Source organism: Nicotiana sylvestris, chromosome 2, assembly GCF_000393655.2.
Source record: "Nicotiana sylvestris chromosome 2, ASM39365v2, whole genome shotgun sequence".
NCBI classification, from domain to species: domain Eukaryota; kingdom Viridiplantae; phylum Streptophyta; class Magnoliopsida; order Solanales; family Solanaceae; genus Nicotiana; species Nicotiana sylvestris.
In genome coordinates this window covers 199,235,135-199,307,223 of record NC_091058.1, presented here as the reverse complement: position 1 = coordinate 199,307,223, position 72,089 = coordinate 199,235,135, and the positions used below count along the sequence as shown (strand labels likewise).

The following is a 72,089-nucleotide window of genomic DNA, read 5'->3' as shown; positions in this document are numbered from 1 at the left end:
ATGACTCAAACTAGGAAGTGTGTCTCCCACGAATGAACTTAAATGAACCAGACTAGGAAGTGCGTCTCCTAGTAGAAATTCTCAATTTAGGAAGTGCGTCTCCTAAAACAACAATACAACCTGAACTACCCAGACTAGGAAGTGCGTCTCCTAAGGGTGAAATCTCAATTTAGGAAGTGTCTCCTAAAACAAAAATATAACCTGAACTACCCAGACTAGGAAGTGCGTCTCCTAGGGGTGAAATCTCAATTTAGGAAGTGCGTCTCCTAAAACAAAAATATAACCTGAACTACCCAGACTAGGAAGTGCATCTCCTATGGGTGAAACATCAATGACTCAAACTAGAAAGTGCGTCTCCTACGGATGAACTATCAATTTAGGAAGTGCATCTCCTAAAACAAAATGTAATTTGGAAGACTTAAACTAGGAAGTGCATCTCCTAGGGGTAAAACCATCAGTGACTCAAACTCATATGATCCAAACTAGGAAGTGCGTCTCATAAAAGGTAAAATCTCAGTTTAGGAAGTGCGTCTCCTACAATAAAATATAACTTGAAAACTCAGACTAGGAAGTGCATCTCCTACGGGTTATGTGTGATCTTCTCAATAGCCTTTGCGTAAGCAGAATTGGGGCATTACACCTGAAAATTTCAAGCTTCCCAGCTTTGATATGAACACAGCTTTTGTCCCTGTTTCAGTCAAAGAAAACTTGTGAGTTTAAATATGGTGGTTGGTATGTGGCTTTGACTTTGCGACGATTGATCCTTCACTTGCCATTATAACTTTGATTTCACCTTGAAAGACGTTGCTTGCTTATTGACTAACCAATTTCTCTGTCACCCATATCACAGAAAATACCTCTTCTCCGTTCAGACCCAATACCCTCTATCTGTTGCATTGCTCATAAACCGACATTTACCAAACCCTTGTGTTTTCACATGAATCTCAAAGTACGACAATTGCCACCCACTCAGTGCATATGTTGTTCTTTCTTGAATTAAACCACTGGCCTTGGCCTTGAGGTCTATTGCTCCTTCACTTGCCATGCTAGTTTTGATTTCTACTTGGAAAACCTCGTTTGTCACTGGTTAACCATTTTTGTCAATCTTACCACAGAAGATACCTTTGATCTTTTCACCTAATACCATCCACCCGTTGCATTGTCCATGACTTGATATGTACCAAACCTTTGTGTTTCACAAGGATCCCAAAGTATGTTGATTGTTACCAGCTCAGTGCTCTTGTTGTTTTTCCTGACTTGTGACACTTTGATGTGCTAGCCAGACCCCATTTTGTGCAATTGGAAAGTTGGTGGCAAATTTTGAAGTCATTTCTCACTTGTTTTGACCAAACATACTCAAAGAGAGGGAGTAACCTAGACAAAAGGCATAGAGTATAGGACAAAAGGAAGAGATTATTCCTAACAAGAAAACTACAAAGTAGAAACCTATCAGACGTGGATACCAACTCTAATGGCCATGACATGCACTTGTGGCCTATTCTGTGAAGCAAATCTGATGTTCAACTCTTGTTGTACTCTTAAACCATGAAACTGGGCTTCAATGCTCCGATTATCCAATCTGATTCACAATCCTTATTCGGCTTGTAGTGCCCGGAGGGTTTTCACCATCAAGCCTCTCTCGTTTTGTTCTTTTCTCTCATCTTACAGTCGCCTCAAGGTGCTCATGAAGGTTTTCACCAATAAGACTCTCTCACCTTTTATTTCTCTTGGCTTTCATTGCCTTTGCGGTACCCGTGGGGGTTTTCATCAATAAGATTCTCTCCTTTTTTTGCTTGAACCAGAGTGTTGCCCTTTATATGAATCACCTCTGCTTGCTCGACTTGGTATGTCTCGAAGACTGGTCGGAAGGTCTTTCTTTGGACCATAATGTGGGCTTTTTGGATGGAGTTAGGAAGAAAGGGTAAAAAGGCTCAAAACAACTCAATTGGGTTCAAAATTACAACTTTCAGAATCAGATTTCTTACAACTACCACAACTTCTACCTCAGTTTCTTGCTTGGGGACTTTTGGATTTTCTTTTGATGAGACCGAACCGTGAGGCTGCCTACGTATCCTTAAAAGGAATCAGGTCGAACGTAGTTCATGACATAGGAATTGCTCTGTTATTGTGATTTTTCTTTTCTTTTTCTTCTTTTCTTTTCTTTTCTTTCTTCCTTTTTCTCTTTTGGTTGTTTTGTTGTTTTTTTTCTTTCTCTTTTTTTCTTTTTCTTCTTTTCTCTTTTGCTTTTCTCTTTTCTTTTTATTGTTCTTCTTCTTCTTTTCTCTTTCCTTCTTTTTTTTTCTTTTTCTTTCTTTATTTCTCTTTCCTTTTCTTTCTCTCTTTCTTTCTTCCTTTTCTTATCTTTCATGCTTGTGTTTCTGATATTCGCTACTGATTCCGAAAGAGGAGTATGAAAGAAAATAAATAAGACTCAAAAGGGGTGACGAGGGATAAAGTGTTTAGATAGCAGAACAAAATGCCTTCGTCATTCCAACCTTCAAAACCTGCCAAGTACAAACAACACAATTAAACAAATCAAAGAAAACATTCGTAACATCTTTTGGTTGTGCCAGACTTGATGACCGTACCCACAGATTCGCCTTCTACATTTGTTATATACAAAACACCATTGGACAACACTCTCACTCTCATTACCGCGAACGACCGCCGCAGGATGCATTTCAATAGGGGTTCTTTATGTTCTATCTGCCCTAGTTTCACACAATTCGGGCTTGAAATGATCTCAAAATGCCTTTACTTATTTCCCTCAAATGTCCTTACATCTTCAACATTGTTTTATTGCTTCATGATTAAACTGACTTTTAAAACTAGACTGAGAATTATGCGTGCATGTCACGTCACTAGAGTCAACATGAAAAGGACTATAAAAGGAAAAGAGAACTAAACAAAAATGACTAGAAATAACAGAAAACAGAAACTTGCATTAGACAGATGGTGAAAGGGTTTGGACAACAAAACAGACAAACTAGACTAGGGTTACAAACCTAGAACAAACTTAGAAAACACTAAGCAGGCTACTAGACCAAACAAACTAGGCAAAATAAGAGGATAGAAGGGTTTGAGTCACAAGACAATATCTGGATTACAACCCTGAAATAACCCGGACAACAGAAATGACAACAAAATAAACCACCAAAACTCCCCTGGATAACCAAGATAGGAGCATTTTTCCAATTTCCAAGCTCGGCATCTTAGCCACTGAATTCTGCATCAACATTACTAGGACCTTCACAAACTTCCATCACATTGTTCTTAACAAATTGCTTTTGGGTTCCCTTTGCTGGCTTGTTCTTAAGATCAGCCTTTGATAGCACTGAAAACTTTGCAGTGCGTGGACCTTCGAGGATCTCAGAAGAATTTTCATATTCCTTTTCAAAACAAATCATACTCACCATATGCATCTCATTGCGAGCATGCGATGGACTTTGGCTAGTGTCTGCTGCATCTGGATTTTGCACGACAATCTCACCTGCATTAATAAGCTTCTGAATTGCTTTTTTCAGATTCCAACACTTCTCTATGTCATGCCCAGGGGCATCTGAGCAATATGCGCACCTTTGAGAAAAATCAAACTTCTTTGACAGAGGGTTTGGCATTTTTATATAAATCGGCTTCAACATGTCCAATTGCTTCAACTTTTGGAACAAACTAGCATATGACACTCCCAATGGGGTGAAAGCCTTTTCGTTTTTCAGCAACCTCTTATTCTTAAATGCTTGATTGGGCCGGAAACCTGGTCTGGGAGTATTTTGGTAGGCTCGTGGATGTGGATAAGTATTTGGTAGGACAGGAGCACGTCATTGAGTGTGGGCAGGAGGTTGGTTGTATGTTTGTGCATGGTGGACGGAAAAATGAGGTTCTGGTGGGGGATAGTAGTGTTGGGGTAGATTGTGGTGATAAGTTTGTTGGTGGGGTCGAGGTTGATTGTAGTGGTAAGGTGAACCTCTAGATCCGGACCAAGTTCCTGAATCAACCATTGTCGCTTCCTCTCTTTTCTTCTTCCCAATCCCTCATATGCCGCCTTGAATAGCCTGAGTAGTTGGTTTGATAGCCGAATAGCTCATGATTTTATTCAACTTGAGGCCTTCTTCTACCATGCCCCCCATCTTTACTACTTCGTTGAATGACTTTCCCACAGCGGAGACCCAAAGCCTGTAGGAAGTAATCTACCATCTCACTTTCCTTCATTGGGGGATCTACTCTTGCTGCTTGCTCCCTCCATCTGAAACCATATTTTCTGAAGCTTTCACTATGCTTCTTCTCAAGTTTAGTCAAGGACAGTCGATCTGGAATGATTTCAAGATTGTATTGGAAGTGACAAGCAAATGCTTGCGCCAGATCATCCCATGTGTACCATCTCCCATGGTCTTGGCGGGTATACCATTCCAATGCTGATCCACTCAAACTCTGACTGAAGTAAGCCATTAACAATTCATCTTTTCCTCCAGCTCCCCTCATCTTGCTGCAAAAACCCCTCAAGTGGGCTACTGGATCGCCGTGCCCGTTGTATAGATCGAACTTGGGCATCTTGAAACCTGCCGGTAATTGCACATTTGGGAACAGACATAGGTCCTTGTAGGCCACGCTGACTTGCCCTCCTAACCCCCGCATGTCTCGGAATGATTGTTCTAAGCTTTTAACTTTCCTGAACATCTCCTCATGTTCGGTATTTTTGACTGGTTTATCAGCTTCTATTGGGAGGTCAAAGCGAGGAGTATATGAATGGGTTTCTGAAGCTTTGAAAGTGGGCTTCGAAGGGTAGTATTGGTTGTCCTGGACCTGGAACATAGGCTCGCTAGGAGATTTGTGGAGTGTAGCTGGTGGAGGTGCTACGAAGACATGAGTTACTGGTGGAGGAGGGTATGGAATTGGTTTTGGGGGTGGCGATTGTGGTGTATGAGACGTGGTGCCCCAGTAGTGCTGGTAAATGGGAAAGCTTAGGGATAGATCGGTGGCAGGATGATCTTGAGTCTGAGCCGGTGGTGGGGTGGAAGCAGGGTTAGCAAGGTAAGCTGGGGGTGATTGTCCTTTAGACCAGGCCTGATACATCTCGGCCATTTATTGCTTAAGTTTGAGCATCTACTCTTTCATTTTACTAACGTCCAACTCCTCTACCTCAACACTTGTGTCGACATCCGGGATAGACATGATTTCTGGTATTGGTCCTTTTGATCTGGTTTGGTAATGATAATATGCCAGTATACTCTAGATAAACTAACTGCTTGAATTCTCTGGAAAACAACAAACTTGTTAGTTTTTAGAGTTTAACACATATGCAATTACACTATGCAATGCACCTAGACAATTAACCATTTTCTATCATGTATTTGCTCGGTTGCTTGTGTCATCCCAGCTTTTCCTGATCTTTCCTTTTATTGTCACTCACGCCTATCTTTATTTTCCTCCCCTTTCTTTCATTTTATTCTTTTCTTTTGGTTGTGGTCGAATCTTATGAAGATTGCATACGTGTCATGACCTTGCATGAATCAGACCTTTGCGTAGTTCTTGGAAAATAAGTGCGAAAAGCAAAGAGAAAATTTTTGGAAATTTTCGATTTTTCATTAATAAACATTCTATTACAAACTAGATGCTTTCGGAAAGGAAAATAACATACTCGAAACCAAACCAAGTACAAACTCAAGAACTTCTGACAGACTCTGATGCGAAAGGAAAAACAAACTCTAACAGACAACAGACTCTAAGGAAAAAGAAAGAAAATGCAGACTCAAACTACGAATACATTAAAGTTTTAAATTTGGGTGCCCGCGGGGCGTCATTCGGCCTCGCCGCGGGCTTAGGTGTAAGGACCCTTTCCAGCTGTTCCAATTCATACATGATTTGCTTCACAAATATCATCACTACCGAGAAGAAAGTAGTGCGGGTCATGTTTTCACACACCCGACATTTCCTGGTAATAGCATAAGCAATAGTCAAAATCTTGTCCCTGGTTCGGTCTTTCTCTAGGAGTAGGCATTCTATCTGATCCCCTCTAGACTTCAAAACCCGAGAATCATACAGATGTTGTTTCTGTAACTGCTGTATTTCATCTTCCATTAAGTCCATTAGATCATAGCAGTGTTCACTTTCGGTTTCAAAAGCCTTGGCTTGTTTAGCTGCCTCGCTCTCTAGGGTGGTCACCTTCCTTTTTAGACTGGCAATGGTCTTTTCATGATCCTTCTTCACCTGCTGTAAGTACTGTGTTCTCTCTTTTGTTCTTTTTGCCTATTGTGCCTGGAGTTGTGCTATGGTACCCTCAGATTTCTTCAAATCATCCCGACACTCACTAATTTCCTTTTTCAACCCTTTTATTAACTGCTCATCCGATCGACTCCTTTGTTGGTTGTCAACATCTATCCTCATTTGTCGGATTTGGGCTTTCAGCGCCTCATTTTCTTGGGCCAATTTGTTCTTTTCTCCCTGATCGGCATCAACTTGCAGACTATTTTCAAATTCCAGGTCTCTAATCTGTTGCTTCAGCTTGCCTGTTTCTGCCCTGTAACTCTCTTCTTTTGCTAACCAACCCCATTGCTCTTGTGAATCATTAGTAAACTGTTGGACATGGGCTCTTTTGGCGGGCCTTTGGAGAATCTGGAACTTTTTCCCAAACCACGCATTATACTTCGGGTCCACCTCACCTTTAGCCAAATCTCGGATCATAGTCTTAGGCTTGAGGAACCGGCATTCGTTCCACAATTTGCAAATTTTATCTTCCGGGAATGCGACTCTCGGACTTAACTCAATGACGTGCTTGCTCAAGTCTTCATCTTTGGGGATGACTTGAAACCTTCCCAGTTGGCGTAGTACCTGATGGGAAGCATACGGTTGGATACTCCGAACACCCATTAAAAGAATATGACACTCTCCCGCTGACATATAGAGCACCTCGGTAACGGGCAACAACCCAAATGCCCATTCAATTTGATTGGCTGTCAATGACCTCAGTCATATGAGCCAAGCTTCGGTACCCTCAGGAAATGCAATACCCCTTACCCGTTTTTCAAATTCTTCGATACAGCTTAACCCAGTCAGCCCATAGTTCATGTATCCCACCCGGTGGCACAGATGTTTTTGCATCCACAACTGAAGTAATAAATTGCAACCTTGGAAAAAATGTCCTCTCTCCCTGCAAACAGTCAATGCTCGGTAAATTTCTGACCAAATCAGGGGAACTATAGTACTATCTGCCCTTTTAATTGCAACATCAACCATCCCCACGAGACCTGTCTCTATTTTCTTATCTTCTCGTGGACAAATCACGATTCCCAAGAATGTCGTTATGAATGCCAAGGTTTGTCTTGCTTCCTATTTACTTCTGTTCCCAGCATGGGTTAGTCCCAGATTTGGTTCTTCGAAACCCCAAGGATTACCATAACGCTGATACAGGAACTGAAGAGTGCAACATCCTCCCGACAAATCATCATTCTGAACACTCCGGCTGATGTTTAGCAAATCCAAAAATTTGTGCGGAGATACCGGTCTTGGTGACAGCAAATATTGACCCCTCATATTTTTATTCAGACCCGCATAACCCGCGACTTCCTCTAGCGTGGGCGTAAGCTCAAAACCCCCAAAGCGAAACACATTGCGGGCCGGGTCCCAAAATGGTATTAAGGCCTCGATGACATCCGACTTTGGCTTGACATTTAGTAGACCGACAAGACTTCCCAGAATTCTAGCCACTATTTCTTTGTTGCCTTCTCCCAGATCATTCCACCACATGTGGAGCTGGAGGGGGACCTCATTAAGTATGGTGAAAGATTCATTTGTATTTGTGCTCATCCTGCACATTTATTAAGGTGATTAAGAAAAAGGTAAATTTATTTGATTCAAAACAAAACTACAATTTTTGTTTTTTTTTCCAAACCAAAATGAAAGTCTCGGTTTTTCAAACATGGCCTTTCAGCACTTCGGAGGCGAAGATTTTAAGGTTGTGTGGATTAACCGATCGAAATCTTAAAAATGACCAAAGGTGGCTATTTATGCAAAATCAGCCTTCCGGCGTCCCTTTTGGGGACATTCGGCTATTTTTGACAAAAACAGCATCACCCAACTTATTTATGACGAAAATTAAAATTTGACATTTTTGGCTATTCTTGCAAAAGGGGAGGTTGGACCCGATGAAGGTTGCCTACGTATCTCACATCCGGTGAGAATCAAACCTGCGTAGTTCCGGCAGATTGGATACAGGCAAGAATAATATTATTTTTTTTTGATTTTCTGATTTTCGACAAATGATGAAAAAGTACAATTTTTTTTTTGAATTTTCAAGCTCGCTTTATCTTCACACTTCGCCCTCTTTTTTCTTTTCTTTTTTTCATTTGCCCTCAACTATCATTGGTTCGCCAAATGACTCTTTTACCCTTGAAGATTGCAACATGTAGCACATTAGGATGCATCAGGATGTTCTTTTATTTTTTTGGGTACACCTGTCCTAGACAGACTCAACCCCTGTGTTGAGTCCCCAAAGTCAGATGCACGTGATGCAAACAAGCGTTCCTACTATGGATCCGGCATGAGGCTATGTTATTCTAGGTTTAAAAACCTGGGTACATTTGTTCTAGACCTGGCTTACCCGAGCGGACAGCTCGAGCCGAGGCGGGGGCAACGTACCGGGAGCACGAAAGTCTACCCGGCCTAGTTACTTGACCCAACCTCGTTCTACTTGGTATGACTTCTAACATAAAAGTGGGTCACGCGCACGTGTGCACCATAAATTCAGATGACTCAGAAAGAAGAAGGGTTTCATAGCAGTTTATATATACAATTCAGATAATATCAAAGTGGTAAAAAGCAACATTTAGCACATTAGACACAAACATGTAAAAATCAGATAATAAATAAAGCCAAATATAACAATTATTCTAAGCTCGAATTCTTGAACCCTGAACGAGAGATTCTGGGTTAGATCCCCAGCAGAGTCGCCAGAGCTGTCACACCTCCTTTTTCCTACACCCGAAGGTATATAAGAGAGTTTTTCCAATTAAAGTGACATTATTCGAAATGGGATTATTTAATTATTTCAGAGTCGCCATCTGGGATAATTTATGGTGTCCTAAGTCACCGGTTAAAATCCCGAATCGAGGAAGTTGACTCTTATTTAATGGTCTACGAACATAGAAATCCGGGTAAGAAATTTTGTTAACCCGAGAGAAGGTGTTAGTCATTCCCGAGTTTCGTAGTTCTAGAACGGTCGCTTAGTGATTTATACTTGGCTAAAATTGCCTAATTACTTATTTTAAAACCTATGTGCATTTACCTTTTACCGCTTTTAATCATTTGATTTGTTTGTAATTAAAGAATTGAGTTACGCGTACGTATACTCTTTTCTTTTGGCGCGTCAAAAAATCATGTCACGCAAACGTGTCCACAATTAATAACGCTTGGTTTATTTATATTAAGAAAGGTTTAGTTGAAGTTGCGCGAACGCATACCTCGAGTTACTTTTTGGAATTAAAATCGCAATTATGTTACGGGAATGTATACATAATCACAATACTAGTCTAAATCGAGCCTAAAGCAAACTACGATGTTCTTGAATTATTATTATTCCTAAATTAGATAACCACATGGACAAATCAACCAACGATATTCATGACTAATCAACCATCTATTGCGTTAATCTTCTTTTTCTTATTTTGAATTACAAGCAGCAGTAGTAGTGGTATCAATTAGGTAAGTAATTAAGTATGACTATTTTCCATTTCTTTTTCTTGAGATCATACAAATATACATCCCCACATATGAATTACTACAATATAATGAACAAGTACGGATCAACATAGTGCAGATGTTTTTGTACCAAAGTCTCAATGTAAAATTAATTAACAAAGAGGCTACTAAAACAAAATATATGAGATGAATTGTTGGGATTAAATTAAAATCTTATTCTAACACTTTTTTTCATTTAGTGATCTTTCAAAATGGTCTTAACGTGAAAATGGATCATACAAACCCATAATTGGTACTAAAAGCAAAAAGCAAAAAGCAAAAAGCAAAAAACAAAAAAGCAAAAAGCAAAAAAGCAAAAAAGCGAAAAATACTACTAATATTTTAGCCGCTTTTAATATTTCCGGAAAAAATTCAAAGTTATCTAAAACACATCATAAACCACGCTACATAAAATGCACCTGTGGTTCACGACACATTTTATATAACATTGTTGGAAATTAGAACCGGACCACATGAAATGTACTCCCGAATTTTAGTAGCCATGATAATTATATAATTAACGTGCCTAAAGCAAACTAAAAACATTATTTACTCTATATTACTTATATACACACATCAAGAACAACAGTAAATTAAAGAGTGATTAAATCACAAAACAAGGCTGCAAAATATACTTTTTATTCTCGAGCCAACTTTGTACTACAGCTCTGTGAAAATTGCCCCTTGTAAAATGAATTATACACTTCCTTCAAAGATGATTTATTTACCACAATGGACAAAGGATTAAAACTAGAAAAAAGATAATTCACTAACAGTAGTACTTACTATTACTCAACCAAAAAGAAGAACTCATTTCCTAACTTAACACAAATAGTTAAATCCATTCAACGAGGAAGTCTTATAGTGTAAAAATTATTGACTAGTGCTAAAACTGTACGAAAATGAATGGCAGTCATGAGATAGTCCCTTGTATGTTTGTTCAACCTAGCTAGGAGTATTTCGTCCACTCCTAAAAGCTACCATACACACAAAATAAAAGATGAAACACCCATACCATGCGAATTACATGAACAAAACCAATACAGAGAAGCAAAATATAATCAAGATCTTTCACCAAACAAGTAAAATGAATATGAGATAAAATAAACACAAGGAAGAGAACCTGTAGTATTGCAAAGCAAAGTACTTATTTGATATGATGATAACAATCCTCCTCCAACCCATACAACAAATCATTAGAACTATAACCAAACATCGTCGATCTCATCGACGGAACCTCAGACGACGACCACCTCAACGACGGCTTGGATTTTTCAAAGACCTTGGGGCTGTTTCGTGGTGTTAAAGGGTGGTTTAGGAGCTAGCTTCAGGTTGAAGCAGCAATGGACGAGAGATGGGAGATGACGACAGTGCGGACGAAGCTGGTGAGAGATCTGGCGGGTATGCGGCTGAAGCAGTGACGTTTCACATGGGTTTTTCGACTGTGATTACACGCTGGAATTTCATTGTATTTTAGTTGGGTTTTAGCTAGGACTTTGGGGTGTTTTTCAGGTGGAAAATATGAGCTTTCATGGCTCTTTCATGGTGGATGTTAAGCTCTAGATGTAGAATTTTTAGGAGGAAGAAGACCCTCTTTTCATTGGCTGCCTCTGTATATCCAGTGTATATCGAGAGTATCTCTAGTGTATATAGAATGTATACTGACCGTATATCGAGTGTATACCCTCTGTCTCCGTTAAGAAGAAGCCATCCCTTTTTTTTCATCTCTATATTTTGAACTTCTCCTCTCATTTCTTCTTACTTGAATTATTGTTTTTCTTTTTTCCTTCCCTTTCACTAAGTCTTTGTTGTCTCTTTATAGAGAAGACAATTGATAATTTTTTGTTCCTCCCCTTTGGAGTGGAGAACGTGGGTTTTGAGTGGAGGAAAATGGGAATTGGCTTAGCGGAATTATGAGTGGAATGGAGTGAGGATGTGGGAATATGAGTGGAGAACAAAGTGGGGGACAAGAAGTGGGGAACAAAGGGGATGGATGTGAAAAAATAAAAGAGAGTGGGGGGACCAACGTAGGGGACAAGGGAAAGTGGGAAAGATGGGTGAGAAGTGAGGTATTGGAGAGATAAGTGGGAAAAAATTCAAATACGATCAAAATTAGGTGTTCACAATGATCACACACAAAAATCCGTTAACTTGAACACACTAACAATTATTTTGAAATACTATTCTAACTACACAATATTTATTTCTTTTTGGGTGCATTCTTGCAAGATCTTTTGTTATGCCCTTCACCACCATAGTTGCCACATGACACCTTGTACTTCTTTGACTTTAGTTCATCATATGTTTTGTATCTTTCCTTTTAAGGTCTTCTTGGCTGCTTTTTCTCTCCCGTAGGTGGATTTACTACTTTATCAGATATATGTTGTGGCACATTCCATTTGCTTTCATCAGGAAGGGGATTTACTGGTATTTCATATGTACGCAACAGGCTCTCCCTTGTGTAATACGGAGAGCAATAGTTTTCATATGTTTCATTCTTGTGCCTTAGAGCTGCCAAAGCATGCGGACATGGAAGTTCATCAAGTTGGAACTGGCCACAACTATATTTCTTGCTTTCAAGACACACAATGTATCGCGTCACACCATCTATCACAGCATAGATATGATCTGTTGAAGCCCTCACCTACAATTACATAACAAACAGAAAGAAAAATATTTACAATAATAAAAATAGATTATCTACAATGTATCTACAATTATATCTACAAATTATCTACAATCTACAAATTAACTACAATTTATCTATAATTTGGAAACAATGTATATTAATTAATTAATTTTCTGCACCAAATAAATAGATCTTACCCTAAGTTTCTGAGATAATGTACTATTTTTGAGACAATATACTGTTTTCTCCAATTCTTTATTGAATTTGTACCCAAGGTATGTGAAAGTATCCTTCGCCTTCAATAACTTCTCTTTCGTCCAACATTTAAGAAGTGTCCTCATATACTCTAATAGGTCAAATATTGACAACTCTCTTGCCTCTTTTGTTACAGCATTCAACGACTCGGCAATGTTTGATGTCATAGTCCAAGTTCTATTCACCGTTGCATGTACTCTTGACCATCTATGACAGTCAATATCATAGAGGTATGATTTAACACGCGGGTCTATTTCTTCAATCTTCGACATCCTTTCATTAAATTCATCCAGAGTGTATGACCCTGCTGTAGCAAAGTACAATTCATTTAATTGTAGATGACCCTTCTTGAACTTTGCCCTTATATTTGTCCAAATATGCCATACGCAAGAGTAGTGTGGCACGCCCGGATAGACAATTGATGTTGCCTTCAGGATACTCTCATTCCTATCTGAAACAACACACATTGAAGTTTTTTCACCATATGCTTGCTTAAATTGCTCAAAAAATCACTTTCACGATGCGTTGTTTTCCGAATCAACCACAACATATGCCAAAGGCAATATTGTACCTACATTATTAGTAAAAAAAATTAACTGGCAGATTTGAAAATACATATGAAAACACAAATACATATAAACTACAATATATATATACAAAAAATCTACAATGTATCTACAATTTATAAACTGCCTACAAAATAACTACAATTTTACCTAATGCATCCATTGTGCTTGCTGTCAGCATAACCCCCCTGTAGGTTGTCTTTAAGAATGCCCATCAACCACTACTACTGGTCTACAATATTCCCAACCACTTATTGATGTACAAAGAGCAACAAATGCATATAAGAAGCATTCATCTATTGTCTTCTTCAATTTAATAACTGAACCAGGATACGTCTTCTCGAGAATATAAAAATATTTTGGTAATTTGTTGTAGGAGTCAGCCGGATGACCTCTCAATAACTATAAAGCCTTTTCCTTTGCCCTCCATGCTTGCATGTAGCTTAAGTTCACTCCGTGTTGGGACAACATGTCAGTTTGTATGTCCTTTGGTGTGTAAATTGTCTTAGGATCACAATACTTTGGCATAACCATGCTACCAACTACAATTGCAGTACGTTTGCGCTGTATGAATGTATCGTCCATTAAGGAGCATGTGTGTTGTCGGTTGAAACTCCTGATCTTGAACATCGCAGAATCATTAATTGATGTTGCCTTGAAGTGCCAATTACAGTTTTCTACATCGCATATGAGCTAGTAGCTACAAAATAATACATTTATAATACATGTTATCAATGTAGATTTAACAAAATGACTGTTTTAACATAAAGTAACACACTATACAATATAACTACTTTTCATCTACATAACACAAGGAAAATACTGTTTATAAAGGTCTTTTCACAATTAATATCTTCATACCTTCTATGGCTAGATCTTTTAACCCTGAATTGGAACTTGTGCATGACAGAATAATACCTCATTGCAGTTGCAATTGTTTGCTTGTCTTGATACACTTGTCTTTCTTCGATAACACTTTGTGTACCTTCAGTTATTATTTCACTTTGATATTCCTCTATGACGGGAGAGACTGACATATCAAGTAATTGTATTGTCCCAGATGAATCTGCCTGAAAATAAAGATAAACAGTGTCATATACAATATCTTTGTAGATAAATTGTAGATGAATAGAAAATTTTATAGTCAATTTTTTTTTCAACATGGATTGTAGCTTAATTGTAGTATAAATGTAGTAATTTTGTTGATAAGCATGAAAATAATATTGCTTTATACATCCTAAAACTGATTTGTAGTTTATTTGTAGATAAATGTAGGAATTTTGTAGATATTATCGTAAAATCAGACTTCCATAGAATTTGAAACATAACAAACCTGCACTACCTGCACTTGTGTTCTCATTTGTAATAGCCAATTCCATATTGAAATCTCGTACACTTATGAGTAACAGATACGATCCTAAGTTTTTATTCTCCTTTTTTGTCTCCATATACACACTAACCCCCATATTGTTCCTCATCTCCATTGGATGACAATTCTCATTCACAATGTATACAATTTTTTCCGAAGTATAAATCATTAATTGCTCTGCAATTGTAGAAATCAACATACTGTAACTTGCATCCTCATCAAGCACAATGCCATCAATTTTAAAATCTCTAAATCTGCCATAGCTATCCCAATTGCCATTAAAATGTAGCATGATTGGGATTTTGGACATGATTGTGTGTCGTTGCTGAGGTATTGTTCAATATTTTGTCATTTTTTTGATTTTTTGGATTAAGAAAAAAAGACGAAGAACAGAGAATCGGCAGAATTGATTTCTACAATTTGACTTGAATTTGTTAAATATTTTATCGCTTTTTTGATTAGTGGATTGAGGAAAAAAGTCGACAAACTGAGATTTGCAAAACTGATTTCTACAATTTGAAATTGAGCTTCTGATTTCGACGAACTGAGATTTTGATTTGTAGCGATTGTGAGAATATCGAAGAACAGAATTTGATTATAAATTGAAGATAAAGGATTTCCGTGATATGATTTGATCTGATTTACACCAAATCTTTTTAGAAGATTCTGTTCCTGAATTTTAGCTCGACAAATTAGGAAGATTCAGCTACTTTTAATTAATATTTAATGATTGGTATAATAACTGTAGAAAAAATATAAATAAAGCGGGTAAATTAGAATCTATGCACATTTTTGATAATAAGGTTTCATATATGATATAGGAAAGAAAAAATCTCAAGAAAAAAAGCGTAAGTAGTCATTCGGCCCAAATATCAAATTGATTCTACTTCAAGCCCATATTATGATTAAGGAACCCTAGTTTATAAACCCCGTTTCCTATCACTCCCCTCTTCGTCTATAAAAACACAGCCACAAACCCTAGCGCCACTCTTCCTCTACTTTCTTAACTGTAACAAAAATGCCGCCAAAGTTCGATCCTTCTCAGGTTGTCGAAGTCTTCGTACGCGTCACCGGCGGCGAAGTCGGTGCGGCGAGTTCACTCGCTCCAAAAATCGGCCCACTCGGTCTCTCCCCCAAGAAAATCGGAGAAGACATCGCTAAGGAAACCGCCAAGGATTGGAAGGGCCTTAGAGTGACCGTCAAGCTTACCGTCCAAAACCGGCAGGCCAAAGTCTCCGTCGTACCTTCCGCGGCGGCGCTCGTAATCAAGGCGTTAAAGGAGCCTGAGAGAGATCGCAAAAAGACGAAGAACATCAAGCACAACGGGAATATTTCGCTGGATGATGTGATTGAGATTGCGAAAGTGATGAAGCCGAGATCTATGGCGAAGGATTTGACAGGTACTGTGAAGGAGATTTTGGGGACGTGTGTGTCCGTTGGATGTACTGTTGATGGAAAGGATCCTAAGGATTTGCAACAGGAGATTGATGATGGTGATGTTGAGATTCCTCTGGATTGAGGAATAAGAGGTTAATTTTAAGATGTTTTTGTTATATTTAGTATTATTATGTTATATTTTGTTTATTTGGATTTGAGGATAATTTTGGAGAAAGTGTCAGTTTTATTGGCATTGTTAGGATTTGGATCATTATCTTTTTTACTTGATGAAATGCTCTATTTTGTTTTTGGCATGCTATTTTATTATTGTCATTACGTTGAGTAGCACTTTACTGAGTTATTTTTTGTAAGGGAGAGTAAAGCCTTTTCATGAAAAATGGTTTTCATGAGAAAGCATTTCTGGTTCGTTTTCCAGTGTTTGGAGAACAAGTGAGATATAGTAAATCATACCAGGGGAAAGATAGAACATCAGGATAGCTTTGATAATATTCAATACTTCATTAAAAGTTAACAAAAATGTATAGGAAGATGACTTTGCTCCATGAGTCACGAAGTCATTTGTCCATATTGGTGAAAAATGTATTCGTTGATCAAAATTATTTCTTAGGAAAATGTTTATGGTCATAGGTGTAAATGCTTGGTTTGCTTCTCTTTTATTTTGATATAAGAACTTGAAATCTGTGTTTGTACAGGAATTGCCGTTCCTTTATGTTAAAAGGAATGTATTTGAGTAATAGTTCTTAAGAGCCAGAAACAATAAAATTATTGATCAAGACTTGCTTTGTTTGTGAGTCTGATCAAGCTGTGTGTGCTATATCAGTTAATCCCTTTGTTCCTTGCAGCTGGAGTTTCTGACATTCTTTTCTTCTCGCTTTTTCTCCCTGAGAACAGTGCCTCAAAACTCTTCTCATTCAAATGCTGCTATTTTGTTTGGTTCTCTTTTTCATAAACTGAGTTACCGTTCTGTTCCAATCTTGTATGTCATTTGCACTCATCCCTACTCGCAAGGGATGGACCGTCACCATCTTATCGCTATTTAATACACACAGATAATTGCTAGAACCTTAAATCTCTTTCGTCCACTATTTTTAATGATTGTATATTCTGTTCAAAATAATTCTAATGTGCACATAACCTAGAGCTTTCAAGTTATTTGTACGGTAAGTTGCGAGTTTCTTTCATATTTCCCTTTCAGTTGGTTGGTAATTATGGCGTTTGTGTAAAGTTTATGCACCTTAAGTCTAATTTATCATATATTTGTTATTTCCTATCAGAATAGGTACCAATTAACTATGCCTCCTAAGTTTAAATAGATAGATAGGAAGCCAGCCTTTCTAATCAAAAAGTTTAGATAGATAGATAGATAGATAGGAGAAAACAGCCTAGTGTTTGTGAATTGTATATTGAATGTATTGAACTCATTGTCTTGTTAGCCAGTAAATGTGGCTAATCTGGTAAATGGTTGGGGTTGGCCCACTGATGTAGTTTTTACAGAATCAGGCTTGGGCTGCGGTCTATCCCTTTCATCTCAAGCCCCTAACTGGGTAGGATATGACTGTAAATTACAGAATCTTCCTTTCTGCCTTATCTCTCTAATATGTTCTGCCAGGTAAGAAATCTGCAAAGGTGTTCTAGCATTGATTAGGATTAGAGAATCAGATTCAATTTCGGCCTCCTTAGTATCCTTGACAATGCACCACTATAGGCCAACTAGAATAGCCTTTGCTTCAGCCATATTATTAGTGCATGAACCAAAGAAAATGGAGTAAGCTATAATTAGATCCGCATTGTGATTTCTCAAGCATCCTCCTCCACCTGCTAAGCCTGGATTTCCTTTTCTGCATCGATCAGTGTTAAGCTTTTTGTAACCATCAAGTGGCTTAGTACATTTGACAGGGATAACCTTTACTAAAGGTTTACATCTTTCCGCAGCATGGATCAATAGTTTTCATTCAGAGAAGATGGGCAAAAATGGGAACTTGACATTAACAAGAATGCAGATCTTGTTCTGGATTTGGAGCAAAAGTTTCTTTACAGAAGCTTTTCGATTTCCATATTTGATAGCACATCTTTGTTTCCAAATTTCCCAACATATCAAGCATGGGAGGCAGTGAGGTAAAAAAAGAGTGATCATTGTTTTTGGGCTTTGTTACCAGTTGGAAAGAGTGTCTCAATCTGTCGGTAGTTTTAACACCACCACCACAACAATAATGATGACCCAGTAAAATTACACTAATGTGGTTTGGGGAGGCGTGTGATGGCGCATCAGCTGCTTGTCTGGCTTTTATGTTGGTGTTTTCCACACCACAAAAACCACCAAACAAGTCCCAAGCAACTGATGCGCCATTAGTGCTAATTAAAACATTTTCAATAGTTTCATATTTAGGAGCTTTACAACAAGAACACATAGATGGACCACGAAACCCAAATTTTCTACTGATCTCATCAATAGGCAATCTGTTATGAATTGATCTCATCATAAAGAAAGATATTCTGAAAGGGATTCTTTTATACCAAATATTACTAGTAGAGTAGGTAACATTTCTAGATTGCTTGAAAAGATGCCACGCAGATTTACAGGAAAATGAACCATCATTGGTAATGGTCCATATAGGCTGATCTAGTTTAGAGCCAACAGGAACCTTAATCAGATAGATATTCCTGGTAATATAACTAGGAAGACCATTTTCAAGAGCAGAAAGGTTCCAGTGACCTTCATAAATGAAGTCCATAACTGTCTCCTTTCCTTTATTAGGGTCATTTATAAACTTGGCGAAGGAGCCATGTTCTGACCATTTATACCACCCGAAAGAGGCCCTTCCATGAAAAAGTCTCCACTTAATATGTTCCTCATACCCAATCTTTATATCCATCATTCTTCTCCAAATATGGGAATAACCAGGTTTCCATAAACAAGCAACAGGATGTACACTATGAGTAAGAAAGAACATACTTGACTAATAGTGACGTACTCGTTATTTCTCCATTCCTTCGATTGTGGATTAGCTAAAATGTCTAGGCTCGTTTAGTGCGATCATTTTTCTTTTCGTTCTCTCGACTTTATGTTCATTAATGGTCGTAGGCCTAAGATGTAGAGATCACAAGTACTGCCATCATTTGTCATGAGTGCCCGCAAGGCACACAGCGGCAGAGCTATAATTGATGTGCATAAGTTCAGGATTTTAGCCCGTTTGAGCTATTAAATTTTAGATTGATAATTTGTGCCCTCTCCATTGCAAAAAGATTGACACTATTTCCTTATTAGTTCGTTCAGGAAAGATTGACACCTTTTAATATTTCCTTAATATGAAACATTTATAGTCTCACAAATGTTATAGCTGATAAGATAACAAGTTTCAAAAGTTTTATAGCCACACAAATGTTATGGCTTATTTAAAACTACATATCGCAAGTCTTCCATTCTTTATTAAAATTTGTGTCAAGTCAAATTAGGACAATTTTTTTGAAATGAAGGGAGTATATATTAAATAAAGTTTTAAGATAAATATTAACGATATTGAGTTAAGTCGAAATTTTGCCTCCGCCCTTGGATGCAGAATTTGCTTCTTCAAGAAGTCGCTGCATCACTCTAATTATGGCTTGCAGTTAAGGGTGGCAAACGGTCCGGGCCCGGACCTAAACGTGCCTTGCGGGTCGGGCTTAAACGGTCCGGTTCTAAGTGGGCCGGGCTTAAACGGACCCGGGCTTCGTAGGTTTTTGGATGTAACTAGACCGAGACCATGAACTAATGGTCCCGGGCTATGTGGGCCGGGCCCGGTCCTAAACAGGTCTTGACTATTTTTTTTAATTTTTTTTATCTAAGGCAATTTTTTGTAAATTATATAGCTTATATATATATATATATATATATATATATATATATATATACACTTTATACATTACTTAAATATGTATAAATGGACCTATTTATTTGTTTAAATTTTTTACCTAAGGCATTTTCTTGTAAAGTAAATTATATAATTGTGACTTAAAATTTTTTAATTTAAATTTAAAACACAAAATATTGTAAAAAGATATTCAAAGGAGTGCGTTATAATTTTTATTATTATAACATTAAGAAAACATGGCCCAATCTTTCTTAGCTTCCCCCCTCCCCCAGTGGAATGAACACAACCAAGGTGTTAATACCACCATTGAGAAGAAAAAGAAACTAATCAAGATGTGCCAAAATACAAGTTACGTATTAACTTTACATGGTATCTCTCACAAATTTCATAAATCCATCAAGGTTCGGAGGAATTTTCGTTAATGGTGGTGGAAAAGAAGCTTGTTCATTACCGCTTCCGGGCGAAGCTGCATCCTCCGCAAGTTCAGCTAGCATTTCTTCGTAAGCTTCGTCTACCTCTGGTTGTGATTCAGCAAGTCCAAAATTTCTTCGTTCCAAACAGATCCAATCTCTGAAAAATACTGATTTTTCCAAGCTCTCCCTCATAGACGCTCTATAACCACTGAGTTGTAGTCTTGCTTGACTGAAAGAGCTCTCCCATGCCACTGTTGAAACTTGAATGGTTAAAATGTCTCGGGCCATCCTTGAAAGGATCAGAAAGTGTTTTTCTTTGTCCTTACACCATTCTAAAAGATTAAATGAGCCGTCGGGATTAACTTCCTCAAGTTCCTCTGACAAATAAACTTCAAGCTCATTTAGTTGTGAACAATCACTAGTGATACAACCTTGAGAACCCCTAAACTCGGTCCAAGCAGTAAGTGCTCTTACTCCTGCAGTTCTTTTAGATGATTGAGAACTAGAAGAAGAAAGAGTTGGAATATCTGGTCTAGCATTATCTAGTGCAATTTGATAAGCACTATAAATAATTAGAGCAATTATTTTAATTGAGGCTTGTGCGTCCGGAAGTGTAGACAACTCCTCAAGTACAAGTGCTAAACCATTATAAATAGATTGATACCAATATTGAGGACCACTTAATTTCATAGTAGGATTTAACAAGGCAGCAATACCATAAATAGGGGGAATATGGAAAAAATATATTTTTTAATTTCTTTCTCATAGAATTAATAGCTACTTCATAAATTTCCCCACTCTTTGAAAAAATAAGCAAACAAATTTGCAAGATCTACAAGATAAACTAAATAGTAGGATAATATTGCCCAGAAAATTCATTTGTAGCAACATGAAATCTTTCTAAGAAATCTACAAGCATTTTAACATTAGCCCAATCCGCATTTGTAAGGTGCTCATCATCATCACTTACATGAGCATTAAACGTTGATTTTATGGGGTTTCTATATTCATATGCAACAACTAAACTTTCATACATGTAATTCCATCTAGTTGGACAAGGTTTAGGAACCTTTCTTTCTCTTAGGCCAAATTCATCGCATCTTTTAAAATATTCTCTAAGTCTACTTCTACGGTTGGAATAAAAATGCCAACTAAGAGCCATTTTAACTTTTCAATTTTAACATTTAAAATTCTCATACCATTACCCACAATTAAATGATAAATATGACAAATACATCTAACATGAACAATGTTACTAAATACAGGATTTAGTGTAATGGTAAGCAAGGCTACAACATTAGTATTATTAGTAGCATTATCTATTGAAATTGATATTATTTTATCACTAATGCAAAAATATCTATAAATATCCGTAACCGTGCTAGAAATAAACTGCCATGCGTGACGTGAATTAATTATTCTATAAGCAATAATACGCTTTTGCATTGTCCGCTCCTCATCAATCCAATGACTTGTAATAGTAAGATAATCGCAGTCATTACCACTTCTACCAATATCAGTATGTAATAGCAATACGACAATTAATATGAGTAAATAAATAGCGCAAATATTGTTCATATTCATGTTTATATTTATAAATATCACTCTTTATGGTTGTGCGAGACCATCCTTTATAAGTAAGATTAAAAACTCTTCTAATATAATACACAAAGTGGGGGTTAGACGGAAACTGTAGGGTAAGCACATAACAGTAACTATTTTTTGCCAATTCTTCCCTATCTTTTCTTGGGTTATAATATAAAAACCACCGATAATAGTGTTAATTCCCGGTTGAAATTGATTTGACCCGGTATTAGGGTCAGGCTGACTAGTTGGACTTGACCCCCGGCCGCAGCTTTCATTTGAAAATATTTAGCTTTATCTTGAGGGCGTATCATTATGTGTCTCTTCAAACCCCCCCCCCCCGATCAACATAGTTAAAAGCTAACTCTTTGCCACAAGTTTTACACTTAGCTTTATTTTTTTCTCTTATTTAAATAAAAAATGGCCAAACAAGAGATGTTTCGGCCCGTTTAGAAGGTTGTCTAGAAAAAGTAGGGGTAGTAACAGGGGGGTCAACCGGGGCATCATTTGGATTAGTTGGGTTAACTTGAGCAACATGACTAGTGGGTGTATCATCATCCGGTTGCGTTTCATCTAAATCTATTTCCTGCTCATCTTCTTCATCAATAGTTGGATTACCATAAAGAGAATTCATATATTCATGATCTAAGTTTTCACCACCTCCAACATTATGCACATATTGACTCTCCGTAAATTGTAATAAAGTATTATCACTATCAAGAATAGGAGCAGGTGGAGGGCGGGTATGGGGTTTGGGTAGGGGAGGCCGCGGAATTAGAGGAGGAATAGATTGGCCACTAGATTCACCACTCTTGGATTTTTCCTTATTTTTACTAAATATTTTTTTTAAGGAATAAGCCATCTTAATTATAATTATACAAAGTAATTAAATAAAACAAACAAAACTATAATATTAAAACTAAAAAGTTGGAACGAGTTTACCGAATTGACGAACAACTTGTTGAAATTAATTATCGTTGAAGACTTGAATACTTGAATACTTCAATTCACCAACTTCACAATTTTTTTCACAAATTGCAACAACAAAGTAACCAATTTTAGAAGAAAACTAGAGAGAGATTGATGATTTGGTGAAGAAAAATAAAAGAATGAGTGAGTATTTATAGTTAAAAATAGGGAAAAAGTGTAATTATAAAAAGTTTTGGGTTAAAACAAAGTTTGGGGGGAGGGTGGTTAAATGGCTATTTTATAAATAGCCAAAGGCTATTTTGGCAGCAATAACGACTACATTTTAAATGAGCAACGATTATAAATTTAATTGAGAATTTTTTTAAAAAAAATTAGCCGTTGGGGACCGGTTGAACCGGCCCACTTAGGAGCCGGTCCCGTCCTAACGGGCCCCTACTGTGAACCGGCCCACATGACTCTGTATGTCTCCTTTGTGCGGAGCTTAAACGGATAGGACCGTTTAGACTCACTACCCATATGGGCTCGCGGGCCTGGGCCGGTCCCGGGCCTAACCGGCCCACTTGACACCCTTACTTGTAGTTATAACATGCTTCATCTTTTATGCGTTTAGAGAGATAATTTTACGTATGCTCTTGCAATCGAATTGAATTTGAAATTTGAAGTGATCGATTGTTTGGTTTAAACCAATTGTCAGATATGCAGTGTGCTTGAGGCGCAAGTTGGGATGCTTTGGACCACTCTTTATCCCTGTTGGGTTTTCTCTTAAAGGGTGAGAATGAAAAATGGAAGAGAGACCTTTTGAATTCACTTATTCATCTTACCCTTTCATTCCCTGTAAATTTCATTCATCTGTTGGTTGGAGAAGTGAATGGTGATAGAGAAATTAAAGCGGAAACCATTTCTATCTAAAATAAAATGACACATGCTGATGATAAGTTGTCGATTCTGTCCGAGAGAACCATGAAAAGTTATGATCAACGCTTCACAAACAAGGAGCTGAGCCAACCGTTCTTTGACAAGAAATAAAAAATTACCTAAAATTCCAGACGCAGACGTCTAGCTATAATTCTGTATACACGTTGTGTTAATTGGATTAATAATAGAAGAGGGTTTCTTTTACCCTGCGTGGAAAACCTACTCCAAAAGAGATCTTCACTGCTGGGGCTAGGCATATATCTACCTTCTGCGATTTTGCTTATATCCAACGGGCAAGAGCCAATTTTAAACCTATCTTTCTTTCTTGGTTAACTTGCTAATAATATTGTTGCTCCCAAACTCCACAAGTAATATAGGATTGTAAGTCTGGATATCATACCAACAGGAAATTATGATTAATTATCAACTAAATTAAACTCAAACAATTAATCTAATCAAGCGATTTTCTAAAGTATGAATATTTAACTAAAACTAATCTAGAGTAACAAACTAAGCGATTATAGAAAAAAAGTCGGCAATCTTAGAGACAAATTCAATGGGAAAAAAATATTCTATGGGTTAGCTAACAATCTCGTTGAGTTTTTTACTTAAATTGACTAATTAATTTATCTAGTTTATTGATTCACAAGGTTAATATTACTCGTAGTATTCTCCGGAAGCAGTGTTTTAAAAGGCGTGGGCGTAAGGCAAGGTGTTTTACATATGCCTCAGAGAGGCGTAGGCCCCGAGTTACGGGGCGTAAGCCCTATAGGTATTTAATTTTTAATATTTTATAAAATAATATAAGTGTGCTTAAGACTTTCGCCCCCCATCATCGCCTTGGGGCGTTTTTGGTGTGCTTCGCCCTAGGGCTCGCCCGAAAAACGCCTTTTAAAACACTGTCCGAAAGTACTACTCACCTATTCAAGCTAACTTAACGCCTATATTCCTATAGACTTAGGATTAACAAGAACGCATTGATAATTCCCGTATAGTAACCAAGCAAGCGATTAGGTATATCCCTTTCCTAACCGCAAATCCGTTCCCAATACTCAGGTTCAAGATCTTGCTCTACTCAATCTTATATGCAATCTAAAATTTTATCTCCCGAGTTCAATCCTAAATTCGTAGATAGTATTCAATTGGTGATCAAGCAATCAAATAATTAAGCACAAGATTGAATAAATAAATCAGTATCATAAAATAATAAGAACAATTCAAGCTTCAAACTACAACGTTCATGTATCACCCCCACAACTCTAGAACTAATAAACTATGAGATTAAAGGAAGAGAAGAGAAGAAAAACTAATTAGAAGCCTCCTTCAAAATTAATTTTCGTTCTCCCTTCCAAAAGTGGCGTGTACTCCCAAAAATTGACCAAACTCCCTTAATATTCACATTTATAGGGTATTTATAGGTTAGGGCATGATCCTCTAAGTCCAAAACTAAGTAGAAAATAATCTATTCACGGACTGAGGGACTAGGCCTTAGAGCAGGTAAGGCCTGGTCTGTAGCCAGGTGGACCAGGCTTTAGAGCAGATGAGGCCTGGTCTGGGGCGCGGTTGACCAAGCTTTAGATCAGGTGAGGCCTGGTCTGGGGCGTGGTTCCCTTACCTTAATCCGATTTTCTCCTTTCCGTGCTCTTTTCTTGTGCCTTCAACATATTTTTGTGTAACTTTCGTTCCTTTATGTATTTAAATGGTCCTGCACATAAATATAACTCAATTAAGCTCAAACATCACTCAATTAATCATTAAAATACTTAAATATAAGGTAAGCATTGCACTAAAAATATACATTTATAGCCAAACATCACTATCTCATACTTAAACATTGCTCGTCCTCGAATCAACCAATAATTTACACTATCTTGGAGCACTTTATATTAAACACAATTGAAGCACACTATACCTATGACTATGGTTGATATAAATGAATTAAATCTTAGCATATACAATCACATACACTTCCCTTGACTCATGCCATAATTCAAAAATATTCAAAACTTATACAACATGTTCACAACAATCCTAGGCTCAAAAACCGACTTTATATCACTCATGACTTGAACACTCAACATCGTGGAGAAATCTAATAATGTTACTTATCCCTCGCGAAATCATGTGCCCTCACAACAAGAACAAGAGAGTAAGTTGAATCCATACACTCAAATCAATTGCTCAAATATATTGTAAGGACTCATATATATCAAAATCACTCACTCACAAAGACGTCACATGCATGCAATTGGTACCATAAGCTTGCCCTTAATGTTAATCTCTATTAATATAGTTTCGCTCGATCTAAAATTAATTAGGTCTTTTTATGGTTACAATGTGGGCTAAGGGACGGGTAGGATATATTTAGGATTAGTGGTTCACCCTCCTAAGCACTTTAACACATCATATAATAAACTTTAAGTGCAAATTCTTCAATCCACTTCAATTTCACAAACAAGATCACACCCCAAATATATTCTCTCTTTTATTTAGCACTACTTTAATTTATACCACACTAGCAAGAACAAGACAACAATTTATTCATATCTATTTTTCCCTCTCTTTTTCAGATTTCTTTTTTTTTTCTTTCAACTATTCTTTTTTCTTTTTTAATTTCTACTAATGGTGTATTATTTTACAAAACAAGTCCACTTTTCTCTCTTCCATTTGTTCCACTCGAAAGCCACCTCACAATTAGTCTTTACTTTTTCTAGTGCTCATTTCACAATTAAAGAGCTTTTAGAGATAACATGATCAAAATAACATCAATTAAGAACAAAAGGGTATAGGCTCGTAACGTATGTAAGCACGTGATTTTTTCCCTATGAAAGAATTACTCCCAAAAGTTCAAAATAAAACGATTTTCCTTGGTGTGTAATTTTGAGAATTTTTGTGACATTTTGGATAATTATTTGTATTTGTCTGTGCATGTTTATTTATTAAATTAATAAAAAATACAAGAATATGTCGCATTTGCATTTAGGATTTAATTCTACAATTAGGAATAATTAGGTTTGTTTTACAAGAATGAAAATTACAAAAATATGCATCGTTTGCATTTTTAGCATTTAATGTCCAATTGTACAATTTTATGCTTAATTATTACTTAATTGTGTGTTAATTGTTGTTGGGAGTTAATTTGCGCTTTTATAAATTAATTTAGTTCTATATAATAATTTAAGAATTTTTAGAATTTAGTTTTAGAAAAATAAAAGAAGAAAAGAGAGCAAAAATATAAAGAAAATCGGAATTGGGCTCTTCTTCAAATTCAAGCCACAGGCCCAAAAAATACCCAACCTTCCCCATGACCCGGTCCATCTCAACACGGGTCGACCCGATCCGCTCCATACCCCAAAGACCCAACACCCCTATTTCCCTATCTTTCATTTCAAAAACAAAACCCTAAAAAGTTTTTCACTGTTGAAAAATCCCACCCGCCCCTCTCTTACCTTCTTCTTCTTCAAGCTTCCAAGCTCCCCTCCCATGGCTGCCCTTCCCCTTCACCCCATCACACTCACACACACACACATCAACACATACACACACATACACAGTGCAAAACCAGCTCCACCATGAACAACCAACGTTCATGGCTCTTCCTCCTCCTTCTTCTCCGTCCAAATGAACCCCATCAACGACCCTTGCTGTTTCTTCTTCTTCATTTCAGATGCGTCGAGCTCGAGCTCAAGCTGCCATGGCTGTCACCTCGCTGTTGCGTTTTCTTCCTCACCTTCACGTCATTGTCGTTGCTGCCCACTGTTTCTTCTTCTTCGTCATTGTCGCTGCTGCTCCTGCTACGTCCAGCCATGGACGAGATCCTTGCTGCCATGGCTGCGTCTTCAAGCTCGTCCAAACAGCCATGAGATCTCATCCTCGCTGCCATGGCTGCGTCAAGCTCATCCAAACAACCATGAGATCTCATCCTCGCTGCCATGGCTGCGTCAAGCTCGTCGAGCAGCTGCTCCGCGTCCAGCTCCCATCGTCGCTGCTTCTGCTTCATTTTCAAATGACACCAAATGACCATCTTCTTCGATGGTCCGTTCGTGGTCGTCTTCAGCGTCGAGTTATTTTGGTGCGATAATTGTTTCCGGGCAGATTTTTTTTCGTTCGAGTTCATCGTCGTTCCGATCTGGTTAGTTGGTTTAAGTTTCATTTTTTATCCGTAATTTGTTTGATATTTTCGGATCTGAAATTAGATATGTTCAATATTAAGTTCATGTTTATCGTTTTGTTATTTTCTTCAGTTTGTTTCATTTTTCTTGTTTATGTTTAGGTAGAAATTGTTAGTTTAGTTATAATATTGTTAGATTTAAGTTGAGTTCAATTAATTATTTCTTCAGTTCGTTTGAATCTAACATGTTTGTTGTTTAATTGAGACATATAATTCATGTTCATTTTTTGTTTGAAGTTCATGTTAATTCAGTGATTTAATGTGAGTTTATGTTTTAGTTTTTAATTTTTGATTTTAGTTTGAATCATGTATCTTTGTTGTAATTTTGTTGGATTTAATTTGAAGATCAATTGATTGTTTGAGTTTAGTGATTTGAATCTGTTTATTTATTTTTGTTTAAGTTTTAATTTGAATTTGAGCTCATGATTTGAATATACTTGTTTGTTATTGTTGTTGAATCTGAAAGTAGATTTGTTGTTTAAAGATTGTTCAATCAAAATAATTCCAGTTGTTTCTTTGTTGTTCATCATTTAGTTTGAGTTTGTTCATAAAATTTGATTAGGAATTGGTTATAGCTATTATTTTTTTGTTAGAATTGATTAGGTGAATTGATTATAGCTGATGGGGGTAGATTGGTAAATTGCAGTATTTTCAGGGTTAAAATGGTAATTTCAGTAAGGTCAGAGGGGTATTTTTGGAATTAAAATTATGAACAATTATTTATTTTAGTGCTCTGTCCATTAAGATTAAATAATATTTTTAATAATATTAAAATAGTACATGGTGGGGAACAAGACATAATGGTGGGGAATAATGCAATTGTTTAATATAGGCAGGGGGAACAAGATATAATGGGGGAGGATAATATATTTGTTTAATATAATGGGGGACAAAACATTAGGTAGTGAGATTAAAAGGGGGATGAGTGGAAGATAGTGGGATTTAATTTTTAAAAAATGCTGAAAGATGGTAATAAATAGGGAGTTGGACAGAATTTAAAAGAAAGGAGAGAAAAAAGAAAAAAAGGAGCTGAATATTTAAGAGAGAGAAAAATTCCGAAAATATTAAGACTTCCAAAAATACAAATAAAAACATTCTGAAAATTAAAAGAGTGAGTAGTATACACCTGATATACAATCTAAATATTCTGATATACGGATTCAGAAATTAAGGATTGAACATTAACTAGTCTTTCAAATCTGAAAAGATTCCCTTTGCTTCTGTCCGTTGATTGTTGTCGGTGTTTATGGATTTTTATCTTGGTTTTCAAATATGTCACTGGGTGTTCCGTTGACTGGTTATTGCTGGTTATTGTTGTTGTTGATGTGTTACATACTACGTTGCTGACTTTCTTCTTCTTATATTGGCAGTACCAGGTACACAACTGTAATTTTGGCATTTTGTAAGCTGAAATGTGAAAGTACGAATACATATGAAGAATGGAATTTTAAAATTCTAATTTAGCTTTTTCTTTGTTTTTTTATTAATTGTATTTAGGCTATTTCATGTATTATTATTCTGTAAATTGCTGTCGTTTTACATAACTAGAAATATTGTAGTGATGTATTAAACAATGCTTCGCTTTAACTTGAGTATTAGGTAGTATATATTTAAGCATGTTCATTACTGTCAAACTGTCTAATAATTAGAATGAGAGGAAAATAACGTAAATAGGACTTTATTAAACCAGCTTGGCAAAATTGATTAAGTTCACTATTTATGAAGGTTTTAATATTGTCAACATTAAGTTAATCGAAAACACGTAACTAAATTTAGTTAAAGCATGAATTTAATTTAATTTTGTGAATTAGGCATTAGGGTGATTTGAGTTAAAACAAGGCGAGTTAAGGTTAAATTAAATAAATTCTAGAAATATGCATTAGTAATTAAGGTTGTTTCTAATTTTCAGTAGTTGAAAATAATTAATTTCAATAGCTCAAGTCACCTAACAATGTAAGTTTAATCCGGTTAGGGGATAATTAGTTTCTTTTAAATATTATTTGACAATTCCATATTGTATTTATAATCACAATTTTAGTAATATTCCTTTCCGTTAATATTTGTCTTAAATTAGTATTTAATATGTTATTTTTAAGTATGTAAAATTTGAATTTTATATTTATAGACAAATTTAATAAAAAATGTAGTTATTTTAGGATATTCATAAAATAAAAGAGGTTTTCGCAAAAAAAAAATAAAAAAAAAATAAAATAAAAAAAAATAAAATAAAAAAAACAATACAAAAATTACAGGGCCCTCAACTATTATTTATTTTCTTAAAAAAATACTTAGATTCCGGGATGGGCCGTTTAGTAAATTTTACGGTCTTACCTAAAAGTATAATAACGCGTAGTCTTTAGGCGCGTATTTAATAAGGTTATTTTCTTAAATATGGGTGTGCATTTATGTATCCCAAATCCCAATCTTGACGGAGTCAAAATGCGTCAACAAATTACGTGTACACTGGTTGTGACGTGGTTCGAGATGCGTTTTCACGACGTTGCAATTCTTGTATAAAATAATAATAATAATAATGATAAAAGAGGTCCAAAGCTAAATTTGCATATAAGTCCTTAATTGTTTAAAAAATCAGATAAATAAACCAAATATAACAGTTGAGCGACCGTGCTAGAACCACAGAATTCGGGAATGCCTAACACCTTCTCCCGGGTTAACATAATTCCTTATCCGGATTTCTGATTCGCAAACTGTAATACAGAGTCATTCTTTTCCTCAATACGTGATTAAATTGGTGACTTGGGACACCCTAAATCTCCCAAGTGGCGACTCTGAATAAATAAATAAATCCCATTTCGATTGTCCTTTAATTGGAAAAACTCCTTCACCCCTTGCGGGGATGGAAAAAGGAGGTGTGACAGCTCTGGCGAATCTGCTGGGGAAAAATACTGCTTTACCCAGAACCACCGGTTCAGGGTTAGAAATTCGAGCTTGATAAATTGTTGTATTTTGGCTTTATTATCTGATATTCTCATATGATCTGTGCTTAATATGCAAAATGATGCTTTTTACTGCTTTGATATTATTTGAACTATACATATAAACTGTGCCGAAACCTTCTCTTCTTACCTCCGGGGATGTGCTTACTGGTTAAGACTCCCTATTCTGTTAGCGTCATACCCTAAATAAAAGAGGCTCGGAAAGTTTCTAAGCCGACTGGCCTTTTGGTTCCCGGAAAGGAGCTCCTTCCTCAACTCGAGTTGTCTGCTCGGGTGCACTGTCTAGAACATAGACCCAGGTTTTGAACATAGAATAACATGACTACATGCCGGATCCCTAGTAGGAACGCTTATTTGCATCACGTTGCATTTGACTTAGGGGACTCAACACAGGGGTTGGGTCCGTCTAGGACTAGCAACCTGAAATGGAAAAAGACCATCCTGCTGCATCCTGTTTGTTTTGCACATTTATTTGCTTCAGATCTGCATGCTGACCGGCTTCTGAAATCAAGAATTTTTGAAAAATTGTGAAAAGAAAAAAAGAAAAGAAAAATAGCAGTGTAGGGAGATAACTACTTTTTAGAAAAATAAAACCAATGTCCAAGTAGTATCAAAACCCTGCCGAAATTTTGAAAAATGATTTTTTTTTGTTTTTTTGTTAGTTTGATTTATTTGAAAAACAAAAGAAAGGAGTCTTGTTTACAAGTTTAGTTTATGTTGGGCGAACTACGCCGGTTTGATTCTCACAGGGCGTGAGACACGTAGGCAACCCTCATCGGGTCCAACCTCCCATTTTGTAAAAATAGAAAAAAAAATGTCAAAATTTTAATTTTCTGTCATAGAGTCGGGTGATGCCGTTTTATCAAAAATAGCCGAATGTTCCCAAAAGGAACGCCGGAAGGCTGACTTTGTATAAACGTCACTTCTGTCATTTTTTATTTTTTATTATTTATTGGTTAACTCGCACAACCTTAAAATCTTCGTCCCTGATGTGCTAAAAGGTCGTGTTCGGAAGATCTGGTTTTTTTAAGGAAAAATGATCAAATCGTTTTTTTTAGTCAAATAAATTTTCGCTTGTTTAATCTATTAATAAATGTGCAGAATGAGCACGGCTCAAAATGAACCTTTTTCAATCATGAATAAAATCCCCCTCCAATTGCGGCTATGGTGGAATGATTTAGACAAAGAAGGGCATGACAAAATCAAGAAACATCTGAAAAATCTCACGAGTTTGTTGGATATCAAGCCACGAGGAGATATTATAAGGGCACTGGTCCCCTACTGGGACCCTGCGCACAATGTCTTCCACTTCTCAGACTTTGAACTTACCCCAACTTTAGAGGAAATAGCAGGGTACATCGGCAGTGCTGAGGTTCCGTTGAGGCATAAATACCTGGTTGCTCCAAGAGCCGTAGCAGTGCACCGGTTTTTGGACTCGTTAAAGATAGTCAGAACAATCCATAACCCTGATTTGGCAAAAGGTTTTTGCACTTTGAGCTTCATATACCAAAGATACGGCCACATAGGAGGATTCGACAAGCCAGAAAACAAGTTGTGCAGCAAAAATAACCGTTGAAAGAAGGATGAACATAGACGGGTTGCTTTCATGATAACCTTCTTAGGGCTTTTAGTGTTCCCAAGAAAAGACGGAACTATTGACATAAAGATAGCTGGGGTTGTCAGTACTTTGCTCACTCAAAAGGATAGCATGCTGGCGCCCATGATTGTATCTGATATGTTCCGAGTTCTCACGGCCTGCAAAGCCGGAGGAAATCGAAGGTTGTAACTTGTTATTGCAAATGTGGATGACCGAACACCTATGTCACTGAGCCCAGTTCCTGAGCCATGGATCTTCTGAAAAGACTTGCATAGAGGAGTTTTACACCAGAATTAATGAGGTCCGCCTACCTGAAGGAGTCTCGGCATGGACCTCATATTTCCGGACCCTCAACGCCAGTCAAATACAGTGGACACTAGGATGGTTACCGATCGACGAAGTCATATACATGCCAGCAGGTAGGCCCCATTTTCTCTTGATGGGACTTAAGAGCATTCAACCTTATGCGCCGTATCGGGTTTTGAGGCAACTTGGGAGGTGTCAGATAGTGCCCAAAGATGAGGATCTAAGCACCCAGGTGATTGAGATCAGTTCCAATGGTCAGTTTCCTGAAGCAAGGGTCCGCCAGATTTGGAGCCAATGTCAATACTTAGAGGCAAATACTTGTGTGCTGAATCAGGCAAGAGGGGAAGTTTCACCTGGATATCAGGCTTGGTACAAAGGGGAAATGTCGTCTGGAAGGCCGACTAAAAGACCTCACCTTCAAGAATTTGCCAAGTCCTCACAAGAGCATTGGGACCGGTTGGCCAAAGAGCGGGAATATCTTGCCGAAATAGGCAAGCTGAAACAACAGATTAAAGATCTGAAATTTGAGAACAAAGTGCAGGTTGCTGCCGACGAAGGTGAAAAGAACAAACTAGCCAGAGAAAGCGAGATCCTCAAAGCTCAGATCCGGAAGATGAAAATGGATGCCGACAACCAACTGAGAAGCCGGGCTGATAAAAGGTTGATAGCAGGGTTAAGGAATCAGGTCGCTGAAAGCCGAAAAGACTTGGAAAGATCCAAGGTTAGCATAGCAAGAATACGGGCCAGATGGGCAAAAGGTACAGCAGCGCGGGAAAAGCACCTATGGCAAGTGAAAAGGGATTACGAAGGGAGCGTTACAATATTAAGAGAAATAAATTCCACTCTCAGTGATCGAGTCCTTAAACAAGCCCGAGATGCTAGAACAGACAGGGAGCGCTACTATGATTCAATAACCCGAATGGAAGAGCAAATGAAGAGGTTCCAAGATCAGCTCATTGACAACACTCGAGTATTGGGACTAAAGAATCAACGAATAGAACAATGGTACATAGAAAGGGATAGAATCAGGGGTAGGATCAATGAGATTGGGCGCTACATCACCATGAAGTGCCTAACATGTGAAGAAATGCCTTGTGATATCCTTTTTGCCTCAGTCATGGGTTATGTCCACCGGATCATAGAGGAATTAAAAAGCTTGCAAAGGGGACTAGCACCAAAGCCCGCGGAAAGACCGAACGATGCCTCGTGGGCACCAAAATTCAAGGCTTTAATGTATCCCTAGTTCAAGCCTGCACTTGTTTGTTTTTCAGAGTCTGTTGTCTACCCCTATGTTCTCTTCAAACATTGTTAATAGTGTGGAGTCTGTATTTCGTTTGTTTTCTTTCAAATAACAGTTTGTAATAGCATATTTGGGTAATAGAATGTAAAATTGGGTCTTTATTTTACTCAAGTCACGAACTACGCCTGGTCTGATTCGTGCGGGGTCACGATACGTAGGCAATCTCTATAGGATTCGACCGTAATTAAAAAAGGAAAAAGTGAGAGAAGAAGAAAAGAGAGGTTCCTGAAACACTCGAAAGAGGCACAAATAAAATAAGTCGGGATGAGGCACGCGGTCAGAGCAAAAGCATGTTAGAAATGGTTAACTACCTAAAAACATTGCATCCCCCAACGCGCAATTACAATATCTGTTAAGACTCTAACACTGACAAGTTTGTTGTTTTTCCAATTTATACCAGTTAGTTTGTTAAAGCGTACTGGCACCGTACCATTATCAAATAAGATCAAAAGGGCCCATACCAGGAAGCATGACTGGTTCAGACAACAGTGTTGAGACGTAAAAGACGGCAAATCAGATGCTGAAGGAAGCCATGGAAAAAATGGAAAAGATGAGGCTGGAAATGAATGAAATGCAGATAGTCTTAGCTAGAGCCCAAAAGGGGAATGAACTACCTGTTACTCCTACTCTCCAACCAGGACACACGCCAGAATACCCCTCTCCCGGTCCTTCAATGAGTTTCCCAAGCCATCACTACTATCAGGGAAGAGAGGCCTATGATCCCCAAGCTCCACCACCCAATCAGAATCCTACTCCACCAAATGTTCTCGTCTTTGTGGCGCCTGCCCCAGCCCCATTGCACAGATCGTCTAGCAAGCCATTGTTTCAGGCTCACGATACACAATATTACCCCTCTGAACTCACACTCAAAGCACCCGAGCCACATACCTATAATCCCCACTTTGAGGTCCCGACAGAGATTGAAAAGCCAGCTAAGAGCCTAGAGTAGGACGAGGTGATGCGGAAATTTAAAAGCCGGGAGCAGTCCTTCAGGAACATGCACGGGTTAGGCAACCAAGTCAGCGTGGCTTACAAGGATCTATGCCCTTTCCCTGACGTCCAATTACCAGCAGGGTTCAAGATGCCCAAATTCGATTTATACGAAGGGCATGACGATCCTATGGCACATCTACGAGGTTTTTGTAGTAAGATGAGGGGAGCGGGGGGCAAAGATGAACTACTGATAGCTTACTTTGGTCAGAGTTTGAGCGGGTCGGCACTAGAGTGGTATACAAGACAAGATCCGAGCAGGTGGTACACCTGGGATGATCTGGCACAGGCTTTCGCAGGACACTTCCAATACAACCTTGAGATAGTCCCAGACCGTCTCACATTGCTAAAGCTTGAGAAGAAACCCGGAGAGAGCTTTCGGGAATTTGGGTTCCGATGGAGAGAACATTCAGCCAGAGTTGATCCTCCAATGAGAGAGGGAGAAATAGTAGATTACTTTCTACAAACTCTAGAGCCAACGTACTTCGGTCACTTGGTGACGTCAGTTGGCAAATCCTTCAACGAAGTGGTGAAGATGGGAGGTATGATAGAAGAAGGACTTAAGTCCAATAAGATCCTGAGTTACTCGGAAATTAATGCAACGACTCAGGCCATTCAGAGCGGCACGGGAGGTGCGCTCTGAAAGAAAAGGAGAGAGGAGGTCACGACAATAGAGGCGGACAATTGGTCTAGATCTAGAGGGCCTTCCCATCATTACCAACCCAGACTCCATCATCCAAACTACCCACACATTCCAAATTACCCTCCACAACCCTACTACCCGCCACAAGAACAACATTTCTCCGTCCATCAAGCCCAGACATATACTCAACCCCCGGCTCGCCCGCAATGGTGCGCGCCAGCTCCCCACAATACATACCCACCTCCACATAATACCTACCCACCACCACAAAACACCTATCCCCCGCCAAGAGCCTACAGGAACCCTCCAGGGACAGGTTTCAGGGGGAATCCGGCTTCCAGAAATGAAAGACTGCAGAGGCAAAGAACCTTTACTGAGTTGGGAGAAACTTATACTGCCTTGTTCCACAAATTAAGGCAGTTAGGTTTATTAAATCCTGTTGAGCCTGGGTTGCCAAATCCCTTACCCCAAAATATGGATCACTCGGTAAGATGTGAATATTGTTCAGGAGCTCCCGGACATGATACCGAGAAATGTTGGAGGCTGAAACATGCAATACAAGATCTTATTTATACCAACAAGATCAAGGTACATGCATCGGAGGCACCCAACATTAACCAGAACCCATTGCCAAAGCACCACGAAACCTACATGATCGAGCTTGTGCACGAAGGAGGGGAGCCAAAGAAACCCTCATAGACAGTGATGATGATCCGTGCCACTCCGAAAGAAAAATCGACCGGTGGGGAAGCAGGGGTACAGTTGAAGGGGGAAGATGTCAAGCCAGTGGTGATATTAGGGAAGAATCTATCCACCGCTATAAAGAAACCAGAGCCAGCCAAGTTGGTAGTATCGGGAGCATCATCTACACCCGTAGTTGTTGTGAAAGGGGTCTACAGGGAACCGGTCATCATAAAGCCGGTAGTCCAATTGCCAGTGATTGATAGCAAGATGGTGCCATGGAAGTATGAAAAGGCAGTGGTAATGTACAAGGGAAAGCAAGTGGAGGAGGATAGTTGTGAGGCGCAGGGACTGACTCGATCGGGACGGCGTTTTACTCCCATGGAGTTGAGAAGGTCCAACCCAGCAGTAACAAAGAAACCCGTGTCAGAAGAAGAGGCAGAGGAATTCCTAAAAAAGATGAAAGTGCAGGATTACTCCGTTGTTGAACAATTGAAGAAAACACCGGCCCAGATCTCGTTGTTATCACTATTGATCCATTCGGGCGAGCATCGCCGGGCCCTGATGAAGATACTAAATGAAGCTCATGTGCCCAATGAAATTTCAGTGAACCACCTTGAAACAATTGCCAACAAAATTTTTGAGGTAAACAGGGTAACGTTCTCGGATGACGATTTGCCAGTAGAGGGCACGAAACATAATAAAGTTCTCTAATTGACTGTCAAATGTGAAGATTCGGTAGTTACTCGGGCGTTGGTGGATAACGGTTCAAGTGCCAATATTTGTCCATTATCCACACTGAACCAGTTGAAGATTGACCATGATAGAATCCACAAGAACAGCGCTTGCATCCGAGGGTTTGACAGAAGTGGAACAGATACCGTGGGGGATATTATACTCTAGTTGACCATCGGCCCGGTCGAGTTTACTATGGAGTTCCAGGTATTGGATGCCGCGGTATCTTATAACTTTTTGTTGGGACGACCGTGGATCCACGCGGCCAAAGCAGTGCCATCTACATTGCATCAAATGGTCAAGTTTGAATGGGACAGACAAGATGTCGTGGTGCACGGGGAAGACACTGCGTGCACCATGGGAGGTGCCATTGTGCCATTCATAGAAACCAACGATGACAAAGGTCCCTGGGTTTATCAGATTTTTGATGCAGTGTCAGCAAACAAGATTCCTGAGGGTAAAAGCATTCCACACCCCAGGATAGCTTCCGCAACCGTCATGATAGTTTCGGAGATGCTAAGTAATGGGTTCGTGCCAGGAAAAGGTCTGGGGGCTGAGCTCCAGGGAATTGTTCAACCTGTCTCTTTGCCCAAGAATTTAGAGACTTTCGGATTGGGATTCAAACCAACTGCAGCAGATATAAAGCGAGCTCAGAAAATGAAGAAGAAAGTTTGGGTTCTTCCCAAGCCAGTTCCGCGTCTATCTAGATCTTTCGTTAGAGCAGGTGTCACAAGGTCGTCAGTCCCGAAAATTCATGGACCGTTGATTGGGCTAGATGGAGATTTGGATGAGGGCTTAGAAGAATGTTCGTAGATGTCAACACAATAGAAGCTGGAGAGGGTTCCAGTAAGGTAGACGTACAGTTTGTGGGGCCTAGGGCCAATGTCAACAATTGGACAGCTACTCCTCTTCTTACTCGGAGGGAGTCCTGGTAGTTGGCTCTAATTTTTTTTTGTTTTCTGGATTATTCCAGGGTTGTAATCCAGATTTTTTTTTATTTCTATTACTGCCCAACAAAGTGTAAAACCTTGTTATCCCATAATTCAATAATAAAAAAAAATTCCTTCTTTATGCCTTACTTTATATGTTGTTTTTGTTTAATTTTGTTTCCTTCGTTTCTTTTTCTGAATAGTTCTTTTCATACTGGTTCTAACGACATGACATGCACAACGGATCTTCAACCTAGTCTAAAAGATCAATCTGATTCCGAACTAACTATACAAGAGGTCGATTATGATAATGAATCGGAATACGATGAGGATGAAGCCTTTGAGGAGATAAAAAGGGAGTTAAGCCAGTTTGAAGAAAAATCCAAGCCCAACTTAAATGACACAGAAGCCATCAATTTAGGGGATGCCAACGATATTAGAGAAACTAAAATAAGCATCCACATTGCACCAAATATCAGGGAAGAATTGATCAAAACACTTATTGAGTTCAAAGATGTTTTTGCATGGTCATATGATAACATGCCGGGGTTAAGCACAAATTTAGTGGTTCATAAATTGCCCACTGACCCGGCATGCCCTCCCGTCAAGCAGAAATTGAGGAAGTTCAAAACGGATATGAGTGTGAAGATTAAAGAAGAAGTAACCAAGCAACTGCAAGCAAAGGTTATTCGTGTCACTCGATATCCTGATTGGTTGGCTAATGTGGTGCCGGTGCCAAAGAAAGATGGGAAGATCAGGGTGTGTGTCGATTACCGCAATCTGAACAGGGCAAGCCCAAAGGACAACTTTCCTTTACCCAACATCCATATCTTGATCGACAATTGCGCCGGACGTGAGCTCGGATCTTTTGTAGATTGCTATGCTGGGTATCATCAGATTCTGATGGATGAAGAAGATGCGGAAAAGACGACATTCATTATGTCGTGGGGAACTTATTGCTACCGGGTGATGCCATTTGGTTTGAAGAATGCTGGGGCAACGTACATGAGAGCAATGACTACTGTGTTTCATGACATGATCCATAAAGAAATTGAGGTGTACGTGGACGATGTGATCATAAAGTCTAAGCATCAGGAAGACCATGTAGCAGACCTAAGGAAGTTCTTTCAAAGACTTAGAAGGTATGATATTAAGCTTAACCCGGCTAAATGTGCCTTTGGTGTTACATCTGGAAAGATGTTGGGATTCATCGTCAGTTGGCGAGGTATTGAACTGGACCCGTCAAAGATCAAATCTATCCAAGATTTGCCACCACCGAAGAATAAAACAGAAGTAATGAGTCTGTTAGGAAGGTTGAACTACATCAGCAAGTTTATTGCACAGCTCACAGCAACCTGTGAACCCATTTTTCGGTTACTGAAGAAAGATGCCGCGATAGAATGGACGGCAGAATGTTAGGAGGCATTTGACCAGATCAAAGGATATTTATCAAATCCACCTGTGTTGGTTCCGCCTGAGCCGGGGAAACCATTAATCCTTTATCTAACGGTCCTGGAGAATTCGTTTGGCTGTGTGTTGGGGCAACACGACATCACAGGAAGAAAAGAGCAAGCCATCTATTATCTCAGCAAGAAGTTTATAGTCTATGAGAATAAGTACACTCAACTTGAGAAGACATGTTGTGCCCTAACTTGGGTGGCACAAAAGTTTAAGCATTATCTATCGTCACATACTATTTACCTTATTTCACGCCTGGATCTATTAAAGTATATTTTCCAGAAGCCTATGCCCACAGGAAGATTGGTGAAATGACAGATATTACTCACAGAGTTCGACATTGTCTATGTGACGAGGACGGCCATGAAAGCCCAAGCATTGGCCGATCACTTGGCTGAGAATCCTATTGATGAAGAATACGAGCCTTTGAGGACGTATTTTCCAGATGAAGAAGTGATACATATAGAGGAGTTAGAACTGAATGAGGAACCAGGGTGGAAGCTTTTCTTTGACGGGGCTGCTAATGCAAAAGGAGTTGGAGTAGGAGCAGTACTTATTTCAGAAACAGGACATCACTATCCTGTTACAGCTCAGCTACGTTTCTATTGTACCAACAACATGGCTGAATATGAGGCATGTATTTTGGGCCTACGATTGGCTGCAGACATGGATGTTCAGGACGTCTTGGTCTTGGGAGACTCGGACCTCCTAGTACATCAGATCCAGGGTGAATGGGAAACACGGGATTTGAAGCTTATACCATATCGACAATGTTTGCACGATCTGAGCAAGCGATTTCGATCAGTGGAGTTCAGACACATCCCGAGAGTTCACAATGAGGTTGCCGATGCTTTGGCCACTTTAGCATCGATGTTGCACCATCCAGACAAAATCCATGTTGACCCATTGTATATTCAGGTTCGTGATCAGCATGCCTACTGCAACATAATAGAAGAAGAAATGGATGGCGAGCCATGGTTTTATGATATCAAGGAATACCTCAGGATGGGGATATACCCGGAGCAGGCAACCGGAGATCAAAAGAGAGCCATTCGACGACTGGCAAATGGATTTTTCCTCAGTGGAGGAATGTTGTACAAAAGAACCCCAGATCTGGGATTGCTGAGATGTATTGATGCAGGTCAAGCCACGATAGTGATGACAGAGGTACATGCTGGAGTCTGTGGGCCCCATATGAGCGGATATGTGTTGGCAAAGAAGATTCTGCGAGCGGGATATTATTGGCTCACTATGGAGCATGATTGTATCAGTTTCGTACGAAAATGCCATCAGTGTCAGATACACGGAGATCTGATTCATTCTCCACCAATGGAATTGCACACAATGTCCGCACCATGGCCATTTGTAGCATGGGGCATGGATGTCATTGGGCCTATCGAGCCGGCAGCTTCGAACGGTCACAGGTTCATTCTGGTAGCCATCGATTATTTCACTAAGTGGGTTGAAGCCAAAACTTTTAAGTCTGTAACCAAGAAGGCAGTGGTGGATTTCGTCCATTCCCATATCATTTGTAGATTTGGGATCCCAAATATAATAATCACGGACAATGGTGCTAATCTTAACAGCAACTTGATGAGAGAAGTATGTGAACAGTTTAAGATTACACACCGTAATTCCACCCCGTATCGGCCCAAGGCGAATGGAGCAGTTGAGGCAGCCAACAAAAATATAAAGAAGATATTGAGGAAAATGATTGAAGGATCCAGACAATGGCATGAAAAGCTACCATTTGCGTTGTTAGGATACCGCACTACTGTTCGTACTTCAATAGGTGCGACTCCTTATTTGTTGGTATACGGAACCGAAGCAGTAATACCAGCAGAAGTTGAAATTCCTTCCCTTCGAATTATCGCTGAGGCCGGGATTGACGATGATGAATGGGTCAAAACCCGACTAGAGCAGCTGAGTTTAATGGATGAAAAAAGATTGGCAGCAGTATGTCATGGCCAGTTGTATCAAAAGAGAATGGCAAGAGCATACAATAAGAAGGTGCGCCCCAGAAAATTTGAAGTAGGGCAACAAGTATTGAAACGGATCCTCCCACATCAGATTGAGGCAAAAGGCAAGTTCGCCCCGAATTGGCAAGGGCCGTATATTGTGACCAGAGTATTATCCAATGGCGCTTTACGTCTGACGGATGTTGAAGGAAGATGCGTCGACATGGCTATCAATTCTGATGCAGTCAAAAGATATTATGTGTAATTTCTTTTGTTGGTTATTTGTTTGTTTGTACTTGGTGCTTATCGGATAATGAAATGACGGAGGCAATTCTCTCTTCTATCCAAACATTTTTAACCTTTGCTTTACCCCTTTGAGCCTTATTTATCCTTTTATAACCCTCTCTTGGAATCATTAATGAAAAGAAAAAATGAAAAAAAAAAAGAAAATAATAATAATAAAAAAAAAGGAAGGTCGCAAGAAAAAACAAAGGAATCGAGTGAACTACGTTCGACCTGATTCCTCAAAGAGGATACGTAGGCGCCTCATGGCTCGGTCATAATGTAACAAAAAATCAAAAAAAAAAATTCCCCAAGCAAGAAAACTGGGGCAGAAGTTATGTTTTTAAATTTTGAAAAAAAGAGTTTGATTCCAAGAGTTGTAATGTTTTACCCATCAAAGTTATTTTGAATTTTATATCCTTTTCTTCTAAAACCCATATTGATGTCCAAAAAAGACCTCCCGATCAGTATCCGAGGGGTGCCAAGACAGGCAAATGAAAGCATAGAATAACACGCCGGTCCCCGACTGAATGAGGATCATGAGCTGAAAGAATTGATAGCCATAAGAATTCCCAGCATAGAGGATCTTACCGGCAACACTCCAATCCCCAGCTGAGAGAAGCAAAATGAGAGAGACTTATTGGTGAAAACCTTCACAGGCACCATAAGGCGACGTAAGCTGAGAGAAGCAAAATGAGAGAGTCTTATCGGTGAAAACCTTCACAGGCACCATAAGGCGACGTAAGCTGAGAGAAGCAAAATGAGAGAGTCTTATCGTTGAAAACCTTCACAGGTATCATAAGGCGACGGGAGCTGAGAGAAGCAAAATGAGAGAGTCTTATTGGTGAAAACCTTCACAGGCATCATAAGGCGATGGTTGCTGAGAGAAATGAGAGAGTCTTGTTAGTGAAAACCCCACAAAGGGCACTATGAGGCGACAAGATAGATTGGCAAAAAGGATCCGCATTTTTGCGAAGAGGTGGGCACCTATTTATACCCAGCAAGTGAAGACATCAGAAAGATTGATCGACACAAATAGACTGGGTTGATTAATCCGGAATGCACAACATGATCGTTGGAATCGGTTATACCACCCAGATAAGTTCATTTCTTTTCTTTCCCCATCATTTGTTCAGAAAGATTTTCTCTTTTTCTATCTTTTCATTTCTTTGTTTAAAAGATTTTTTCCAAAAATTTATTTTAGAGAAAGGTCTTTCAGAGCTTACTATCAGTTGCCAAAATGGTACTACGTAAAATGTGAAGAAGGCAGGCCAGAGACAAGGCAATAAGACAAAAGACGTTGGTTGCCAGGCCGAATAATATTGGTCTAAAATGGCAAGGAAAGTACGGGGAAGAACCGGAAAAAAACATGTTGAGGAAATTGTGGGCCAAGTTCCAAGAGGACCCCCAGCAGGACTCCGACCGAATATCGACCAAGTTCCGAGGTGGTCGGACAACACAGAGTGGGAAAGAAAGAAAGGAAAATCCATCTTCAGCAAAATAACCCCCAGCAAGTTTTGAGATACAGAACGGGGAAGGGATAAATGGAAAAACCATCCCCAGCAGAATGTTATCCCCAGCGAATAACATCATCCCCAACAAGTTTTGGGAACGCCAAACAGGAATAAGGGGAAGGGAACAATCATCCCCATCAGGAGTGACATGACCACTCGCCATATTTTAAAAAAAAAAACTAACTAAATTTTCTTTGATTTGAAAAGGAAAATAAAGTGTTGATGATGGCCGAAAGACACACCATTAGGCGCTCACCTGTATAACAAGGGAATACATTTCATGTCTTTACCATTAGGCGCCCACCTGTATAACAAGGGAATACATTTCATGTCTTTACCATTAGGCGCCCACCTGTATAACAAGGGAATACATTTCATGTCTTTACCATTAGGCGCCCACCTGTATAACAAGGGAATACATTTCATGTCTTTACCAATTAGGCGCCCACCTGTATAACAAGGGAATACATTTCATGTCTTTACCATTAGGCGCCCACCTGTATAACAAGGGAATACATTTCATGTCTTTACCAATTAGGCGCCCACCTGTATAATAAGGGAATACATTTCATGTCTTTACCATTAGGCGCCCACCTGTATAACGAGAGGAATACTTTCCAGTCTTTACATTTCATATCCTAGGCGCCCACCAGTATAATGCGGGAATACATTTCTGTTTTTTCATTTCTAGGTCGCCCACCAGTATAATGCGGGCATACATTTCTGTTTTTTCATTTCTAGGTCGCCCACCAGTATAATGCGGGAATACATTTCTATTTTTTTATTTCATGTCCTAGGTCGCCCACCAGTATAATGCGGGCATACATTTCTATTTTCATTTCATGTCCTAGGCGCCCACCAGTATAATGCGGGAATACATTTCTGTTTTTTTTCATTTCATGCCTAGGTCGTCCACCAGTATAATGCGGGTATACATTTCTGTTTTTATTTCATGTCCTAGGCGCCCACCAGTATAATGCGGGAATACATTTCTGTTATTCATTTCATGTCCTAGGTCGCCCACCAGTATAATGAGGGCATACATTTATGTTTTCATTTCATGTCCTAGGCGCCCACCAGTATAATGCGGGAATACATTTCTGTTTTCTTTTCATTTCATGTCCTAGGTCGCCCACCAGTATAATGCGAGTATACATTTCTGTTTTTCATTTCATGTCCTAGGCGCCCACCAGTATAACGAGGGAATATTCAGGCGCCCACCTGTATAACGAGAGGAATACTTTTCAGTCTTATACTTCAGGTCTGGAAATCAGTAACCCACCGGAAGGCAGAAGGTTACAACAAAAATCCCCGGCATAACAAATTTTGATGAAGAGAGCCGTATCCCCAGAGGAACCACCGAAAAGCTTAATGAAGGAAGCCATATCCCCAGTAGACCGAGCAAAATGATGAAAACTGGTATTCAGAAAAGCAAAAGGCCAGTGTCATCCCCAAGTTATCGGAAGAAAAGCACCGGAAGAAACACAACCCGACAAGAAAGCAAGGCATCAGGAACAAATGGAAGATAGATGTGATCTTATAATCCGTAGTCTAGCCTAACTTCTTGATTTTTCTTTTAAGCACGGTGTACCAAGGAGATCGGTAAGCAGTGGTAATAGCATGCAACAACAGTTACATTGCAGTCCCATGGTAGTCCCAACTACCAAAACTTCCCGAACTACATTAACCTGAGTCCCCTTTAGCCAGGGATATGTAGGAAACCTTTAAAGCAAAGGTTCGGTTAAATCTTTTTCAAAAAAATGCTTCACACGGAGTACTCGGATGGGCAAAAATCGCTCACTTTATCTTTGCACGAAACCTTTCGTGTCTTCGGGCAAAGAGGGGCAGCTATAAGCACGTGATTTTTGCCCTATGAAAGAATTACTCCCAAAAGTTCAAAATAAAACGATTTTCCTTGGTGTGCAATTTTGAGAATTTTTGTGACATTTTGGATAATTATTTGTATTTGTCTATGCATGTTTATTTGTTAAATTAATAAAAAATACAAGAATATGTCGCATTTGCATTTAGGATTTAATTCTACAATTAGGAATAATTAGGTTTGTTTTACAAGAATGAAAATTATAAAAATATGCATCGTTTGCATTTTTAGCATTTAATGTCCAATTGTACAATTTTATGCTTAATTATTACTTAATTGTGTGTTAATTGTTATTGGGAGTTAATTTGCGCTTTTATAAATTAATTTAGTTATATATAATAATTTAAGGATTTTTAGAATTTAGTTTTAGAAAAATAAAAGAAGAAAAGAGAGTAAAAATATAAAGAAAATCGAAACTGGGCTCTTCTTCAAATTCAAGCCACAGGCCCAAAAAATACCCAACCTTCCCCATGACCCGGTCCATCTCAACACGGGTCGACCCGGTCCGCTCCATACCCAAAAGACCCAACACCCCTATTTCCCTATCTTTCATTTCAAAAACAAAACCCTAAAAAGTTTTTCACTGTTGAAAAATCCCACCCGCCCCTCTCTTACCTTCTTCTTCTTCAAGCTTCCAAGCTCCCCTCCCATGGCTGCCCTTCCCCTTCACCCCATCACACTCACACACACACACATCAACACATACACACACATACACAGTGCAAAACCAGCTCCACCATGAACAACCAACGTTCATGGCTGCTCCTCCTCCTTCTTCTCCGTCCAAATGAACCCCATCAACGACCCCTGCTGTTTCTTCTTCTTCATTTCAGATGCGTCGAGCTCGAGCTCAAGCTGCCATGGCTGTCACCTCGCTGCTGCTTTTCTTCCTCACCTTCACGTCATTGTCGTTGCTTCCCACTGTTTCTTCTTCTTCGTCATTGTCGCTGCTGCTCCTGCTACGTCCAGCCATGGACGAGATCCTCGCTGCCATGGCTGCGTCTTCAAGCTCGTCCAAACAGCCATAAGATCTCATCCTCGCTGCCATGGCTGCGTCAAGCTCGTCCAAACAGCCATGAGATCTCATCCTCGCTGCCATGGCTGCGTCAAGCTCGTCGAGCAGCTGCTCCGCGTCCCGCTCCCATCGTCGCTGCTTCTGCTTCGTTTTCAAATGACACCAAATGACCATCTTCTTCGATGGTCCGTTCGTGGTCGTCTTCAGCGTCGAGTTATTTTGGTGCGATAATTGTTTCCGGGCAGATATTTTTTCGTTCGAGTTCATCGTCGTTCCGATCTGGTTAGTTGGTTTAAGTTTCATTTTTTATCCGTAATTTGTTTGATATTTTCGGATCTGAAATTAGATATGTTCGATATTAAGTTCATGTTTATCGTTTTGTTATTTTCTTCAGTTTGTTTCATTTTTCTTGTTTATGTTTAGGTAGAAATTGTTAGTTTAGTTATAATATTGTTAGATTTAAGTTGAGTTCAATTAATTATTTCTTCAGTTCGTTTGAATCTAACATGTTTGTTGTTTAATTGAGACATATAATTCATGTTCATTTTTTGTTTGAAGTTCATGTTAATTCAGTGATTTAATGTGAGTTTATGTTTTAGTTTTTAATTTTTGATTTTAGTTTGAATCATGTATCTTTGTTGTAATTTTGTTGGATTTAATTTGAAGATCAATTGATTGTTTGAGTTTAGTGATTTGAATCTATTTATTTATTTTTGTTTAAGTTTTAATTTGAATTTGAGCTCATGATTTGAATGTACTTGTTTGTTATTGTTGTTGAATCTGAAAGTAGATTTGTTGTTTAAAGATTGTTTAATCAAAATAATTCCAGTTGTTTCTTTGTTGTTCATCATTTAGTTTGAGTTTGTTCATAAAATTTGATTAGGAATTAGTTATAGCTACTATTTTTTGGTTAGAATTGATTAGGTGAATTGGTTATAGTTGATGGGGGTAGATTGGTAAATTGCAGTATTTTCAGGGTTAAAATGGTAATTTCAGTAAGGTCAGAGGGGTATTTTTGGAATTAAAATTCTGAACAATTATTTATTTTAGTGCTCTATCCATTAAGATTAAATAATATTTTTAATAATATTAAAATAGTACATGGTGGGGAACAAGATATAATGGTGGGGAATAATGCAATTGTTTAATATAGGCATGGGGAACAAGATATAATGGGGGAGGATAATGTATTTGTTTAATATAATGGGGGACAAAACATTATGTAGTGGGATTAAAAGGGGGATGAGTGGAAGATAGTGGGTTTTAATTTTTAAAAAATGCTGAAAGATGGTAATAAATAGGGAGTTGGACAGAATTTAAAAGAAAGGAGAGAAAAAAGAAACAAAGGAGCTGAATATTTAAGAGAGAGAAATTCCGAAAATATTAAGACTTCCAAAAATACAAATAAAAACATTCTGGAAATTAAAAGAGTGAGTAGTATACACCTGATATACAATCTAAATATTCTGATATACGGATTCAGAAATTAAGGATTGAACATTAACTAGTCTTTCAAATCTGAAAAGATTCCCTTTGCTTCTGTCCGTTGATTGTTGTCGGTGTTTCTGGATTTTTATCTTGGTTCTCAAATCTGTCACTGGGTGTTCCGTTGACTGCTTATTGTTGGTTATTGTTGTTGTTGCTGTGTTACATACTACGTTGCTGACTTTCTTCTTCTTATATTGGCAGTACCAGGTACACAACTGTAATTTTGGCATTTTGTAAGCTGAAATGTGAAAGTACGAATACATATAAAGAATGAAATTTTAAAATTCTAATTTAGCTTTTTCTTTGTTTTTTTAATTAATTGTATTTAGGCTATTTCATGTATTATTATTCTATAAATTGCTGTCGTTTTGCATAACTAGAAATATTGTAGTGATGTATTAAACAATGCTTCGCTTTAACTTGAGTATTAGGTAGTATATATTTAAGCATGTTCATTACTGTCAAACTGTCTAATAATTAGAATGAGAGGAAAATAACGTAAATAGGACTTTATTAAACTAGCTTGGCAAAATTGATTAAGTTCACTATTTATGAAGTTTTAATATTGTCAGCATTAAGTTAATCGAAAACACGTAACTAAATTTAGTTAAAGCATGAATTTAATTTAATTTTGCGAATTAGGCATTAGGGTGATTTGAGTTAAAACAAGGCGAGTTAAGGTTAAATTAAATAAATTCTAGAAATATGCATTAGTAATTAAGATTGTTTCTAATTTTTAGTAGTTGAAAATAATTAATTTCAATAGCTCAAGTCACCTAACAATGTAAGTTTAATCCGGTTAGGGGATAATTAGTTTCTTTTAAATATTATTTGACAATTCCATATTGTATTTATAATTACAATTTTAGTAATATTCCTTTCCGTTAATATTTGTCTTAAATTAGTATTTAATATGTTGTTTTTAAGTATGTAAAATTTGAATTTTATATTTATAGACAAATTTAATAAAAAAATGTAGTCATTTTAGGATATTCATAAAATAAAAGAGGTTTTCGCAAAAAAAATAAATAAATAAAATAAAAAGTAAAAAATAAAAAATAAAAAACAATACAAAAATTACAGGGCCCTCAAATATTATTTATTTTCTTAAAAAAAAATACTTAGATTCCGGGATGGGCCGTTTAGTAAATTTCACGGTCTTACCTAAAAGTATAATAACGCGTAATCTTTAGGCGCGTATTTAATAAGGTTATTTTCTTAAATATGGGTGTGCATTTATGTAACCCAAATCCCAATCTTGACGGAGTTAAAATGCGTCAACAAATCACGTGTACACTGGTTGTGACGTGGTTCGAGATGCGTTTTCACGACGTTGCAATTCTTGTATAAAATAATAATAATAATAATGATAAAAGCGGTCCAAAGCTAAATTTGCATATAAGTTCTTAATTGTTTAAAAAATCAGATAAATAAGCCAAATATAACAGTTGAGCGACCGTGCTAGAACCACGGAATTCGGGAATGCCTAACACCTTCTCCCGGGTTAACAGAATTCCTTATCCGGATTTCTGATTCGCAAACTGTAATACAGAGTCATTCTTTTCCTCGATACGGGATTAAATTGGTGACTTGGGACACCCTAAATCTCCCAAGTGGCGACTCTGAATAAATAAATAAATCCCGTTTCGATTGTCCTTTAATTGGAAGAACTCCTTCACCCCTTGCGGGGACGGAAAAAGGAGGTGTGACAACGTATGTTCGAAATAAAAAGTCTACATGCTCAAAAGGGTTTACTAAGAATAGATTTTATTTGCGATACACAATTAAGCTCAAAAAGATCAAAGAAAGCCCAAAATTATTTTATAAACTGAGCATCACCTAAAATGTCGCTTCAACTCACATACCGGGCAAATTCTAGACTCAATCACAATAACATGGACTATATAAAATCTCTCCTCACACATGACGCATGACTCACTATGAACGGTTTCATTCCGACTCTAATGCAAGTGATCACAAAGCCACAAGATATTAAGCATTAAGCACAAAGTGAATATAAGTCAAGCAAAAGAGACATAGGCGTCACAAGATATGGTATCCAAATTCATCAAAGCATCATGAACAATTTCAAAATATAGGGAATATACTCCACATGCCAAAACCTAAATATGCTACTATCAAACAAGTCAAGGGCACCTAGGTTTATTAATCTTTCTCCTTTTATTTCCTAAATTCCTAATCTACTTTAAAAATAAATAAAAAATACGACATGGTTCAAACTACATCCCATGAAAAAAATTAAGGCACAAAGAAAAATCATGGGGGATTATTACTACCTAAAGGAAAATAAAAGACATATTTTTTGATTTTTCTGTTTTCACACTTTTTTGTGATTTTTTTTATTGGACCTTAATCCATCAAGAAAGCTGCCCACAAAATCCATCGTCGGAAAAAGTCCAAAAAATTTCTGATTTTTTTTTAAACAAAAACTAGTACATTAAGAAAGAGTACCACCACTAAGATAGGATAGCATAAAAAAATCACCCAGACAATCTCCTCAAAGCACACTTAAAATTGTGCAATGTCCTCAATGCATTTAATAACTAATAAGAGGGTAAAAGAGACTCACTGGTAGGCCAAAGGCTGACGCATTAGCAGCTTACGGGATACTTAGACTTCTCTCAGGCATTGGTCTTGTGTGTGGACACCCCACACTTATTTTTGGTCATCTGCTCGCTTTTGCACACCACACTTACTTTGTGTGTTGCTCCCAAATGCACACGCAACTATACGTGGTCGATAAGTAATATAGGATTGTAAGTTCAGATATCGTACCCATGGGGACTTGTATTAACTATCAATTAAATTAAAACCAAATAATTAATCTATTCAAGCGATTTTCTAAAGTATGTATATTTAACTAAAACTAATCTAGAGTAACAAACTAAGCGATTATAGAGACGAATTCAATGGGAATAAATATTCCAGAATTATAGATTAGCTAACAATACCATTGAGTTTTTTTTACTTAAATTGACTAATTAATTTATTTGATTTATTGATTGATAGGGTTAATATTACGCATAGTATTCTCCCGAAGTACTACTCGCCTATTCAAGCTAACATAATACCTATATTCCTATGAAATAAGAATTAACAAAAGCACATTAATAATTTCAGTATAGTAACCAATCAAGGCGATTAGTTATATCCCTATCCTAATCGTAAATCTATTCCCGATACTCAGGTTCAATATCTTGCTCTACTCAATCTTATATGCAATCTAGAATTCCTTCTCCCGAGTTCAATCCTAGATTTGTAGATAGTATTCAATTGGTGATCAAGCAATCAAATAATTAAGCACAAGATTGAATAAATAAACCAATATGATAAAATAACAAAAATAATTCAAGCTTCAAATTACAACGTTCATGTAGCACTCCACAACTCAAGAACTAATAAACTATGAGATTAAATCTTCTTCAAGCGTGGCTTTCGTTCTCCCCTCCAAAAGTGGCGCGTTCTCCTCCCAAAAATTGACCAACACCTTAATAATTACGTTTATAGGGTATTTATAGGTTAGGATAAGAGTCTCCTAGTCCAAAACCGAGTAGAAAATAACTTATTCATGGATTGGGGGATCAGACCTTAGAGCAGGCGAGGCCTGGTCTGTAACTAGGTGGACCATGCTTTAGAGCAGGTGAGGCCTGGTTTGGGGCGTGGTTCCCTTGCCTTAATCCGATTTTTTCCTTTTCGTGCTCTTTTCTTGTGTCTTCAACAAATTTTATGCAACTTTCATTCATTTATGTATTCCAATGGTCCTACTCATAAAAATAACTCAATTAAACTCAAACATAGAACAATTAATCATTAAAACACTTAAATATAAAATAAGCAATACACTAAAAATATACGTTTATAGCCGAACATCAAAAATATATATTGGGCATAATTACATAGTAGAAGGAGCATCTATGCTCCGAGGTAGTTTAGTGTTTTGGTCTACCACATTACTATTACATTCCACCGTTTGATATTGAAACGTAGTTCCTATAAAAGAGGTTCTTCTTAAGATTATCTTAGTGCATCCTCACTTTCATTAATCTTCTTTCTTTAATAATTTCCTACTCATTATCAAAGCTTAGATAAAAGCTAATATCTCACCACCAAATGGGAAAAAGAAAACTAAGGCTAGGAAGTGATTGAGATATGGACAAGGTGACAGGGAAATAACATACCCACCTTTATAAATAATTGACTAAGAGAAATAGGAACATTATCTCTTTAAAGAAACAATAAAAAAGTAGTTTAGTTAAGCTCTGTTTACCTAACATGTTTCCATTTCATCATTTTGGTTCATTATTTTAATTGATAAAAGAGGATTATAAAATGTAAGACGTATCAATCATGATAGCATTTTCGAGAAGCATATCAACAAAAGCCAATTTAGGTTGTCATTGTCCTATGAATATTTTAACTCTAATTTTTGGTAATGCTTTACTTCATGACAATTATTTAAGTGGTTTTGGATAAGGGTGGTGGAATAAGGTCATAGGTTTAGGAACTTGTTTTCATTTTTTTTTATCCTCATGACAATGACAGCCACAAGAGACGGATACAGACAAATGCATCAATTATGAGATTCCTAAGCATTTTTATAAATAAAAATTATCTTGCGTCTCATACATAAATTATGGAGCTTCAAATTGGATTTAAAGGTTTATAATTTAAATTTACTAATTTCTAAAAAAAAAAAAAAAAAAAAAAAAAACTCGCACAACTTATGTCAAGTTGCATCATATCAAAGGTCTAATGAGTGTTTTGTTTGGACATTTAACTAAATAATAATTATATGGTCCCACAAAAATATTGAAACTGATAATAGACGATTAATGTGTTCAATAAAAAAAGAGTGACTATGTAGAAATGATTGAAATTTCTTAAAATTATTTGAAAAATAACACGGAGAAGGACGAAAGGTAGAAATGAAATGAAGAGGAAGTTAGCACTTTAGTTCTGGAGTGGTATTCAAAAATATACTTAGTAAATGTTATCTGATGCAAGTGTTACTGAATTAATGTGTGTATTATCTTTACTATCGTTGGATACAAATGAGTATTTGTTGATTTTCAGAAATAGACATTTCAGCTAGTGTTATGTGACTCTTCCTCGATTAGAAAAATGGATGCGACAAATAGAGGCAAAGATAACTAAGAGTCATTGTCGCTTTTCTTATATACACTTTTTACTAGTAATTCTTATTATTGCTTAATTTCTAAGCCAATAGGCTTCGAGTGCAAGTTAATTTTTACCTAGTTTATATAGGTAAACTAGGTAAATTCAGTTTGGCTAAACTAAAAGCCGAAAAGGAAAGAGAAGCCGAAACATTAATTTAAATTACTAGGAAGCAACAATAATTCAAAGATACAAGAGACAAGATTGAAAAAAGAGAGCAAGGAAGTAAAAATAAAAAAGGGAAATGAAGATTACAAGTAGAAAAATACACAAAAGAGGGAAATTCATAGGAAAAACAAACAGTACATTTTTTTTTCTTTTCCCATTGGGAAATATCTACAATTTTTCATGGCTGGTTTTATTCAATTGGATTGAAATTTTTTAGGCATTGCTCCTGAAGGAACCAAGAGCTTTGATGGCACCAGCACGGAGGATGAACTGGTGGTAGACGGCGGCGGCGAAGGCTCCGATGAAGGGACCCACCCAGAAAATCCAGTGTTCATCCCAAGCTTTGTCATGATTGTAAATAACTGCTGCACCAAAACTTCTAGCAGGATTGATGCCAGTTCCAGTAATTGGTATGGTGGCTAAGTGAACCATGAACACAGCAAATCCAATTGGAAGTGGTGCCAACACCTGATCATATTCAAATATAATACAACATTAGATCGATTATCGTTCTTTTTTTAAAAATAATTTAAGGTTTTGTTGTATGCATGAATGTTATAAAGACTATTTATTTAGACAAATCAAGCAATAAAAACTTAGATTAATCAATTTTATACCTGGAAGTTTAGTGAATATGTACAAAGAACGCAAAGGTCACCAAACTGCTTCTATATGTGGGTCGTAGGAAGGGCGATAACATATTGGGTCTATTATAACTAATTTTATTTTGTATTTTTTCTTTTTTGTAATTAATTGCTTTTACATAGTGAACTCATAATCTTCTGGTTATATGATAACTTTTAGTGTTATGGCCAAACTCCGTTTAAATCATTATGTAAAACAAATTCTGTAATGAAATGGGCGAATTACTTAAAGAATGGGATAATGTTAAGGTTACCAAGTTTTTTATATAATTTTTTTATGAAAGATTATAGAGAAAATGGTACATGGTGTTAGGTTACCTGCCTCTTTCAATTACACTAAAAGTTATAATGGGTAGAAAATTGGCTATTTGGCATCACAAAATCAAATACTTCTTCTATCAACTAGAAGCCCTGGTGAGTCACTTTTAGAAAGTCAAAGAGAGCGTTGTCTTTAGCTATGGTTTGTAGTCGATCCCATAGCTAGTATTGGAGGCCTAACAAACGCTACAACTCAGAAAAGGATTGGGGTGAAACTGATATAATGAGATTAGGATAAGACTTGGGCCTTTTTTGACAATAAATAATATTTTTGTATTTGTAAATACAAAATTTGAACGAGAGTTATTGTCATGTTATCAGGAGGTCATGGGTTCGAGCCGTGAAAACAATCTCTTGCAAAATGCAGGATAAGAGCGGGAGCTTAGTGCACCGGGGCAAAATTTCACTATTTACAAATATTGGTTTGCCCTTAAAAAATATGAAGAGAATAGAATACTTACAGGGACATGGGAGTCTCTAGCATTTCTCTTAGGGTCAGTGGCAGAGAAGACAGTGTAAACCAAAACAAAAGTACCAATAATTTCAGCAGCTAATCCAACACCTTTGGTATGGCCAGGAGCCATGACATTAGCACCTCCACCATACCTAACATAATAAGCACTCTGGAATGCCTTCACAAAACCCACACCACAGATTGCACCCAAACACTGTGCCACCATGTACAATACTGCTCTGATCAATGATACTTTCCTTGCCAAAAACAGCCCAAATGTCACTGCTGGGTTTATGTGTCCTCCTGTATGCATATAAACGTATATTAGTAATATTTAATTTTTGTGCACTGATAATTTTTATTTTATATTAAGATGACTAATAATAACATATAATCATTAATAAATATTCTAATCTGAGATGACTTTTATGACGAATTAAAATGGGTGATATTTTTTTTTTAAAATTACTCCTTTAGTGCATATAAATTAAATTTGTATTTTCACACAATTCAATATGATATCAGAGTATTTGAATTAAAATTTCACTATTATCATATTATCAAGATGACTTTCTACTAAGAAATAAAACCAACTGAATTGTAAAGAAACAATTAATACACTTAAAAGAATCACCTAAACGATAATAAAAAGTAATTGTTTATAAAATTAAATTCAGTAACTTAAAAAATAAGAGCAGATTATTTGCTATAATAAATTAAAATAGACATAGTTAGATACTAAAAATTATTTACACTTTCAATATGTATAATTAATTGAGTTGAAATTAACTTTTATATACAGCCAAAAAATTTAATAATATCAATTGATGTAAAACATGACTAAAAAAAAAGTTAATAACCTAAAAATAGAGCATATTACTTGCTATAATCTGTTTGACGGGACACGAAATTTAAGAAAAAATGAATATTTTTAAAATTTATGGCCCTAAACAAGTCAAAAAAAATCCAAATTTAAAAAAAGAACATTCTTTTTGGAACGAACAAAAAAAAATAAATCGACCTAAACTGACACAGAGGGAGGGTGAAGCAAGAAACTTACCGGAGATACCGGCGGTGCAGTAAACAAGAATGAAAATCATGCCACCAAAAGCCCAAGCAATACCAAGAATACCAACGCCGCCACAGATATCACCGTCGGCTTTGACATCTGACTGGACCTTATACCCAATCACAGTCAAAACAGTAACATAAAGGAAAAGCAAAGTGGCAATGAACTCAGCAATAACAGCTCTGTAAAGTGACCATTGTGTCAGCTCCTCAAAGTCTACTAAAGGAGCTGGTGGAGGGTCAGTATAGTCTTTTGCTGAAAACTCTGTTGGTTGCTCTGTTGCTACCTCTACTTCTTTAGTCATGGCTGACGAAAAAGAAAGAAAATTTGAAACAAGGGATATGGATGATGAGAAGTGAGTGTAAAATGGATAGGTATTTATGGGAGAAAAGAGAGGACTTTTAATGATTTATTTTAGAGTGGAAAAAGAATTTATGTTTAGTTTAATTGTTTTAACTTAATATTATTTTGAGCCGTCCAATACTACTCCATTATTGTCGAATTTGTGAGCTTGCAATTGGTCCCCACGGGCCACCATTTCAATACAACGGCTTTCTTATAGTCTACTTTTGGCTTTCTACTTAATTAAAATGTGTTCTTTTAGTACGTTATCTTTTGTGGTTTTTGTTTTATTTGATTGGTTTGGCATTTAGACTTTAATTTATTAATTTGGAGTATTTTCAGAAAGATTTATCAAAAGCTTAGAAAGGGAAATTTGCCTGGCAACGGTACGTGGCTAGCTGGATTGCAAAACAAAACTAGAAAACGAAAGCAATTATAAAACAACAACAACAACCCACTAAAATTTCAATGGTGGGATCTGGGGAAGGTAGTGTGTAAGCAGACCTTATCCCTATCTCAAAGGAGTAAAGAGGCTGTTTCCGAAAGACCCTCGGCTCAAGAAAACACAAAGACAAAAGAGAAAAATATTAGTATCACCACGATAATCATAGGAAAAAAAAATAGAAACATGAAATTTAGAAGGAAGAGGCAAAACAAAAGTGATAGTTAGTAAAATAGGTTTTGTACTAAAAAAAAAAGCAATTATAAAAGTTGATACATAATGCTGTAATTTTTAAGAAAATACCTCTGGCCATATTATTTGTTGTTTTGACAAGTTTTGACTTTGTTTAATTAATTGACGTTTTAGTAAAAAATAAAAATACAAACATTTATGCGGAGTAATTTTTTTCAAATTTACTATTACTATTCTAATAGTAGTAGTGATAAAGAACAATTTTGACAAATATTCTTATTAAGATTGTTAAATATTTTTCTTAAAGCATGTGCATGAATATTGGACGAAATAACTCCAACAGTATATCGATAGCGATTTAGATAACTTCTCCAAGTCTGCCTTATCTATTTGTAGGGGCGTACAAATGAAACTGACAAATTGCACCAACTTAATAATTCGAGTTAAACCGAAAAAAAATCCAACTATGGTTTGGTGTTGAAAAAAATAACCCGACCATGTTTAGTTTGGTTTGGTTTTAACTAAAAAAATTCAAACCGAAACCAAACCAACCCGCTATTATATGTATAGAAGTTTTAAATATATTTAATATATAAAAATATTTATAGTAGTGTAGTTTATAAATATTCCTTAAGCTTTTTTATAGTTTTATCTTTTCACGTATTCTTTCAAGTTTGGACTTATAATTTTTGGATGCTCCAATAAGTTTTATAGTTCATAAATGTTAGTAACTCAAATAAATCCTAAACCAATATCAAATCAACGTTAATGCTAATAAAAGACATTCAACTCAATTATACTATTAATGAAAATAGTGTTGGATATTTATTTTTTAGTTTTTCCGTGGTTTAGATAAAATGTATAACTTATTTTTCTTTTAGTGTTTAGTCATCTAAATAGTACTATTTATTAGTCATACTTATTTTAGCAAATTATTAGTAATTTTAAATTATGCTTGTTTATTATGGCTTATTAATAATACTTATTTTATGCGATTTTATTATCTTTATTGTTGAATTTTTAGTTGTTTTCTTTCATTGTTGATCACCTTACTATCTTGTTCTTTTTTTTCCTATTTTTATATGGCTTTTTGGTACTGTCCCTTTTTGTCTATATTTTCATTAATGGGGTGCTTATGCTTTCATGAGCCGAGGGTCTGTTGGAAACAACCTCTCTATCCTCACAAGGTGGGGGTAAGGTCTACGAACACACTATCCTCCCCAGACCCCACGGTGTGGGATAATACTGGGTATGTTGTTGTTGTTGTTGAATATTTTAGTACAATGCCCTGACTCATCTCATATTTATGTTATTTTATTGAAAAACACCTTATATAGTTCTATTTTACTAGGATTAAAGAAATATTTGAAGCACAAATTCTATATTTTGTGTTATGAAGACTTTATGAAAAAAAAATCGAAAAAACTCGAGAAAAACCGAGATTGAAAAATCCGACTTTTATTGGTTTGGTTTGGTCTTTAAATTTAATAACGATACAATTGATTTGATTTGGTAATTAGAAAATCGGAACCAACTCGACCTATGTACACCCCTGTCTATTTGTGTGTGATCAAGTCGACCAATCCAAACATCTGTAGATAGAAGTTGTTTGTCGATCAGTAGACTCATGCTCAATATCGTTTAGGCCATTATGAATCAAAGCTAGTAGTATTAATTTAAGTGCTTAAGAGAAAATTTCTGATTTTGAAAGAGGATGCTTCATATTTTCCCAAAAAGAACCAAAATCGTAAAACTTGAGAAGCACGTTAATCTGTGTGTAGAATATTGGCGATTCTTCTTATAATTTTTCGAGTGTATAATAATGTGCAACTAAAGAAAAAAGGCTATGGAATTGGCAACTAAAAGGGTGGAAGAAAAGAACAAAAACAAAAAAGGTAATGCATTGTCGACAAATATTGTAAGTACTATCTTCGTTCTCTTTTATATTTTTATTTGTCCAATTTGCTTTTTTGCTTTTTACACTGCTCTTAGGTAAATATTAAAAAGTATTTATTTTACTAAATTATTCTCATTAATGGTAATTAGACTACTAATATTTCAATTAATTTACATAAGGACAAGGGTAAAATTTAAAAACTAACAAATTCACTCTTAATTTGCTAAAATAGACAAATAAAAAAATTTAATATTATTTACTCGTAAAACAGTACAATTGAATTTATACATTATTTATAGACAACTGAATTAATTTTGATCATGAAATAATAGATGAATTAGATAAAAATATAATACTTAGCCTTAAGATAGAGATAAAATAGCAGAAATAGTAATTTTGGGAGCAAGGTTCCCCGGGCACAATAGCAATGATATCAAAGAACAAAAAGATAACATTGTATTAAGCTTTGAATAGAATGAAGCGAATGTTTGCTAGAAAATTCTTTTTTTCTTCAATGATAATAGAGCTCACTATTTATAGCTGCACCTAGGGAACAAGGTCCTAGGATCAAGCCCCTCTTTAATGTCAGTTGTGAGGGTCATAAAGTATAAAGGCAGGCAATGAATGTTATATTCCTTGTAACGGACCATATACTTAATGCTTTAGAGTATTCTTCATTTAATGCTACCGGTGGTAGACATTTATTTCATCTCTGTGAGTATTACTCTCTCTGCTAACAGATGGGATTGTCGCCTTCCGATTCAACTGTCTTCTGTCTTCGGATCCACGCGTCACTTTCTTATTTGATCATTTAAAGTAAACATATTTTACCCTATACAGATAGTCCCTCTACTTTTCGGTGGCACAAATTTATGTCACCGGAAAGTTGGTAGAAAATAACTCTTTTGGCGGAAAATTCACTGACCTTCTCTGAAAAGTTTTCTAACGGTTGATTAGACGCAAGTCTCTTTGCATTTAATGTCCCGAAAATGCGTCATCCCATGATTTAGCATTAGTTTTATTGGTCATCGAGATAATTATGGCCACAATTTTAGCCGCCTATTTCTTCACTTATACACATCAAACTCTTTTATTCACACCTCATAATTCTTCAAAATCTATCAAACTTTCTTCGTTCAACTCGTACTCTATCTCCACCATTTCTTTAATTTCCTTCATATGAGAAAAGCTTTTCCTTCATCTTTAACATAGAATGGCTTCTTCTTCTAAAAAACTTAGTTCCTCAAAGAACAAAGGCAAAGCCGATGAGGCCACTCCTCCTACAACAAGCACCATCATCCCTAGAAGTCTCGTCATAACTTAAGTCTTCGAAGAAAATTTCCTTCTGCTAATGCTCGTACATGGGCTGTTGGCAGATACCCTTCTTCCATCCGTCCTTCCAGTATTCCTACTGTGAAGGAAGATTGCCGTTGTCAGGATTTAGATATTATCGCTCCTGATCTGACGGAGTGGATAACCTTACCCAAGAAGGGTTTTACATAATTCTATATGTATCCCTTCATTTTGGGGGCATTTTCTCTAAGTGGAGAGCTTGACTCCGTTATTGTGGAATTCTGCCTCTATTGCTTGGTGTGTTTGACACAAGTAAGTCCTTCCATATGGAGGATTATTGCTTGTCTTCGGCGCCTGTTATAAGAAATGGGAGAGGAGCTATCTCTAGCTCACGTGATGAATCTCTATTACCCCAAGATCTTATGCAAGGGAATGGTAAATTTCAACAAACATGGCCACTATTTGCAACAAATTATTTGTGTTACAAAAATAAATCATAACCACAATATAAATATGAAGAAACACAATTTTATTGATAAATAATGCGGGTAAAATTCTGTTTATCTCTTGATTCTTCCCTCTGCTTTATTCTACATGATTCGAGGATCTTAGCGGCATATTTCTCGAACGTAGGACTTTAAGCAAGATATATTTGACATGTCTTTGATCTCTTAATGAATATTCCAAAAGTTTCATGGAATATCGAAGATATCATATTTGATCTCTTTGTGCATATTTCTAGTGTTTATAGAATTGCTGAGATTGTATTTGAAGGACATATGTAGCCTTATTTATAAGCATAAATTAGGGTTTGGGTAGTGTAGCCACCAAATAATCCTAATAGACTCCTAATATTTCAAGACGCATCTTGAATTAAGGATTTATCTTGATCTGCTGAAATTTTAGTGTCTACAAATGCCCCCTACTTCAAGGTCTGTCGAAGTATAGGCTTGCTAAAACTTGAAGACGAGACTTGAAGTACCTAACCATCACAACAAATAATCATGAAACTTGAAATTTTTTATTTGCAGGAGAAAGAGTTGAAGGGCAGAACTGGTCCCACTGGGCGTGCCAATTTGTTTGCAACAAATTATTTGTGATTCAAAAATAAATCTTAACCACAATATAAATATGAATAAACATAATTTTATTGATAAACAATGCGGGTACAATTCTGTTTATCCCTTGATTCTTCCCTCTGCTTTTTTCTATGTGATTCGAGGGCGTTAACAGTGTATTTCTTGAACGTAGGACTTTAAGCAAGACATATTTGACATGTCTTTGATCTCTTAATGAATATTCCAAGAGTTTCTTGGAATTTCGGAGATCTCATATTTGATCTCTTTGTGCATATTTTGAAAGTTTGTAGAATTGCTGAGATTGTCTTTGAAGGACATATGTAGCCTTATTTATAGGCATAAATTAGGGTTTGGGTAGAGTAGCCACCAAGTAACGCTAATAGACTCCTAATATTTCAAGAGTCATCTTGAATTTAGAATTTATCTTGATCTGCTGAAATTTCAGTGTCTACAGCCACCATGCTTTACTATCTAGCATGGATGATAAAAACGACCGTGGGTGGATAGAATGGTTTGTTGTAGTTGCCACCAATAATATCATTCCGACAACGACTTTATCCTTTCCAAAATTATAGAACTGTACTCGTAAGTTCCTTGTTTAATATTTCTTTCATTAGAGATCATCTCGTATCATTATTGACCCTAATTCTTTCGCTTGTTCCAGCAACTCGATAGGTATCACCTAGTGTTGAAGGCTTAGACCAATGGGTCCAGAAAATCTTGGATGTCACTACGCCCGAGACCTGCACATGGAAAGAACTGGCCTTTAAATATGGGTGGAAGGCCAAAAATTATGGTAAATTAGACTCATCTTGTCTTTGCTTTTCACGTGAGGAAATTTATTAATCCTTTCTCTTTTTGCTGAATTCAGGTATACCCCAGGGCTCAGTTGTCCTCCCCGAGGAGGATGTTTTGGCTTATCCTGCTAATACGGCAAGGTTGCTTCAGGAGGCGTTTACCCTAACATGCATCTTTGGTCCTGCTTTGGGCATAAGTGTCTCTTTCCAGAGAGAAAGCAAGCAAAAAGGAGACGTTCCTCCACAGCTGGAAAAAATAAAAAGGCAAGGAGTGTCTTGCCTAAATCGTTTTTAGATGCTATGATGTCTAACCGCCTTGCCTGAGCCAACCATAGATACTGTGATGATCGACGATGATGTAGAAGCTAGTGATGAGGGGGCTTCTCTACATAGAAGACGACTACTTTCATCAACTCAACAAAATGCTCAATCTGTTGAGTTAGTTACACCAATCGAGAACGATGCCTCGGCACTCTGGGGGGATTTTGAAATGGTGGAAAATGCCAACTCCTATTTTCGGATCCTAGTCGCTGCACCCAGTGCTGTGATGCTGAGTACCGGGTCCCTGCCGTCTTCGGTTGACGAGCAACCAACAACCAGCACTACGTTTGCCGCAACTGCTTCTCACCCTTCAACGCCATCAGCTTCATCTCCTTTTTCACCAACTCTTCCACCAGCAATTACTACATCATCTCCCCCGGTCGCATCTGTCCAAGAAGAGTATGTTCCTCTCCTCGAGTCCCTAGTTCATGGGAATTTGGGGCAAAATTACGCTGTCCTCTCTGAAGACCCGCAAAGGAGGGGCAACGTTATTTTCTCGGTCTCTATTGGATGCAATCTACTGTCTCGTCCGGTAGAACTTTCTAACTATCTAAAGCCTTTGATTTCAGAAAAAGATAGGGAAAATATACAAGCTCTCTTGGGAGAATGCTTGTTGAACAATGCCATGCACAATGCCGCAGTGGTATATCTTTCGTTTTCTTCGTTATTTCTTCTACCTTTGATACAACATTATTCTGAGTTTGCATCTTCTATTTCGCATGCTAATTTTCTTGCTTCCAAGGGACTCTAATGGTTGATTAGAGATAAAGAGGAACTTACCTCTGAGCGGGATCAACTTTTGGCCGAGCGGGACCAAACTACTGCTCACCTCTCAGAACTGGAAGCTAAAGCTGTTGAGGCAGTTGTGTTGGAAGCTCGATTGCCGCAAAGCGAGCAAAATGTAGAGACCCTTAGCCAAGAGATCTCCCCGTCGAGGGTTCAATTTGAAGAGGCTTGGGCAAAATGGGCTGAAGTCCATAGTGTCGTTCTTGCTGCATCCGGTCGCGAGGCTGCCTCCGCTGAAAGATTAAATAATTTAGAGGCGGACTTGAACTCCAAAACGAAGTGCTTGCTGCTGCCAGGGTTAAGTATGCCTAACTGGATGAGAAGTATAAGAAGACTGTTGCGACCAAAACACTCACGCAAGTGTACGCGATCTTCAAGTAATATAGTAATAAGTAAAGTATCGTTCCCACAAGGACTTATGATCAACTTATCAACTGATGCAATCTCAAACAGTTATCGATTCAAGCTAATTCTTCACAAAATACATAAATAACCAATTTACAATTTAACTAGTAGACAAACAATAATACAATGCAAAGTTACTACACCACTTATGCAATTTTCTTTCAACAATTAATAAGAGAGATATTCCAGGGTTATGGGCTTGCTAGAGATCATGCTACGCTTTTAGCTTAAAAATAATTTATTGAATTATCTGGGTTATTGATTATAGGGTTGATAATATCCATAAGAATCTGTCGAATTCTTATGCACCTATTCAAATTAAATTAATACCTATATTTCTATGGCAGTAATATTAACTCAAATGCATTTACAAGTCCTATTTTTCAACCAAACAAGGCAATTAAGTATATTTCTATCTTAATCTCTAATCTTTCACCCGATGCCCAAGATCCAGATCTTGTGTTATTTGATTCTATATGCAATCAAGAATTTCCTTTTTCAAGTTTAACTCAAGATTCGTAAATAGTATTTTACTGTCAACTATGCAGTAAAATAATTAATAACAGAATCAAATAAACAACCCTTAACGATAAATTCTAGATCATCTATTTAAGCTTCAAACAACATAATCATCTAACACACATCACCCCAGAATATTTGGGTTTTTAGCTACTCATAATTATACAAACATCAACAATATAAGTCTTAAACATCAAATAAATAGATACTAGAAGAAAGTTTAGAAAAACTCTTTTAATCCTTGCTCCAAAGTGTTGTCTCCTCTTGATTTTGATCCTCCAATCTCCTTCTCCTTTTCTCTCTCAAAATAGGTCTCCTCCGTCAATAATGGTTGCTTTACCCTTTTTAATCGTGTAAGAATGGGTTTTGACAATTATGCCCTTTTAAGACCAAAATAGAATAGTTCTGCGATTTTTACACGTCCGCGTCGCCCCGCACGATGCCCCATGCGACGCGTACATGGATTGGTCAAAGACAGAATACAATTTAACGGAGCAGAACAAATTTTTGCTAGAGTTTGCTTTGCCGCGGCGCGCCCCGCAGCGCGGCAGTGCATTTTTCTGCGCTGCTTCATTTTTTCTTTTGTTTTTCTATCCGGGCTTGCTATGCGACCCCCGAACACGATCCCGTATATTTAGCTTTTACTCAGACTTCAAAGCCCAAAATTAATCAAATTGATCCCAAATTTAATTCTTATGTCGGAATCGCTTCCTGCAAGGCATAAAACATGAATTTAGTATAATTCATTATTATTTAAGCTCAAACCTTTGTAAAATACAATAATTAAAGTGTTGTTACAATGACTAAAATACGAGTTTTTAGCCTATGATTAAAGACCATTTAACATAATAGACTTTTCAGCTCTATGGTCCGTGACCTCGATGTCAGCCTTCGGTTCGTTAGATCCGCACGGAAAAATCTTTCTGCTAAGGTTTACCAACTTAAAGAAGAATTTCAGCGTCGAGCGACTTCCTTCATTGTTGAGAAAATGCATTCAATGTATAACACGAGGAGAAAAACCTTATAAGAGGCCAAATTGGGTGTCAAAGATTTTGACGCCGAAGTCGCTAAGGCCCTCGAGCTAGAGTTAGCAGTAAAAAGAGGTGTTCCGACCAGGCCTGATGATATCGATTCTTCTGGTTCGGTTTTGATTTCTCGGGAACTGAAGAGGAACCGGAAGGTGATGATGCTGAGGGCCAAAATGATGAAGGCCAAGATATCGAGCTGGCGACTGATCTACCTCCTTCTTCTTAGGGCGCAAATGTTTCTCTTCCTCCGGGTTCTGGAAATGTAGCAGTTTAGCTTTTGATTTCTTTTTCAAACCCTTGTACTTGTGTCGTTCATTGTTAACACTTTTTGCTTAATTACTGCATGAACTTCCCTTTCTGTGCGCTTTCGTTTAAGCATTATGCAAGTTTAATCTTTTGCGCCTTTTTTATTTAAGTATTTGCGCAAGTTTTCTTATTGCGTCTTTTTTTTGTTTAAGTATTTGCGTAAGTTTGCTTTTTGCGTCTTTTTGTGCTGGCTTCAGGTGTATTTTTTCCCTCAAAGCATTTGGATTCCGAGCATAAATTCTTCTGAAATCAACCCTTTATCGTGAGGGTTTTCATAAGAGAGAGTCCTCTTTTGTTTACAGTGCTCTTGAAGAGAACGACTCATGTTCATTACGACACTAGCATTTGAAGTACTTGTTTAACTTTCAAATGACAAAATCAATTCATCGTTCAGACAATAAACAAGATAGAAATAAAAGGCCTTTACTTTATTCCTTCAGTTTTCAAAAGGTACACAAGCATTCATTATGCTAAAAAGAAATTGCTATTTCTTGTGGCTAACTTGTACAACTTGTTTCTATGGGGTTGGCTGCGCAGTCCCTGTGTCGATGATACAACTATGTTTCCAATTTTTGTATTCCGGTTGACATGTCAGTTATTGTTGTCATATCCTCATATCATTCCCGTCCCCCCTCCCCCCAGTGTTCGAATGCGAAGAATGCGAATTGGAACATTAGAAGTTTTGCACCTTCGAGGATTCCACTAAAGAATTGCTAGATAATATTCAGTTCGGTAACAAACTTCACTTCCCATTAAGAATTTATGCTATCGAGACAAAGACTATATAAAAATCCCCTAGTGGCTTGCACTTGCGAACGGTCAGGTAACCTTTGTTCGATAGCAAACTTAACTTCCTAGTAGGAACTTTGCTACCGAGCAAAATGTGGTTCTTCGCTTGTGTGCCTTGTTATTGAAAGGTCTTATTGATTTTATTCAAACCTTCTTCCTAGTATACTTTCACCTGCCTCGTTAAAAACCTTGTCAGAAAAATCCAATTCGACCAAAAACTAGATGAAAGGAAAAAGAGTGTAGCACATACTTTCGGTACAGGTGAGGTCCATCACCAATAGTATCTCTTGAGATGTTCCACGTTCTAGTTGCTTGGAAACTTTTCTCCATCTTGATTCTCCAACTCGTATGAACCTTTTCCCATAACAACTAAAACCCGGTATGAGCCTTCTCAAGTTGGACCTTTCTTCCCAGCATTGAGTTCCCGGGTGATTTGAGTTACTTTCTTTAAACCAAGTCTCCCACTTTGAAATAACGGAGTTTGGCTCTTCAGCAGTAATATCTTTCTATTCTTTGCTTTTGAGCTGCCATCCTTATACGCGCCAAATCCCTCCATTCATCGAGCAGTTCTAGATTGACCAACATTGCTTCGTTGTTTGCTTCTTCGTTCACCTGAAAGTATCTCAGGGCAAGTTCCCCTACTTCCACCGGGATCAGGGCTTTTTCTCCATACACAAGGAAAAAAGGAGTTTCTCTTGTGCTCGATTTGGCTGTTGTTCGGTAGGCCTATTGTACTCCTGGAAGTTCTTTGGGCCATCTGCCTTTAGCTGCTTCCAACCTCCTTTTGAGATTCTGAATAATCACTTTGTTTGTTGATTACGCTTGACCATTTGTGCTCGGATGATAAGGCGAAGATGTGATCATTTTGATTTTCGGGTCTTCAAGGAACTTTGTGCCTATAAACTGTGACTCGTTGTCACAGGCTATCTCTTTTGGTAAATAAAATCTGCAAATTATGTTTTCCTAGAAGAAATCTACCACTTTGACGAGCGCAAAACACAACACAAAATTATTGCTCGCTAGTCAAAGATAGTATAGTTTAATTATCGTCTCCACCGGGATTGGTTTAAACAGTATTCGAATAATTTTCAATTAATTACTATCCAGGAAAGTTAACACTTGATGTAATGACTATTACTATGATTAACTACTACAAATTAAGCACTTAACAGTGGATCACAAAAATTAGCAGATGAGCTGTCACGACCCAAGTTCGCCTCCGTGAACTGTCGTGACGGCACCTAGTCTCTACGACTAGGTAAGCCTAACAATTGCGGAAAAAGAAAACAAAATGCGAAAAAACTAATGAAAACTGAAGATAAACAAATACAGAAGCGTTGAAGATACCGCTCGGCATATACTAATACAAGATCTCAAAAACTGAACAACTTCCCAAAACCCGGAATCTCATGAAATCACAAGCTAAGGATACACATTAGTGCTCTAACTCTAGAATGCCTAAATCAAAGTAAATATAGAAGGGCAAAATAAGAAGACACATAAGAATAAGTGGAACCTGAATCGAATAAAGCCGATACATCTCTATGACAGACTAGGGTAATACCTGTGATGACAGAATCGGAGGCAACAACCTCAGTACGGGCAGGAAGGGCAAAATATCTGGCCTGGCCTCCTCCTCTAGGGAGGCCTCTACCTCCCCAACCTCCACCTCTGGCTGGGTGGGAAGGTGGGGTAGCAATTGGTGCTGAAATCATAACCTAGGAACTCTCCGGAGCATGCTGTGGCTGAGAAGTCTGTGGAGGTGCACCCCTCCCTAGTCTAGGGCAATCCCTCACCACATGGCGTGTGTCGCCACACTCAAAACAACCTCACTGCCGACTTAGCTATGAGAACTATGAGGTACGGGTACTTTGAGACCCCTGAACACCTGAAACACTGTGCGAAGCCTGAAACGCAAACTGAACTGGATAACCCACAAAACCTCTACCATGCTGCATCTTGACTCCAAAATAAGGACGAGTGGATCTCTCCGGTCTATGAGGTCTCCTCGCCTTCCTGTACTCTCTCTCTTGACCTCATCTGTCCTCTCTCTCCCAGACCCACCTGTCCTCTACCCGGCGAGCGAACCTTCACACCTTCTGAAATGAGACCATAGGCTGTGTCGCCATGACACCTAGAACCCGACCAATGTGAACTCGCTGCTCTGGAGTGGGGGCGGCGGGAGTCTGTGCTCCTTCTTGGGCCTGGGATGTGGTTGCAGCAAGGGGAATCAACTCTGCCTGAGCTAGAATAGTGTACATGCTCACGAACTGTGCAAGAGTCTCCTAAAGAGCTGGAATAGTAGTAGCAGTAGGCGTATCAGGTGCCTGGACTCCGACTGGAACTGCTGGTGGCTCTTCTGTGGTAGCTCGCATGGGTGCTCTGGCTGCACCACGAGCGCGTCCTCGGCCTCTACCCCGACCCCGACCTCTGACGGCTCTAGCAAGGGGCACGAGTGCCTGGTCATCTCCGATAGCACGTTTCCTCACCATCTATGAAAGAATGGAAGATAGGGGTATAGAATTGGTGATGTCAAAAATCTCGCATGACAAGGAAGTCAAATGAAGTGGAATTTTCCTAACAGTTACATAGCCTCTCGTAGATAAGTACAGACGTCTTTGTACCGATCCGTGAGAATCTAATAAATCGGCTTGTGATTCATGACTCCTATGAACCTAGAGCTCTAATACCAACTTGTCACGACCCAAGTTCGCCCTCCATGAACTATCGTGATGACACCTAGTCTCTACGACTACGTAAGCCTAACAATTGCACAAAAAGAAAACAAAATGCGGAAAAACTAATGAAAACTGTATATAAAAAAATATAGAAACATTGAAGATACTACTCGGCATATACTAATACAAGATCTCAAAAACTGAACAACTTCCCAAAACCCAGAATCTCATGAAATCACAAGCTAAGGATACTACATAGTGCTCTAACTCCAAAATGTCTAAATCAAAGTAAATACAGAAGGGCTATAACTACAAGAGAGAATAGAGAGGGACTTCTCGGTCTGTGAACGCGGCAGATATACCTCGAAGTCTCTTAAGGATCGCCTCGCCTCAAGGATGGTAGGGCTGAGACGAAGAACCTGCATCTGCATATGAAAAACATGCGTAGAAAGGGCATGTGTACACCACAGCCGTACTCAGTAAGTGCCAAGCCTAACCTCGGTCGGGTAGTGACGAGGAAGGTCACGGCCATACTGGTCATATACATATATATAAAAGGAGATGAAACAGTATGAAGTAACACATGATAATAAGAATAATAACAACTACAATAGAGAGAAAACAAAATCACAAAAGAATATAGCTCCACACAGAAATACCAACCGAGGAACTCCTAGGATATCGTCCTGTAGACCCCAAATGTAAATATCCAGTGGATCTCTCGGGTGTCGTCCAGTAGTCCAACTCATAGTGCACAGGGGATCTACCGAAATACCAATCCTTAGTCCTAAATGTAAATATCCAGTACATGGGGAATCTACGGGGTGCAGTCCCATAGTTCCAATGTAAATGTGCAGGGGGGATCTACCAGAATACCAATCCGTAGTCCCAAATAAACAGGCAAGGGGGATCTACCGGGATATTGCCTGTAGTCTCAAAGTAAACACACAACAAGATCATGAAGAATATTCAATTCTATCCAATTCCATACCAAGGAAAAACAAGTATTTCTAACCTAGCATGCTGTACAGAATTCAAATAAGGCAGTTTGAGCAAGTAAAATAGTTAAGTCACTTAGGTATGCTTCCCTAAGCTAACAGTAGGCTTAAAATTGCAAGTAATGTACAATAAGGAAGAAAAACACAATTATAGTTACTAATGAAAACAAGATTTTCAACAATTAGCACATGTACGCACTCATCACCTCACGTAGAAGGCATTTCATATATCAATAATACCAAATCCGAAGGGAAAGTTTCCCCCACATAAGGTTAGGCAAGTCACTTACCTCGAATCAACTCAATCAACTCAAAATCACATTCTTACCACGGTACTCTACTCCAAATGGCCCAAATATATTTAAATCAATTGCATAATGTAAATATAACTTCAAGTAACTAATTCCACTAATTAATTCGAAGCTAACATGCGAAATTGAGAAAATTGCACAAAAAGTCCCCCGGGCCCATGTCTCGGAATCGGGTAAAAGTTACGGATTATGAGCCCCTATTCACTCACGAGTCTAACCATACCAAAATCATCCAAATCTGATGCAAAAATCTTAATCAAAACCCCAAAATTAGGCCTAAGAACTTTTCCAAATTTTTCCCCAATTTCTCACCCCAAATCCGAAATTAGATGATGAATTCGCGTTTAGATTAATGGGTGTTATAAGCAAAAATGAGTTAGGAATCATTACCCAATTGATATCTCTGAAAATCCCTCAAAATCTCGTTCAAATCCGAGCTCCCAAACTCTAGTTTTGATAAAATGGCTAAACCCTCGATTTTGAAACTTTATAATCTGCTCAGGTAATTCCTTCTTCACGAACGCGAGACCATTGTCGCGAATGCGATGCACAAAAATCACTGGCCAGCATTTCCTCTTTCGCGAACACGAGGGACCACTCGCGAATGCATAGCTTACACTGGCGGACCCTACACGAACGTGAGGACCATGTCGCGAACGCGAAGACTAAAAGGCCCATACCTTCACGAACGCGGGGCATCATCGCGAACGCGAAGCATGATTCAGCTGCTTCACCCAGATGCTCTACGCGAACATGAGAGCCCTCTCGCGAACGCGATGAAGGTTTTCTCTACAACACAACAGCAGAAAATCTGCAACTTCTCTAAGTCCAAAAACGATCCATTGAGCATCCGAAACACACCCGAGGCCCCCGACACCTCAACCAAACATGCCAAAAAATCCTAAAGTATCATTCAAACTTGTTACAACCTTCAGAACGCTTAAAACAACATCAAAACACCAAATTAACATCTGATTCAAGCCTAAGAACTCCAAAAACTCCCAAATTCCGCTTTCGATCAAAAACTCTATCAAACCTCGTTCGAATGACCTGAAATTTTGCAAGCATGTCACATTCAACTCTACGTAGCTACTCTAACTTCCAGAATTCCATTCCGACCTCGATATCAAAATCTCACTATCGAACCGGAAACTTCAAAAATTCAACTTTCGGCATTTCAAGCCTGAATAAGCTACAGACCTCCAAAACACAATCTGAACATGCCCCTAAGCCCGAAATCACCCAACGGAGCTAATGGAACCAATATAATTCTATTCTGAGGCCGTCTTTACACTTCCAACTATGGTCCAAATTCTAAAGCTTAAGCTCTCTTTTAGGGGCTAAGTGTCCCAAAACACTCCGAAATTCAAAACAAATCATCCCGGTAAATCAAAATAGCAGAAACAAACACGGGAAAAGCAGTTAATAGGGAATCAGGGCATTAATTCTTAAATTGACCGGTCGGGTCATTACATGAGCAATAAATAAATATCAATGAGAGAAATAAGGGTAAGTGACTGGACATGTGCAAGATAATTGACTCGGGATCCGATTCATGAGTTAGTTTACTCTATAATACTGTTGATTCTCACAAATTCAATGTGCCACGACCCAAACCAATGGACCGCGATGGGCACTCGGTATATTACTCAACCGAGTACCAACATAACGTATCTTTCTTATTACATCATCATATACACGTGACATACGGGCCTAATAGGCCAATATAACATTTATAAACTCAAAACGTAAGCCGACAAGACTGTACAATCTTTCACGTACACGACATATGTCTACAAGCCTCTAAGAGTACATAAATGTTATAAAGGTCGGGACAAAGTCCTGCCATACCAAACAATACACGTCTAAATCATACTAACCAATCAAGAAACTCTAAAACAAATGGAGCGCACCAACATCTTCCGCTGAGCTGATATCCTACTTGGAGGGCTCTCGACCTATCTATCGGGACCTGCGGGCATGAAACGCAGTGTCCCCAGGAAAAAAGGGACGTCGGTACAAAAAATATACCGAGTATGTAAGGCACATAAATAAGTACATAACAGACATGGAAGAAATATAGAGTAATTGACTCAACCTGTAAGTCTAGATAACTCTGTAAATCATAAATATTTATAATGTCATGCAAATAAATGTCATGTATTGCATACGCCTGTATGTGCATAACATCATCAAGCCTCTGAGGGCATCCCATCATAACATCTCGGCCACTATGGGCAAATCATCAATGTATACCAGCTGACCAGGTGGTGGTGCGTATATATAATGCCATAACCTTTCCCATATCCCATATACATATATATATATACATATATACGTGTATATAACACCATCTGGTCATGGGTCAATGTACATGAATTCAATGCATGAAAAGTACGTTAATAAAATCTTTCAAAACGTCATAAGACCATTTTGCATTTGAGTAATATCATAAAGTAAACTCTTTTCAACTTTCATATTTTTCTGAGACCCATGAACATATGATAAAATATTA

At 37.7% G+C, this 72,089-nt stretch overlaps 2 protein-coding genes across 2 annotated transcripts; one reads left to right on the top strand and one right to left on the bottom strand.

Moving 5' to 3' along the window:
• The first annotated feature begins 15,502 nt into the window (after positions 1-15,502).
• On the top strand, positions 15,503-16,244 carry LOC104217092 (large ribosomal subunit protein uL11). Its single transcript, XM_009767248.1, has one exon. The coding sequence runs from the start codon at positions 15,567-15,569 to the stop codon at positions 16,065-16,067; it is 501 nt and encodes a 166-aa protein (XP_009765550.1). The 5' UTR covers positions 15,503-15,566; the 3' UTR covers positions 16,068-16,244.
• Positions 16,245-52,878: 36,634 nt separating this feature from the next.
• Positions 52,879-55,853, bottom strand: LOC104229290 (aquaporin PIP2-4-like). The gene is made up of 3 exons (XM_009781911.2): positions 55,383-55,853; positions 54,330-54,625; positions 52,879-53,374 (listed from the first exon to the last, which is right to left on the bottom strand). Exons 1-3 carry the CDS (start codon positions 55,693-55,695, stop codon positions 53,120-53,122), a joined length of 864 nt encoding a protein of 287 aa, XP_009780213.1. The 5' UTR covers positions 55,696-55,853; the 3' UTR covers positions 52,879-53,119.
• Between the last annotated feature and the right edge of the window lie 16,236 nt (positions 55,854-72,089).

Excerpts from the sequence above, each read along its gene's own strand:
- LOC104217092 (XM_009767248.1), top strand. The coding sequence starts at position 15,567 with ATGCCGCCAAAGTTCGATCCTTCTCAGGTTGTCGAAGTCTTCGTACGC.
- LOC104229290 (XM_009781911.2), bottom strand. The coding sequence starts at position 55,695 with ATGACTAAAGAAGTAGAGGTAGCAACAGAGCAACCAACAGAGTTTTCA. Across the intron at positions 54,626-55,382 it reads CTGCACCGCCGGTATCTCCG|GAGGACACATAAACCCAGCA; the intron begins GTAAGTTTCTTG and ends ATATGCATACAG. Across the intron at positions 53,375-54,329 it reads CTAGAGACTCCCATGTCCCT|GTGTTGGCACCACTTCCAAT; the intron begins GTAAGTATTCTA and ends GAATATGATCAG.